Source organism: Chanos chanos, chromosome 5 (assembly GCF_902362185.1).
Source record: "Chanos chanos chromosome 5, fChaCha1.1, whole genome shotgun sequence".
In the NCBI taxonomy this organism is placed as follows: domain Eukaryota; kingdom Metazoa; phylum Chordata; class Actinopteri; order Gonorynchiformes; family Chanidae; genus Chanos; species Chanos chanos.
The window spans coordinates 14,922,114-14,993,682 of record NC_044499.1 but is presented as its reverse complement, the minus strand read 5'-3'; the positions used below and the strand labels follow the sequence as shown (position 1 = coordinate 14,993,682).

Below are 71,569 nucleotides of genomic sequence, written 5' to 3'. Positions count from 1 at the left end.
CTGTTCTGCACATGTATTTTGATCTTCAGTTCCAGTAAAGTCCTCCTTTTTTTCACCTTCATCACTGTGTTCTGCACTTGGGTCCTGCACCACACCACCAGCGTGACAAATTTTAACTGCATTGTACTGTTTTTTTGTACAGTTTTTCTGTGTTTAAACTACAGTAATCTGTAAATTCTACAAAAAAAATGTTTCTTTCAGCATATTTTTACTTTAAAATTGACAGTTTTACTATAGTATGCTGTAAATAAAACACTGCTTCATTGTTTTTCTGTTTACAGTTTTTTGATGTCATGATTTTACAGCACTTCACTGTTAATTTCACAGACATTTTTACAGTGTACTCAGAAGTCTCCCATTAGTGTTCAGGTAAGTTGAGATGTGGTGACTGAAACGACCATGGTGTGTGGGTTACATTGTTTTTATGCTAATCAAACTAGGCATCCCATACCATAGCACAGCTCTTCACTGTGTGTAACTTGACCCTAGGGTTCTCGTTTGGTTTTTTGTGCGTGTGTGTGTGTGTGTGTGTGTGTGTGTGTGTGTGTGTGTGTGATGAGAACAGGATGAGGAATGACTCATCTAACCACACAACTTTTCCCCACTCCACAGTTCTACTAATCGTTCTTTCTTTCCACCACTTAACACAAAGCGCATGCATAATAAGGGGTTTATACACTGTGACCCGACCATCCTATCCTTCTCTGTGAAATTCTCAACACACTGTTCTAATTCATGACATAAGTCAACATTGCAGTTAACTGATTCAGAATTGCTCATCTCAGACTAATGTCATAGACATCACTGTTGAGGATTATGCATTTCTGGCCACAGCTGACCCAAGGTGATGATGTCTCTCCATTAGACTTTTGTGTCAGCTTAGCCACCGTACCCTCTTGAAATATCAGCAATATCTGTTCCTGGAGCTCCAGCCAAATACATCCTCATAAAAACTCCTCTTTCAAAGTCACTGAGATCTCTTCCTAGCCAAGATAATGGGTCACTGAGCCTGCCCAGAATGTTATACATGACGAAAAGCATGATGGAACATCCACCGCAATCACAGAAAAGACTGATAATAGCAATCCATTCTACCACTGTCATGCTCAGCAACACACAGACACTCCAGAAAAATATGGTGGAAAATTTAGTACCAACAAAAGATTGGAATGGGGAACAGAATAACAGGAAGGAGTGTATGGTGGGCATGATAATCTGTCATGCACTAAAGAGTTGAATAAGTGGGTGGGAGACCGTCTAGCTTATTCCAAAAGCCTGGAAAATAGGCTATATATTTTATGGAAATTGTGTATGAAACCATTGAGGGAGCTATTCATTTTCACCAAATGAAGTGTAGCCATTACTTTTTTGTTTTTTGACCATGTGAGGGTTGGAAAGCCCTCTTATTACACAATAATGTTAGAACCAACAGTTCCTTCAATACAGGAAATATTACTCCAAATTTTGCAATACACATGCACAGTGTTATAGAATTCTTGAAAGTCTTGTAGAATTAATAAAAGAACATGAGAGGCTGTCATCCAGGACTGTAACCACAGTCTTATTTTTATTGGCCTGATAAATACATTATGATCTACTTCCAATGGCCTTTTCACTGGGTAAATGCAAAGGGTTTTTTTTTTTTCTTGTTTTTGTCATGGTTTAGCTTTGACCCAGAACAAGCTGTTCATTGGTATAAGGCATGAACCATAACATTAACACGAAATTATGGAGTTCCAGTGAACTAAAATTCCAATGAAGTGCGAGTGAGGCAGCAAAGCAGGAAATACCTCCTTCGCCAAACGTCAGAGCCAGCTGGAATCGCATCTCTACAAATAGCTAACACAAGGAAGCCAAAGTGCCTCTCTCTTCAAAGAATGGACTTTCAGTACTAGAAAGACAGTAGATACAGTGGACAGTAGGTAAGACTGAAGAGAGTTTTCAGTTTTAAGCAGCATTTCTGACATATACAACTTTAACTGTGATCAATCAGATCAAGCAACTTTAGATTTTTTTTTTTCAGTGAATGAATACATTCACTGAAAATGCTTTCATAGGAAAAGAAAAAATACTAATGTTTGAAAACTCACCATCACTTTATAATTTTCATAAATCAATGCAACAAAACCTCTGATCAACAGTAAACAGTCCTTGACTGATATTTGTTTTATCACCATCTTTTCTCTTCAGTGAAAAATGTAACACATCTCGCATTGCATTTCAAACAATAATGCACAGTAAATACACTTAATCGATAAGCATACATGCAAATATATATATACAGTCAGACCATATAGAAACAAACAGAAATAATAATAATAACAACAATAATAATAATAATAATAAAAAACATAATGTCTCTATCTGTCTGGCAAACAAAGAAATAAGTGCTTGCCGTCTCCCATCTCTTGGCCAGCTGCTGAGCTTTCCTCTACTCTGAGACATTAAACCTTTTGAATCTGTAACTGGGACTGGCTATTCCATCCTAAAAATAGTTTTATTGTGCCTTTGTGCATAGTCTTCTAGACTTAGTTCTGTTTTCTGTTTCATTTTCATATTTCAGATTGTTAACACAATTCTTCGTTTGACAATGTAAGTCTTTATCAGTCTGTGAATTGAATATGAATTATATTGAATTACTTACACTTTTGGAGTTGCAGTTTGCAACCTTTTTGTGAAAACTGTAATATATAATCCTGCATTGTTTAGTGATGAAGAAATAAATCTGAAGAAGGAATACACGCATAACTTTCTTACTGTGTGCATGCTGTCACAGGAAAGATTTTGTTTAATCATACTGAGATCTGAAACATAAGGGTAGCAGTCTTGTATGGTCCTCATAAACTGAATGTACTTGATGTGGATTTAAATTTAATGAGGTTTTTAAGCTGTTGTTTTTTGAATGTTCTTTCCTGTTTTACAAAAAAACAACTTTTCATACTTTAATTTAAATACAATCCATAAACATACAATGGTTTCATGAAACAACACTGAACACTGTCAAGTAGAGGACTGTGCATATTTACACAGGTGTAAAACAGATTCTATGATCACTGTTCAAACCGCAGTCAAGACGTGCGGTCTCAGATGAGATATTTGAACAGTTCACACTTGTGTAAACCTTGGGTGTACCATGTCATAGCACAACAACAGAAGTTCAGTAATATTCTCACACACATTTCAAGCAATTCCATTAATGGTAGTTAATGGTTTAAACCCTGGTGACCATTTTCAAGCCATGCAACACTATCACGCATTTACAAAAACGTGCTGTTAACTTTCATAGCCAAGTTTCTCCATAACAGACATACACGTGTCTTGTATAAGTTTGACAACATTAGGTGGCATGTTTTCTTTCCATATGTTGATTTTATGAGGTGATATTTCCCCTTCATACATGAGATTGTACAGATTTGTGGATGTGGCAAACATGAGTTGGTTTAAGGCTCCAGGTGTAAAGGGCACTCTGAGAAAATGCTGTATCTTTCCTGCTGTCTCCATGGGAAACTCTACAATGTCCTCAAACTTGACAGTGAGGTAGGTTTGCGTGGGAAGGTCACTGTTCACTCTGAGTGCAGCGGAGTTGTAAGCCGACCAGAGATGAGCCAAAAGCAACACAGGGTCAGGCTCGGTCTGGGCGAGGATAGCCTGCAGGCGTTGGAACTCTGGTCCCAGCCTTGTGCATCCCTGCTTGTTACTATCCCTTCCACGCTTAAATATCTCTGACACGTGCTTTAGAACGTTTTTACGAGAGTACAGACTCGGCTTGCTATTGTACAGCATTAGGTAAATCCAGGAACGCGGGTCTCTAACTACATGTATGGAACGAAACGAGAGACCGATGACTTCATGAATAAAGGGTAGTTTAAAAGCCCAGCTTCCGCTGGCCAAGTTTAGCACGGGGCAGGCATTAGGGTATGTCCTCAAATGTTGCTGTACCTCTCTGATGTATCCTCCATGCCTCTCTTCCCTCACTCTTTTTCTTCTTCTTCTTGTCTGTCTCTGCTTTGCTAGTGGCTTTCTTCTTTTTATCCCTTTCTCCTTTTCATCGAAAGCATCTCCTGCTGTTTCGATACCGTTCTTATATAAATGGATGTTCTGAAGGTGAAGTTTAACGTTGTGTGCAATGGAATGAAACCACCCCTGTATGGCTTTGAACATTCCTCTGCGTGCATCTACTCTCGACCACTCACAAGCATCCACCAAAGGGTCTAAGTAAAATTCAGTGTCCGGGAATTGCAGATGTGTTGTGGGTACTCTGAGGTAGACAAAGTCAGAGGTGTTGTAGAAAAGGTGCTCTAGGATCTCTACTCCCGATCCAGGCATGGAGATGATGATAATAACTGGCAAAGGGTTATGGCTTAGATCAAAGTATATGGATGTTTTGCTGACTTCACTTGAGACAGACCTACTTGTCAACTGAATACTACATACAGCCTGCTCACAGCTACGGGAAACAAACAAAAGCTCAAGTCCCCAGAGCAAGAGCACAGACACTAGAGTGCAATAAATGAAGTTTTTAATGGAAATACTAAATTTTCTTTTCATGGTCAAAACTGCAACAGCCAGACACAGTGTAAACCCTGCTGTAATATTAATGGCAATTGCAAAGTCTAACTCTGAATCTTTTGTGTTTTGATCTGGCACATTTTGAATTCCCAAACCGAAATGAATAATCCGATGTTTGTCCTCCACTTTAGCAAATCCTGCAAAGCCAAGGAAGCTGTGTCTAGCCTTTATGTCTTTATAATTTGTTGCAATTGATACGATGGTTTCTGTGTCATTAAGAGTTATAGATAGTCTTACTCCATTTTTGCTGTTGTCAATGAATCTACAGTCAGACACTTTGACATAAGGGCCGTGCATTATGTAGGCCACTCTGGTGACTTTGGTCTCCATGGGGAATGTCACATTAACGTACTGAGTCCACCTCTTTTTGAACTCGGCTGCTTGCTCTGTCTCTTGTATCCTGGCAACTGGACTAGCTCCCTGGCTGTCCAGCCAAAACATTTTATAATGAGCATCCCATACATCCATCAGTGCCCCGTTGTACTTATGCAGAGACCTATAAGGCACATATCTGAAATCAATGTCAAGGTTGTGGAAGAAGGCACTAAGTGTATTCACCGGTGAGCCTTCCTGTTTCTCCACATGGTCTAACACAAGTAAAGTCTGAGAATTGAGCAGAGTCAGAGCCCTGTACACACTCTTAAGCTTGATTGCGGAGGAATAGGCTGCGACTGACTCCCCACTAACAAACAGCATGTGTTGATATGAGGAGGCAGTGATGATCTCACCATCAGTGTCTCCGGCCTCCTTCTCTCCCCATCGTAACCATTTGCCACACTCTCCTAATTGCCCCTCCCACGGTTCATTGCACTGGCTGGTGGGAGAGGGAGAAAATACTAGCACGTTGTTTAGGTAGCTGTGTTTAGGTCCATACAGGGCCTCTGAGACAAAAACCTGCCCATTAGGGGCAAAAGTGAATGAGTTCTGATCAGGATGTTCATGCCCTGGGTTAAAATTACTCCAGCCCTCCACCCAGGAGTAAGGTTTTGCATGAACGATATCATAGACGGCCCTGCCGCCTAATTTACCAGATTTAAAGGAGACGAAGGTGTTGTCTTGTGCATATGGCAACCCAGCCCCAAATGTCACTACACCCCAGTTTGTGAATATGTGCACCTGTGCTTTTCCAAACTCAGGCGGAGGTCGGGGGGTAAACTGAGGGGCGAACCAGATGAACTCTGTGTGCAATGTGGCCCAGCGCTGTGCTGCTGACTGTACCATGGGTCCATCTCTGGGCCTGTGTTTTCGGACCTGCTGAGCCAACCAGTTACCCCAGCCGTTATGGAGCACAAATGCATCAAGGAATACCAGTTGACTCTCCGGTCCATAGAACCAGTTATAGTTGGAGTCTGCAATTCCGACCGTTCTCTGGAACCCTGGGAGTAGGGTGGCGTAGTAAAACATGAAGTGAGCTTTCAGCCAGTTGTTTTGTGTGTTGTCAATGTTAAAGTGACGTTGTGCAAGAAAAACATACTGAGTGATGGACTTGGCAGTGTAGCTACCGTATGCCACCCCTTCATCTAGCGACCCATCCACAACGTGGCTAAGGAGGAACATGGTCTTCTCCATGTAGTTTACTGCCACCTGTTTCCACATCATAGTTTCAGGGTCATCATGCTCCCCTACCACAATAGCTCCTGTTAGGATGGCAAGGATGTTGGTGGCTTGGTGGTTCTGGAGGAATTGCTTTCCCCATCCTCGGTGTTTGGACAGCTCATACAGCTCCTCCGTCACAGAGCGGATTTTCCTCAGGTACCGTATCCTGCGCTCTGTGTCCAGGTAGGTGTAAACGAAGTCATACGCTGTGGCGAACCCTGTGAGAGAATGGGCCATGGGCACCTCGTCGTTTGGGGCACTGGTCACCATCCAATCAGGATACTCAGCCATTCGATCCATGTACTTCACAAAGAACTGAGAGGCAATGGTGTCCTCGGGGCATAAGAGACAATAGAGAGCAAGAGGGGGAAGATTGTTGCCATAAATCTCATTCCACTTTCTGCCAAAATCCTCATGGCTCTCTGGTGGCAGATAAAACACTTGATTGGACAGCATGGTGACAACAGCATTTCGGATCACTTTGAAAATGTGGCTGTGAGTGGTGATAGATGCCTTTTTCAACAATCGCATTTCAACATGGTCAAAGTACAGATTGGGATGACAGTTTTCTGACATGCCTTTCCTTTGCTTGGAGTCTTTTGTGTGCTGTTGCAGTTCAGCTTTCTCTATATCCTCAGTGTTAGAAGCATATTTTTCTGAGACATTGAATATGCCAGCAAAGGTAAAACCAGCTGCCAAGAGACAGAAAAGAACTGCAGATCGTTCTAGGGACTCAACAGCCATGACACAAGAAACAGATGTGAATTTTTTTACCAGTGAAACCCCTCCTTCTTCCCTCAGAAAATCGTTGGAAACTGTCACCGCACAGTCAGCCACCAAACAATGCCCATTTCATAAGCATAACACGGATTTTGCTCTTTTTGTTAATGACTTAGTGAATCCATTGGTGGTATAAGATTGGAACTCACATTACTAACTGTATAGATAGCAAAAACTTGGTTCATGTAGGCTTGTCAGATTTATCCAAGCGATACTTGGAAGCAGATCATACTCCAGCTGGTTCAACAGTTGCTCTTAATAATGTGATGCGTCACTTCAGTGAAACGGACATTGTAGTTAACGCAACTTTCTGATTTGAAATAACATTTTTACACGATTAAATGTTAACAAATCGTTTGTTTTAATATGCGTTACAACATTTTTAGCATTCTAATTTAAAGCGAAAACTGTTGTCCCTATAAACTACGTTTGTTCTTTGGTTGCTGTTTTTCTTCCTTTGCATAATCCCCAGGGCTCTCCCAAAGACAAATGAAGGAAACTGTTCACCTCAGAGCATTCATCTGCGTAAAAAGTCTCCCATTCGTCGGATTCCAACGGGCCCTCCAATTTCTCTTATTTGACTGCCAAATCCATCATACTGATCTTTACATAAATAAAAAGAAACATCTCACATTCTCGGTTCCTCGGTGCGATGCTTCTGTAGGCGAAAACGAGTTCTTCTACAAAAACAAGACATCCATAATCTGACTTTCTTGTATTCTCTGGCGCCCGAAGATACAGCAAAGCGAGATAATCCACTCTAATCCACTCTAAAACCCATTTAAAATCGCACTGCTGCTTGGGATTCGCTCCTTTAATTACCTATCCACGTATATATTATTTTCTCCTCTATACACGTATGGAAAAAGGTACGCTTATTTCCCAAGTAATATTTACAAGCCAACTGGATGCTGCTGGGGATACAATATTTGCATCCCCATAAAATTTGGAAAGTAACGTTAGGCGCTTACTTGCTGTTACAGCAGGCGACGAAAACTTAAATTTCGAATATAATGGCGAGAAAAGTAGTGATAGTCGATAGGGGGCGCAACCATGCTGTTTAAAGCAGCTCGAAAAGATTTTTCTGTGGTATGAATAAGTGGAGATCAACTAATTTTAGCTATTTAAATAAGTAAAATAAAACATTTGCGACAATTGTGCTATAAGAGCAGAAACTGCACATGTGTTTTGATTATAATTAATTCGGTTCAAATGCCTTCAAATGATGCATACAAATAATTTGCGTTCTTTCTAGCTGTAGCATATAATCTGGGTGGCCTTTTAAAGAAACTTGAAGCAAAGATTTTTTCCAAATGCAGTATTCCAGTGTTTAAATTGAAACAGTAAATAAACCTTAAATGTATGCAGTTAGTATTGGTAAAAAAAAAAAGTTAAATCAACATCATGTCCAGCTATGCGCAAATTCTTCAACTGCATCAGACAGTGTCATAATGTCACAGGTCTACTATGAGTTACCATTTAAAACTCCCTAAAGAACCCCTATTACTTATATTAACTACCTTGACACATTGTACTGGCCAGGAGCATTTTAAACAAAATATTATTGCAGGTTTTATATAAAATGTTACTGCTATTGGTGTAGTCCTTGACCAGTATTCACAACATGAAGACATAACTATCTGGAGATTAATGATATGTTCCATAGTACTGAACATTTAGAGAGTAGCCTCAAACTTGTGTCAGAGTTATTGTACAGTACTAAACACTACTCATACAATTCATTCATTCATTCATTCATTCCAAACAACTGATCTCACATTAAAAATTCACAAACAAAAATCTCAAAACAGCCCAGAGAACAGAAAAGAAGACAATACAAAACTTCTACGTGACAAATAGTACACGACCACCAAAATGATTAGAAACGAGATCTCTCTTGAAGGAATCTGATATTCATTCAATCTGCCTGGAGTAGATGGGAGCAGACAGGAGTTTGTTAATCCTCTTTCTTGGCCTCTGAGCTCTTTTGCTCCTCAGCCTTCTGCTCCGCAGACGTCGCCCCCTGTGTGTCCTCAGAGTGACTCTGTAACAGGAGCGGCGAAGAGTCACTCTGTGAGCTGTCGTCTGGCACTGCCGTGCAGATGCCATATAACACAAAAACCACAAGACCCAGGGGCAGGCTGAGCAGCAGGCAAACAAAGCCCGGAGCATTCTGGAACATTGACTGAAGAAAAGCCAGAGTACAGACATCCGTGTTAATACATCAAACTGTTTATCAAAACACTCTGTATCCAAGACGGTAATATTCTAAATATTAGACTCAGGTAAATACTCGATAAGAATACAACGTTTCGGATCGAGGCTTGCTCATTCATCCTTGGGTACACATTTAGACACAACGACAAGCGTTGCAGACGTTTCCCTCCCATTATGCTAACACGTCAAACTCACCATTAAAGTGCTCTTTGCATTGTAAACAGTTCTATGGATCTGTTGAAAGAATCCATTCCCTCCAAGCAACTGAAAAAGAGAGGCAGGATTTCACTGGAGCCTTTCAGTATATTACCCAAGACAAATGTGAGACATAGGGGGATGACTGTGTGATAGACAAACTTCACACCTGAGCTGTTCCATCCAGAATACTATCAAGGAACTGAACCAGATCCTCCAAGGTCTCAATCTGTTGCTTTGGCAGATAGTATCCATCATTGGAGAGGTTTAAAGCAATGATGGAGGGCATCAAAACCTCACTGCAAAGTACAGAGAACATGATCTGATACATGTCCAACTAGAGGAAGGAAGTGTTTGTGGAAGGAAATTTTGCTGAGCAGTCAGACCAAGAAGAGAGACTTCCTAGTTTTCATTTTTTGCTCTTTTTTTTTTTTTTGCACTCACCCCATCACTAAACCATTGATGTAGGCATTCCCATTCATGTATCCAAACTGGAATTCTCTGGAAAAGGTTATAGTTACTTATTTAATAGCATAATCACCTCACAGTGTTCTTGAGTAATTCATGCTTGCTGATCAAAAATCCAGAACTGTTTCAAACAATAACTTTATTTTATATTAAGAATGAAGTATCTGTATTGTGTTATTGTTTAGAATAAATACTTTGTTCAGTTGGTTTCCAACTCACCTGTTGTAATGGTTTCTGTATTCTGTTGCAATTCTTTCCATCAGAGTCTTATAACTAAGAGAGGTTAGACAATGACTTAAATACTTGGATAAAAGAAACACTTGGGGTATTCATAAATTTTTAAGTTGTCTATATTGTAGTTGATGCATAGTTATGATTTGACAGCCCAGTAAAAAGTTGACACGGAACGTCACAGGTCCTCTTACCGAATACTCTCTTCAGACGGATTCATCTCATCTACAACAGCTAGTGCTACAAGTTTACCTGCGAAAGACAGGAAACAAAAACCACAATGTTACAAGTCAAATAAATAAGTGAATAAATCATTTCTGTTTTAAAACTGTATGATAGTCATGCGTCATGACTTCCTCAATGAAATATACTGTTAAACGAGAGAGAACTGTGTTTAACAGTGTTAGATCAACGTTACAAGCCAAATAAACAAATGAAAAAATCATTTATAATACATTTCAAAAAATGTATTATATGGTCATGTGTCATGATTTCCTAAATGAAACATATTGTTACAAGAGTGAGAACCCAGTTTTAATGTGTTAAATCTGTGTCTATCGGTTTAAGATCTGAGATTCTTAATGTCAGATCAGTATTTCTCAGTGTCAGATCCATGTCTATCAGTATAAAATCTGCATTTATCAGTGTCATATCTCTGTTTCTCAGCATGGGATCTGTATTTATCAGCCTCAGGTCTGTGTTTATCTGCATTAGTTTTATGGAACCAGCATTAAATCCATCACATGCTATGGTCTGCCTCCCACTGGCCAAAATGAAACATTTCTGTGTACTTCAAAGAGCAGTTAAAACAGGTGTAATACTTTAAAGTAGGCCTACTTGTTTCCCCCATGTGATAAAGAGTGAAGCTATCCATCTGCTGATAACCAAGGAAACGCTCTCGGTTTACCCAGGCGGAGAGATCACCATCCTCATATTCTGCATTAAGAATCAGAAGAGAAACCAGTTCTACGTCATTCTATTTAAACACGCAAATTTGTCATTCCACAGTATCAACACGGTTCTCAAGAACATAGCTATTTGTATGTTTGTTTTTTTTTATTATTATTTTATATAGGCTTACATAACATAAAAAGAAGCAACTATTGCGTATGATACTTTTTTATTCACAATGCTTGGATCCTCTGTGAACTCAGTTTCTTTAGCAACTAAGGACCTTCAAAATGTAAAGCACACTTGAAACATAAAGCATGAGTTTAAAAAAAAAAAAAAAAAAAAGAAACAAACATGGTATACGTCAAAAGAAGACTGTTGACTCAGGGGGAGGACAGTTATCTCTACACACATCTCTCAAACAAGTGTTCTCATTAAGAGAAAGGGCTGTGCCTAGTAACGTCTAGTCTTATCCCAAGTCTCTACATCATCAGATTAAAACTGAGGAGTTTAGCAGTCCACTGTGGAATTACCACTTTTACAGATATTCCTGACAGGAGATTGATGCAACAAATTCTTACAGGTGTGAGACATCAGAGCATGACTGAAGGTGAGCAAGCTTGATTTGCCAGATTTGAGTTTATGGGCACGTTTAGATCTGAGCTACTTATGAAGCCAAAATCAAGTCCAAAATCAGTATATATACTGAGATTGGTAACCTCAATACATGTGATTACAGATATCAAAATGACACTGAACTCACTGATCTCAAGCACAGAGAGAACGAGTATAAGTAGATACATAAACATTGACAAGTGTTTGCAGCAGAGTGTGCATTTGCTCAGATATTCACGTGCTCTTTCCTGTGTTTGTTTAAGGTTGCTGTAGACATTAATGACTAATATATCAAATATACCAAACTAGTTTTTCAAGACTGGCAACAAGTAACATCAAATTTTAGCCAACTACGGTTTTAATTCATGGATAACTAAACTCACGAGCACAGATCAAGCAACAACCACAATTGCTACAGCATAGGATCTCTAAGGTACACCATGTGTGTACCTCAAAGGTTTCAAATGTATGAATATGGAGCTATGACATTAAGTGGACATTCTATTCTATTCTATCCCATTTCTTTGAAGAGTGGAGTTGGAGAAAAAGGAAATATCTCAGTGATTACAAAATAATTGCTGTTAATTAAGAAGAGGATTGTGATGAGTCTCTCGGTATGAGAGCTTCTTCATTTCATCTTTGAGCGTGCTTTGAGAGACTCATGGATGTTTTGACTATCCATGTGGTGGAGGACTCCACCAACAGCGCAGTGTTTCGAGTTCAGGTTCACTGCGCTGATCCTTTCCTGTTAAACTTTTGGCTCCACAAAGCTTTTTTCTACAATGGGGAGCTCCAACAGACCGACACCTTAAGGAAGGAGGGATGCCTGGGGTTGGAGTTCATTCTGCGGGTTCTACATCGCTCCCCACGCCATCCAAATGAACATTATTGGTGTCCGTTCTTGGTGTCCCTCTGTCTAGATGCCCAAATTTTCCGTTACCACCTGCTCCCACATCCACAATGGAATGGCACTATCAGGGAGGCCATGAATGGAAACAGCTTGGTGCTCAGGCGAGACTGCCATAGACAAGCAGCAAAGACCACAGATACTGCCCATCGTAAAGACAAGGCCCAACCATAGATACAGATAGCATTGAAGGCAGCTCACCCCATGCATTTCAAAACCCATGGATGCATTTCACCAAAGACATGGACCACACAGACAAAGCCCTCCATACTACAGTTGACCATAAAGACAACTTACAAGAGATTATCTACATTATTATCTACAGAGAAAAAGTTCACCAGCAACTAACAAGTTCACAAGAGAACTTGCCCATTATGGAACACAATCAATCAAGAGACAGCTACGAGTGAAAATTACCCTGGTTTTGATTAATTGAAAGTATATACTCAAAGAACATACAAGAAATAATGTAGTTACAAAGTAATACTGCTAATTTATTACTACTAATGATTATTAATATCTTTACTCTTTAGGCTGACAGGCAAATGTGTCAAATGTGTTTTGTGAAAAAGAAATTTTGGCATCTGAAAATTTTACTAATTCAGTTCTTAAATAAAGCCTAATTATTATGGATTCTTACCACTGTACAAGTAGTATGTTCCATCCTTAAATACTGCTACAGTAGGCACACCTTGAAGAGTAACTGCCTGATTTCAGAAAAAAAGACAAGGTAATTGTTGAGCATTGTGGTTTCAAAATGAGAGACTTTTTCAGACCGAAAGAAAAAAGAAAGACAAGACATAAAAGTCTTACCTTTGGTAGAATATTTTCAGGGGCAGAGAAAAAATGGATGTAAACTATATATTCGGCTGCCACTTTGAGGTACTCCTCCTGAAACAGAGAGAGAGAGAGCGTGGGATCCACAGCAGCATATCAGCAGCAACTCTCCAAGTTATGCTCTTCACAAAATCCCTCAGGTCATTTCACATGACCCGAGACTAGACAGCAGAAATTACGACATTGATACTACACCCCAATAATCATTCATCAAATGTTGTACCTTGAGAGAAGATTCTCCGCCGATGTAGACAAAAAAGAGGTCATGACGACTCATGACATGCTGGAACAAATGTGGGCTGGTGAGTGGCCTGACAATGGGTCTTCATTAGATGAAAAGAAAATGACGGAAAATATCAGTTAATTATTTGAGAATATTTATCAGAGAGTGAAAGCATCTGCTAAAACTGCCTGGCCAACATGACAGTCTTTAATACATGTATCAGTACCCAGCCACTCTGTTGGTGAAGTCAATGATGGCATCCTTTGTTCTGGGACCTTTGTAGTCAAAGGATTGGTCACCCTTGAATCTTGAAGAGAAGAATAATGGAATGACATGACAGGTAGAATAACAAAGAACGTCATGCTATGGAACATAATATAAGATAAAAACAGGATAGACATAGGATTAACTATGAACATTAGTCATGATTCCTAACCATTCCAAAGATGATGGTGAAAATGTCACACTCACAGTTTTATTGTAGGATACCCACGGATACCAAACTCTGAAGCAACATCTGAAAAAAAAGGATAATTTCTTCATTTAAGTAATGTAAAGCCCTCTGCCTTTAGGAAGTCTTTCTATTCTCTAACGAGTGCCTGTATGCCATCACAAAGTACATTATTAGCAGGGCTCAGTTCCAGTTGCTCAGTCAAATCAAATATTATCAGTAGTTGTTCCGTGCAATCTAACTAATTCAGTTTGTTCAAGTAAGATGCCCTCATTTAGATGTGTTTGATAGGGATACCTGCCATTATGAATGCTTCTGTCATTACAAACTTTCTGTAATAAGAAGTATATAATGTGGTACACTGACAAACTCAGCTCTCCTGTGTTCCATCCAAAGAGCTAAAGCAAGGTGCTTAAAATAGCCTACAGGAGAGGATTTGGGCTAATACAATAGCAGTATTGATCTCTCAAGCAAAGAGAAACCCTCGAAAAAAAGTATGTAATGTAAAGAGATTTATGCATAAGAATGACTGCAAACACAGGCTATATGCTCTGGCCATCTGGTTAATGTCAATCTGTTAAAGTAAGACCACCCTTGTTTTAAACAGCATCTTGGAGTCGTCAGGCTCTCTCGACTAATCCTATCAAGCAACTGATTAGCTTGTCGTGCCATCCGAACTATTCTCTCATTGGTTGCTTAGCGATCACCTGCTGGCCTCACTGTTCTGTCGCCAAGAAAAAATACGTAAATTCAAGAGAAATATACAAGGCAATACGTCCACTTCCCATTAATCTTTGTGACAAATTACACATAAATATATTCCATAACAGCAACGTGTGTCATTGAAGTTCGTTATCGGTCTCCAATTCTTTCCAGACTAATTAGTCTTACTCACTATTATGGACTGTGGTGTCAATCTTGCCCACGTTCACCGGAGAGCCCAAACTTTTCAACTCCGCACCCACTTCGTACCATACCGACTCGAACACTTTGCAATAATCACACCAAGGAGCATAGAACTGTAATGGGGAAAATGATTAAAAACTCGGCTACGGCGACATAAAAGAGTGCAAAGAAAAGTGTGATCAATAAAGGTATAGTACTCACTTCAACTAGCCACGGCTCATTCAGCCTGGTCTCCTTAAACCTGCATTAGTTTTGTTGAACAGCCAAACAGAAAACGTGACTTGATATAAAACTCACATAATAAATGATTGACAGAAACTTTAGTTATAACATTATTTGTGGATAAATTACACCGTTACTTAGGTAAGTGGTAAAGGGGGAGAACGAACCATGAGTTTAAATTCCAATACTGAATTTATGATAAAAAGCTTATCAGCACATCAGTTGACCAGTATTATAATCAGTTACAGTAGTCCTGAACTGTGCTCATCACTTACGTGCCATCGAGTTCTTCAACATATGCTGCCACTACCGTAATGTTCAACAGAAACACTGCCAAATTACAAACAACAATTCTCTGTTTCAGTCCATTTCGCCTCAGTTACATCTTTGGATGATGCAAATCAAGATATAAGTATACATGTTATTTTGTTAAAAAGGTATTTTGATCAATGTATTTGTTTGTTGGTTGCACGCCTACCTTTCAGGACGAAGTGTCTAATTCTTGCCATCTTGTGGAAATAGAAACAGTTACAAAAACGTGAAGCGACCAGCTGCACAATGAGTCGCAACGTGGCGTCAGCGCTTTCAGACAGTTTCACACAAGATAACCGATTACCGCTGATCGTGCACTACATAAGCGCCTTTGCTTAACATAAATTCACAAAGGGTAGGAGCGGATGTACGTGATTTTGGATAGGGTTTACAATTCTTTTAAGGGCTTTTAATGTAAGTTAGTCGTAGTTTGTGAGGGTAGGCGATTTACCTATTTTCAAGTGTTATTTTTCAGCCGGGATGCTTTATTTATTGAACTTACGAGAATATTTTTCATTTGAAAATGCTTTTTGCATGCTCTGTAAATTGTGACCACTTACGCCATATATCAGAGTAACCAACAGCAGAATAAAGGCGACATGCCTAAATTGGATACCAGGGTCATGGATTGACCTGATTAGAGAAACATAGTTTAAAAGATGTAGGCTTGTGCACCTGTCTCAGGAAGCTGGCAGGGAACCACACCAGAAAGAAAAACTTGGAGCCAAAACGATAACGATTCATTAGCCTTTTTAAAGAGATGCACATTTCGGACTAGTTTCGGCTCTGGCGATGTTATGTGCCTAAACCACAAATTTGTACTTAGAAAAAAGTTCCGGCAGATGGTGCTGTCCACCATCAAATTTTGGCGTGCATCACAAGGGGCGAACTGCTAGTGATGAATGGATTTCTTCACTGCCAGGGCCCAATATTACCCAGTTTACCGAGTATGGAACATTAACAACTGGACGTACACTGGACAAGTAGGAATTTTTTTGGGGGGGGGGGGGGGGGGGGGGTATATTAAGTAACCAAACCTGCCTATATGTTCGCAGTGATGTCTGACTGTATGTATGTACAGTGCTGCTTGGAAGTTCGTGAATCCTTTAGAATTCTGTGGGTGGCAAAAGTATGTGAACCTTTGCTTTCAGTATCTGGTATGACCTCCTTGTGCAGTGATAACTGCAACTGAACGTTTCCGGAAACTGTTTATCAATCCTACACATCGGTTTGGAGGAATTTTAGCCCATTCCATCGTACAGAACAGCTTCAACTCTGGGATGTTAGTGGGTTTCCTCACATGAACTGCTCGCTTCAGGTCCTTCCACAACATTTCTATAGGATTACGGTCAGGACTTTAATTTGGTCATTCCAAAACATTAACTTTCTTTAACCATTCTTTGGCGGAAGGACTTGTGTGCTTAGGTTTGTTGTCTTGCTGCATGACCCACGTTGTCTTGAGGTTCAGTTCAAGGACAGATGTCCTGGCATTTTCCTTTAGAATTCGCTGGTATAATTCAGAATTCATTGTTCCACCAATGATGGCAAACTGTCCTGGCCCAGATGCAGCAAAACAAGCCCTAACCATGATACTACCACCACCATGTTTCACAGAAGGGATAAGGTTCTTATGCTGGAATGCAGCATTTTCCTTCTCCAAACATAATGCTTCACATTTAAACCAGAAAGCTCTTATTTTGGTCTCATCAGTCAACAAACCATTTCAATAGCCTTCTGGCTTGTCCGTGTGAGCTTTAACAAGCTGTAGATGGGTGGCGATGTTCTTTTGGAGAGCAGTGGCTTTTTCCTTGCAACCCTGCCATGCACACCATTGTTGTTAAGTATTATCCTGATGGTGGACTCATGAACATTAACATTAGCCAATGTGAGAGAGGTCTTTAGTTGCTTAGAAGTTACCCTGGATTCCTTTGTGACCTCGCGGACTGTTACACGCCTTACTCTTAGAGTGATCTTTGTTGGTCAACCACTCCTGGGGAGGCTAACAATGGTCTTGAATACATATTCTGTCTGACTGTGAATTGGTGGAGTCCAAACTCTGTAGAGATGGTTTTGTAAGCTTTTCCAGCCTGTTGAGAATCAACAAGTCTTTTTCTGAGGTCCTCAGAAATCTCCATTGTCCATGCCATGATACACTTCCACAAACATGTGTTGTGAAGATCAGACTTTGATAGAGCCCTATTCTCTAAAAGAGGGTGCCTACTCACTCCTTATTGTCATCCCATTGATTGAAAACTCCTGACTAATTTCACCCTCAAATTAACTGCTAATACTAGAGGTTCACATACTCTTGCCACTCACAGATATGTAATATTGGATCATTTTCCTCAATAAATAAATGACTAAGTATAATCATTTTTGTTTCATTTGTTTAATTGGGTTCTCTTTATCTAGTATTAGGACTTGTGTGAAAATCTGATGACGTTTTAGATCATATTTATGCAGAAATATAGACAATTCTAAAGGGTTCACAATCTTTCAAAAAGCACTGTATGTATGTATGTGTGTATACTGTATGTATGTATGTGTGTATACTGTATGTATGTAAGCATCGGCTTATCTGATCACTGGCTTATGATGGGTGGTTGTAACAAGCACTGGTTGAATCGCAGATAATCAAATGTTCTTTACCTTGTCTACATTATCTCTTTCTGCTCATAGAGTTTAGGTCTTCTAAAAAAAGGCTTGGAGCGGTGTAACAGTTAATTACTGTATATGACAATCTACTTCGCTATAACTTCACGACGTTCAACCAAAATGGCAAGGTATGGACAGTGTATCAGATGGAAAGAAGTCCAAGGGAAGAGCCAAGCTGAGTGATCCTGTTTAATAGGAAGCAATGCTGAATTGATCCACCATCATCCTCAATGAGAACAATCAATCATAATGTTTAAAGAAAACAAACAAGAACAGAAACCCCAGAAGCATCCTCAGTATAAAAACACCCTCTCATGCGAAGTCCTTATACACGCTACATTCATATTTGATACACTGAAATATTCACAAGCTTTTGAAAAAAAAAACATTTTTAAAAAACAAAACATTTTTAATGTTCATAAAGAAAAATTTCAAAGAGACATTAAAAGAGACACATGCTGGCGCAATAAAATTCGTTCCCTATCATGCACTTGGTTCTATCTTAAAGTGGGCTTCACTGTTAGTGCATGTCAGCGGGCATGCACGCATGCATATGTGTAATCTTCATGCCCATTTGTGCTTGAGCGTTTGTGTGTGTGTGTGTGTGTGCGTGTGTGTGTGTGTGTGTGTGTCTGTGCATGTGAGTGGGTGTATGTTGGCAAGTGCTTCAAAATAATGAACAGCAATTACAAATGATGTTGTCATTGCTGTAAGCATTGACCTTTGTCTGCATCTCATCAAGACAAACTCTCTGTGATACGAAGGCTTTTGCGATATGAAAGACATTCAGTAGCCATCTTGCATTTGGATTTTGAAAGAAAAAAAAATACACACACACAAACACACACAAGGCCCAGAACAATGCTTCAAAAAAACCAAAACAAAAAAAACCAAAACATGATTATAGCTTCATTTAACAGAAACTCAGGATGTTGCCCTTTAGATTGAACTATTGCACCTAAAGCTCAAGAACTCCATTTGTTCTTGACTCTCCAGCAGCAGCAGTAATATGACTCTACAAGCATTTTGTGCTCATATTTTGCATTGTAAACATTTGAAATCTACTCAGAGTAGATGGACAATAACCACCTATTGCAGAGACAGGCAACTCTAGTCAGAGTATCCTCTGAATCTTTCTTTGGACCACTTATAGAGTACTTATTTTATCAACATAATTTTTGAAAAACACCAGAATTCATCAGACACCCAGCCCCAACACAACTGGAGTTGCCCATCTCTGCTCTATGAAGTAGGCTGAATGCACAATGGTTTCATTATGTATCAGGCAGTTTGGATGGCTACTGATCTATGGCTAAATCCCCTGTTTATCTTGGATCAACATGGCAACAACATGGCCAAAGAACAAGAGACTGTTTGACCCAATTGGACTAGCAATTATCTATATCTGATTAGCAAGCAGATTACATGGTCTAAATGGAGTCTGTTCACTAACATATACAACAGGGGAAGGCAGCCCTCCTCCTAGAGAGACTAACTGTGCCCAACTCTTGTTTTAGCTCTGTGCAAACACTCCTGACTGTGCTCATCAAAGTTCAGTGAAGCCCCCAGAGTAGAATCAAGTGTGTTTGAATAAAAATCCTTCAGGAGGAGGGTTGCATTTTAAGACTTGAGACCTGATGACAAAGCATTTCACCCCAACTTAAAATCTGTACAGAAAAAAAAATCTTTCATTTTTCCTGCTGTTATTTGACTTAAATCCATCCATGACTGGCTAGGGCAACATTGAGCAAAATACAGGCCAATCAAAAAACAGAGAAGATGTATTCAGACATCATCATTCCAGTTAAAAATAAGTATTCTGATGCTTCAGTCAGAATATTTGGTGTCATTGTCCTCAGTGCTGTTTTGAAACACTGGCACTAATCAGTTCATATCAGTTTCAATCTAATATATTGCTCTAAAGTAACAACAAACAGAATCATGCACATCTGCACAGAACGCAAGTGGCATGATGCCATACCAGGCTCGTAAGATGGTTCTCAAAAATACAAGAGAGAAAATATGTATTGCAGGAGAATTCAGCTCCCTTCGTGACAGCTCTGCTGTTTTTTTTTCTTTTGGCCAACTCTTGGGGACATATTTGTTCCTAAGAAAATGCACTCTCACATCTGTCATTGACGTTGCAGTTTGTGGACTCTAAAACCAACAGTACCACTGGACACAAGGGCTGGAGCTGAATCCTCCTGATCTATTGCCTTTACTGTGCTGTAGGAATTAATTAGGACAAGAACATCTGGATCAAGAATTTACAGCGGCATTAAACACCATCCACCAGGGTATTATACAATGGGTAGTGTAAACCTTGTGAGAAGCATCATTCGGTGCTAGTGTCAGAGTTCAAAATCTGAAATCTCAGACCCCTTTCTTCCATTTCAATGTAAAATCCAGCATTAAACACATACTTATAATTTTCACATTTGCTGCAAAATAACATGCTTTATAAAAAAGGTCAATGAATATTCTTTATTTTCTGCCTAAGGTGTGTCAGAGTGTAGTGTTAGAGGTTTCACTTGGCTGGGTTAGCAGAGAGCAGGTTTCTTCTTCATGTGTGGCCAGGAGTTGAGGAGTGAGAGGGGCTGCTGGGGACTGGGAGGTTGTTTGGCCTGCTCCTTTATGAAGTACCTGGAACAGGACGGCTTTGTTTTTGGCTTAAGAACCATTTCATTAGACTCATGAAGTCAAAGTAACGTAACACACAGGTATTTTCAGTATGGCCACTTCGAGAGCTGCTGCGTTTGGATTCCTCTTCATTGCGATTGTTTTCTGTTTGATCACTATAAACTTCTGCTGTGGAGTGAGTGAGCATCCCATCCACACATTCTGTCCATCTTACACATCTTAAAGGCGGAAAGACGAAGAGTGTACCTTTACAAGACGTTCCTCATCTTCTTCAGTTTTTTTCTCTTTCTTTTTTTACCACATTCAGTATGTGTCTCTTGAAGTGAGGAGCAGTCATACACAAAAATGAAAGTAATTACACAAACCAACAAATAAAAAACAACCTCATAATGCACAATGAGCACACAGTTCTGCATATCTGCTAAGGCTGACAAAGACAGATGAGATTAGTCACAGTGTTTAGGAGGCTTGGCTTAACCATGCAGAACACAGAGAGTAGGACACGGAGGAGAGAAGGAGAGACAGATCACACACCAACAGACTGACAACTGACAACAGGACACAGACATAGAGCTGTACTCCTGAACATGCAGAAAGGCAAAGTGCAAAAGTAGTCAAAAAAAAAAAAAACTCTTTACAATTAGAGTGTCCTTAAAAAAGCATTTGTAAGTGTGTGTTTGCATGTGTGTGTGTGTGTGTGAACGACAGCAAGCGAGAAAGAGAGAGAAAGAACAAGACAGAAATCAAAGAGAGTGAGAGGGAGAGACAGAGAGAGAAAGACAGAGGGAGCGGGAGAGGGAGAGAGATTAGCATGGAAAGAAAGAATGAAAGAATGAGGGTAGCACTGAGGAGGGTCCATTTATGAGTAATGTTTGTATTGTCAAAGTATTGCAAACATGCTGTACTGCTGCTCTGTACATTGTACAGCAGGGTTCGTAAAATTACTCCCGAAAACCTGACAGTGCAAAAGATTAAAAAATATGTATGTGGAAAAAAAGCTTAACCTCATATTGTTAAAGGGTGTGTACGCGTGAGTGTTAGTATGTGTTTGATTGTGTGTGTGTGTGGGTGCGTGTGCGCGCGTGTGTGTGTGCGTGTGTGTGTGTGTGTGTGAAAATGTCATGTGAGAGTTTTTGTTTTTTTCCGCTTTTTTTTTAAAGTGCCAGATTTTGAACAATAATTTTAGTGACATTGTATGTGCTGACCTGCTGACATCATTATTTGCTGAGAACAGAAATCATTGCTTTAGTCTCTGTACAGAGGCCTCAGAGAATGTGCTGTTTTAAGACATGCCATTATTGGTGATTCTACCAGAGTGAAAAAATTATGCTCAATAGGATGTTTTTTACTGGTGGAACATTAGTTAAGGTAAGTATGTGCATGTCAGTGTGTGTATTTGTGTATCTCTTTGTGTGTGGTGTATCTTTTAGATGTCGTATACATATCTGTGCCTATTCAAACAGTGTGTAGATTGAGTGCCGCTAATTAAGCATTCTGTCCGCTGCCTAATGACCAGTCAAGTTTTAGGGGGGGGGGGTTCTAGCTCCCTCTGCCTTCCTCTGCAGAACGCTGGTCAGACTTGAGCTTGACAAACTCCTTGGCCACGTCATCATTGTTACGCTGAGAGAGGATGCGAAGCACGGTCAGGCCAGTCTCGTCCATGTGAATACGCTTTCCCAGCGGAAGCCAACACGCCGCGCTGCCCCGCGATGCCAGATCCTTCAGCTGTAGCACGGCCATGCCCACGGTACGGTCCTCCCGCGCGAAGCAGTAATCCTTCACGCACACCTGTAACTCGTACCCTTCAGGGCCCAGTTCACTGCCCAGGACACTGCAGAAACACAGAGAGAGAGAGAAATCAAAACTCATTTCACACAGCACAACTTACAAAGGACCAGTAATATCATTTTTTCTTATGGTGAATTAATAATATTGTTGAATATTATATTAAAAAAAAGGGCATTGCTTTTTGGTCCTAGATTGATAAGACTGAATTGAATGGAAAGCTGAGGGGGAAAAGGAGGGAAGCCCATGGAAACTCACAACTGAACAGATTCACTGAATTTGGGAGACCAGCTGTTGTTCTTAGATTTAGTGGCAAACTTCCTCTTCTTATCACTGAGGTGAGGTCCAATAATATACACCTCCACGAAAGGCCGGAATATTCCCTGGGTTTGCCAGCGCAGGTCATTGGCTGCAACAACTGTCAATCAAAAATGGACAAAGAAACATGAGAGGGTTTCAAGTATAAAAGTCAGTGATAAGGTATGTGCAGAACAGACAATGAAAGATAAAACATAGAGTCAGTTGAAGACAAAGGGAGGTGGGTTAAGGGAGATGACCTACCTTTAACAGTGATTTTGTGACCTCCAGTATTGGGGTCATTGAAGATCTCCACAGACATGGACACTTCACCCACTGCATCATCTACCCCTGAGGCTAAAGACCAAATGTCAAATGTCAGGGGCCACATGTTACAATCACATATACTGATCTGACATCAAAACAAAGAGAGTCACATAACATAAACCATGAAGCGGTAAGTGATGACAGAAGAGCCATCCAGACCATTTGAATTTTATGCTTAAAATACTAGCTTTTAAACCTTATGGTGCAAATATGAGTGTGTCTGAGCTTGGAGCATCTGTGTCATCTTGCCCGGGGAGTAAGTAAAGTTCCTCCAGGATGTTTGCAGGCTCAACTCAACCCATCTTGATAAAAATGCTTTAATTTAATCAAGGTACTACAGAGTGCCTAAAAAAAGTGTCAAGTGTGTTAGATGCGATATGTAACACATCCTGCAGCAATGTGGCTCTTTTGCCAGTTTGCTAATCCTTGCTACTGACCTGCTGTAATGGTAAAATCTAGAGTAGCATTATTTCTTCAAAATGGGCTTCCAGTCCCAACAGACTCATTAAAGCATCAAACATGTGGATTAACTCATAACCTGAACTGTACCGTGTCTATATCTTTATCATTGGCCATGGTTGTCTATCAACTGCTATTGGATCAAATATGCTGTAAGCGAATGTACCACTGTTCAATTAACTCTGAAGTTACTGCAATAGATATAGATATACACATAGATATAGATATAGATATAGATATAGATATAGATATAGATATAATGTTTACAGAGAATTATGAGGCAAACGTGGGAGTGTGCATGCTGTAGTGACAGTGCCCATAAGGGTGGCGTCAAGACAAGTATAACAGCATGTGCTGACTCAAGCTGGAGAGACTGAAGACCTGAGAGAGACACTGAGACAGAGCAGAGAGGCACTCATCCAGAGAGCCATATACTGATTACACTCTTCTAAAGATACAACGGCTGAGGGTATAAACTAATCCAGAGATTTACAGCATTGCAGTAAAACAGTAATATAGAGGATCTAGACCTCAGCAAATACACTGAGACCCACGCAGGCACCAATAAATACACGTTAGCTTCTGGCTAACAGTGCATTGAAGAGTCCTCACTGTGGTAATGGAATGAGAAAAGGTGTAAGACAGGAGCCAATGAATAGATGCTGTGCTATAGTCTTTGCGTAGTCAAACTCTCTCCCTCTCTCTCTCTCTCTCTCTCTCTCGCTCTCTCTTTCTGAGATATATATATATATGTGTGTGTGTGTATGTATATATGTATGTGTGTGTATATGTGTGTGTGTGTGTGTGTGTATACACACACACACACACACATATATATATATACTATTTCCATTCTAAAATGCAGAGGGGAAACTTTTGTCAGGTTTTTAAATTCTGTAATCTAGTGAGAGCATGAGTGATAATTCCTGCATGCGGCTAGCTCCTCTGTTTCCGAATCTCCATCACAGCAGCTGTGATTGTAAGCGGGAGGTCTGGACAAAATGCCCTAAGAACTTTCAGCTATTATCAAAATGATCATTATCAGCACCAACAAAAATATGCAAATAGCAAGTGTCTGCATTATGGAGTGAAAGCTTAAGAGATTAGGTACATACGTTTCTCTGGATACACATCCTCACTGTGTGTGAACCGTACACCTTTACCTCCATGGACTAGGGAAAGAGAATGAGAAGTAGAGAGAAAGAGAGAGAGACAGAGACGGAGAAAGAAGGGAAGAGGGACACAAGTGAACATAAAATACAGTACAAACACTGAGTAAAGAGCAGATTTAAGAGCAGATGTTGTGTGTAAACCAAGAGGCTGTACCCTGTGCATGCTGGGACTGGACAAATTTCCTGATGAGTTTGTCAGTGGCCTGTGTGTAGAGAGACAGGGCATAGCGCAGAGACTGAAGATCCGGACTCTTCTCCAGAAACGTCTTCTTAAGACCCACTCCACCTGCATGGAAGTATTGCTGTATCACACAAACACACACACACACACACACACACACACACACACACACACAGGTTCAAGCAGGTATATTTGCACAACATATTAGAACACATACAAACTGAAGTACACCATAAGCATGAATAAAATGACTCCATCAGAACATATTTGGAAGGATCAGATGCTTAGCCAGCATCAGCCCGCCATCACCACGACATGCAGTTCATGCATTCAAAACTCTTCTCTCGCACCTTATGTATGGGGGGTCACAGGGTCATTCCTTCCATATGGCTTTATGTATTTGACCATGACTCAGTCTTACCTTTATGGTGTCCAGTGCAAGCTCTATGACAGCACACTGTTTGGGAGTCAGAGCCTTTGCCTCTTCTCTGACCATGTGCTCCTAAACAGCAGGATGCAAAGGAATCCACTTGGTCACAATGTAGAGAAAAGAGTACATGTGGTGCTCATATGGCACAAGGATTATCATATGCTCTCTCCTCCTTTAAATGTACTATGGAGAGGAGCTAGTGAGAGCATAAGAGCTAGCAATGCATTTTAACTTTCTAATGGTCTGGCTTTATGCATTAAACATGAAGTGCATATGTATTTACACAGTGTATGTGGGCGTGAATGTATATACATATGTAGACAAGAATATATTCTAACCATTTTAGACTTTGTGTTTAAACACATGTGTATGTTACCATATGTAACCTTTAGCCTGGTTCTGGAGTAAGCATGGTTATGTTACCTTTAGTTTGGAAAGCTGGCCCAACTCCTTGGCTGCGTTGAAGATGAGCTGAGTGCCCTGTTGATGAAGGAAGGAAAATGTGAAGAAGAGATGAGAAAGAAAAAAAAAATTGACTATCAGTCTTTGTTGTCACTGGTCTGGTGAAAACAGGGCTGGTGAACTGCTTCACAGTAGCACATCATCTCCAACACACACTAGCTCAGACTTTTTATTCGGATGACCTCTGGCACTAGAGTCTAGCTCTGTAACTGTGGTTTGCATGTGAAAGGCAGTAGCTTTACTGTGTAGTAGTCCAAAGCTGGAGGAAACCAGAGAAAAGAAACCCAATAGAACCACAGAGCACCGCAAAGTCCACACAGAGGGCAGTAGAGCACTGTTTTGATACAGAAAGAGTGGCTGACAGAGAGAAACAATGAGGAAAGATATACAGCAGTTCCCTGGGGGAAAATGAGAGGTGAGTAAGAGAGGCCACAAGATAGAGAGAAAGTGAGAGAAACAGAGAGAGAGAGAGAGAGAGAGAGAGAGAGAGAGAGACAAAAGGAAGAAGGTGGACGGCATCATATTGAAAGGGTATCTTTTAAGACAAAGAGGAGTGTCAATCTGTCGTGCACCATGCGACAGCTGAAGGGAGAGAAGGAGAGAGAGATGTGCTTTGGTAAGAGGCCAGGACAAGTTCAGAGGAAGATGTGAGGTAAAGTGGAGTTGGACAGTGGCAAAATGCAAACAAACACATACACACACGCACGCACACACGCAGACACACGCACGCACACGTGCACACACACACGCGCACACACACACACACACTGGCATACTTACAATCATCTGAGGAGATTGATGAGCAGAAAAATGATAACGGAAAACAACAATCAGTGATGAACACGCATCTGAACAAATGCATGAATACACTCGCACACTTGCGCACACACGCACACACACTCACAACCTTGACTTAAAAACACCAGTATCAGCAGATTGTATTAGATTAGTTTATCATATTATTCAATCTGACTATGAACAAGAAGCAACAGTTCTCAATGCACCAGCTTACAGAATTTAATAATCTCTGCTTAGTCTTACATACCACAGTGATTTTGTTTCTCTATAGAGTTTCCATAAGTGTTTCATTGAAATGGCCCATCTCTCAGTACCTGTACAGTCAGCATTAACACAAATACATGCTGAGTGCTGATGGATGGAGGAGAGAAAGGACCTCTTATTACCAGAGGTGTTGATGTGTTAGTATTGATCTGATGGTGTGGTCCCTGGAGCCCACTCTGTGAAATGTTTAAGAGAGTCATGTAGTGCTCTTAGTATCCACACACACCAATACCGTCCGTCTCATGAACTTCAAATCCATCACCTTGGAAATTTAATGGCTTGGCTTATTTCCACCACGTGTGGAAGTAACCTAATTTATGTGTGTATGTGCGTGCGTATACAGCACTGTGTCTATACTCACCGTTTGGTCTGTAAGGGGTGGGAGTACAATGGTTTTCTCCATAGTGTTCATGACCAGTTTCCACAGTTCTTTCAGAACCCTCTTCAGAACAGTCTTCTCACAGATCTTAGCAAACAGCGTCAAACTAGGACGACAAAAACACACTTTAGCCTAAAACAGAATGTACATCTTGCAAGAAGGACCTGTCTTAGATTCTCCTGGCTGTACAGCTCTCAGTGGTAGCACAACACTGATCATTCCTGTCCAACTCTTGACAACTACTGAAAGTGTCTTTATACAGTGTTGGTAGAAAGTGACAAGTGAAGTGATACACACTTGTGCAGTGCATGTTCGTGTGCCTCTGTGACAGTGTCTGTGAGTGGCACAGACTGATTTTATATAGTGTTCAGTTCTGTCTCTCACTTGCTGTCCAGGAAGTCCATAATGGGCTGGAGGACATTATCAGCATCCCCTGTGAGGCTGCTGTTGCCATTGGCAGGAACATTAGCACCTTTCACCTGGCTCAGAATATCCCCCATCTGTCTGACACTCTCCTCAATATGAGGCTGGAAACTACAGAGGACAAGGGAGAGAGAGTCAAAACAAGAAACCAGACAGAAATCAAGATGAGAATGTTTCTTTCTTTCTTTCTTTCTTTCTTTCTTTCTTTCTTTCTTTCTTTCTTTCTTTCTTTCTTTCTGTCTTTCTGTCTTTCTGTCTTTCTCTCTTTCTTTTTTGTACCTGTGCTTTTATTGTACATGGATAAGCAGACATAAAAAGAAAATATGTCTGTCATTACCATTTATTGTATTAATTTGAAACATTTATTTAATGTTCTATTTATTCTGAGTTGAATGACACTGGGTATTATATTTAAGGAATTCTAGGGTGATGACAATGTTCCAGGAAGGGGATTTAAATGGTTCTTTCTTTCTTTCTTTCTTTTTTTCTTTCTTTGAAATATATCTGATAAGATCAACACAACTCACCTGACAGCAAAGATCCTGCTGAGGTCATCCATCACGTTATTAAGTTTGACCTGAAGCTCTTTCAGGAAGTCACTGGCCTCCACATTAAGCTGCAGGGGAAAAAAAGAAAACACAGCACACCACAGAAACGCTGGCTCTATCACTGAGTATACACACTGCCGGGTAAAGAGAGGTGAAGACGTTCAGTAAACAGCGTGACTCAGTGACTGATGTGCCATCCGGTAAAATGCTGTTGCAGAGGCGTACTGCAGGAGAGCAGATGACTCAGAGATTTTGGTGGAGAAAGAGAGTGGGCGTGTTACTGTATTGTGACTCAGAGGAGTAGGAGGTGGGATGGCCGGATTGACAGATGGAGGAGATCATTAAAGAAAGAGGTTTACTGATGGTGTGAGTGACAGAGAAGTGATGAATTAAATATAATAAAATCCTGGGAGAAGCAAATTAAAGGAGAAATAGTCTGATTAAAGTGACAAAGCCTTAAGCTCTCACAGTGTATACTGGATCAGCAAAAAGGGGCTCAATGTTCAGCACTGTTTGATGGGGTGATTCAGTACTAATGCCAATGAGTGATTTAGGCTTGTAAAGAGTTGTTAAAACAGTCAATGAGTGGGGTTTTAAGGAGGAGAAACACTCACATCTTTTCCTCCCATGGCCTCAAACATCTTCTCCAACTGAACTCTCAGCTGCTGAATGTTGTTAATGATGATGCAAGGCTGAAGGAACAGAGACAGCAGAATATTATCAAACATCATTAGCAAAGCACATTCAGTTTCTTTTCTATTCTCTCTCTCTCTCTCTCTCTCTCTCTCTCTCTCACACACACACACACACACACACACGCGCACACACAAACGTACACAAAAAATGGATTCTTTAATGGCAGAGAATGTGAAGATATGGCATGAAAAATGGTTGTAAATGAGATGTGGTAATTTAGCTGAAGAGCTGAGAGAGGTTTTCTGGTATAGTCTATGTCCTCTGGGACCAATTCTGCTTTGAGTCCCTGCAGACTGTGTTCAACTAATTACCCCATCTCCATTCAATTAAATATACAACCACCTGCACTAGACTAATGACAGCATAGCCCTCAGATATCTGACTCTGCGAAAAATAAAATAGCAGAAGAACTGAAGATGAAAATCTATCTTAAATATGATATTATCTGTAACCCCTACTCCATATCAGTGAAAATATCCTTAATTTCATTTTGCAGAATTCAGCTCAGATATAATGTGAATGTTCTACGCTTTCATATGATCAGTCTACTAAGGCCTTGGTCTGACATCCAGCTCTTCTCACATTTTTTCAACAACTGAGAAAGGCACGCACATACGGACATGTGTGCTCACACACACACACACACACACACACACACACACACTTATAGATTTATACACATTTGAAGTTCTTTTTACATACCACTTTCTCCTTGGAGCAGTGATTGGGGAAATCCTTGGCAATGATATCAGCATAAGAAAGAAGCACATTTCCAATTGTCTGGAGAAACACATGAACAGAGAGGGGTATTATTAAGTTAGGATGGTCAGCGGTTGAAAGTATTTGATAGAACAAATCCAAAAGTTGAATGTGATGGAATATCACTTTTTCACTTGGAACTCATTTGGAGGGAACAATTGAATTTCCCACTAAAACATCCACAACTATGTAATAGAGCACCTTAGCAAATCTCTTCATGTAGTTGCCCACTATCTGTGGATCAGGGCACTCGAGTTTCCTGATGATCTCAAAGCTCTGATTGAGCTGAGAGAAAACATCCACCACAGAACAAGAGAACAAGGCATGCTCAGATGTCTGCTGGAACTGCAGGGGAAGAGGAAAGACAGAAAAAGACAGAAGGTGTAAAAGATTGTTTTACAGGCATAAAGTGACATAATATTTATCGTTAATCAATTGTCAGAAACAAATTAAATAAAACAACAAATTTAGACATGTTTAAATGTATATGAAGAGGAAACATGAGCTTATTCATATTTACCCCATCCTTTTTGTCTCTCTCCAGGGCACCATGCAGGAAGTCCCTGGACACTTCCTCATTCTCATCCAACCACATGATGACAAATGGCTCAAACCATCTACAGGACCACAGAGAGGGAGATCAGATCATCCTAATCAACCACACCGTATCATCTCAATTTTTAATTTCACAAAATATTAATCTACAAGGCCGCTATAAAGTGTGCTTTCACAGCGGTGCAATTGTGAATTAACTGGACACGTACATACATGCTGCGAAAGCATGAAGTAAAACTAAAGTATTTGTATACATAGGGAATACTGAAAAATGAATAGTACAGCTATGACTGGTGAGATTGCAGAGACTGTGAATGATCCAAAGGCAGTTCTGTCTGTATGTAGGAGGCAGGACTTACGCAGGGTACTCAGGCACACGACTCTGGAAGTACGGCAGGTCTTTGCAGTATTCATTGTAGAGCCATTTGACCTTAAAGTGCAGGTTCATGTAATCAGCACTCTTACACAACCGGTGCTTCTCGTGCTCTGGAAAGAGAGAGAGACAGAGACAGAGAGTTAAACAACATCTCTACATGACCTGACCTGATCAGCATTGCAATGTGACTCAATGGGACGGACTGATTGATAAACAGATTAACGGAAAAGTATGTGGATGGACAGACAGTATGAAGGGGTGGATGAACGACTGAACAAATGGATCGTATGTGTGTGGATAGATGGCTGGTTATATGGTATTGAGTAATGAAGCAATTCATGGTCAGCTATAAGAGTGGATGAACAAATGAATGGATGAATTAACATAGAAACTAGCTCACCCTCCATTGCATACTTCATGTCCTGAGCAAACATGTTCCACATAACTTCTGCACTGATCTTTCCCACATTCAGCTCCTGAGGAAACCTGCACACAGGGGCTTATGGGTAGTGTCAATCCTATACCATTTACTCAGCAGTATAGCAGCTTTAATATTCACACACACACACACACACACACACACACACACACACACACACACACACACAAAGACAGAGAGTGAGAGAGAGAGAGAGAGGGAGTGAGAGAGAGAGACTCACTGGTTAAGACAGGGTGTGTATGAATTCTTGTCCTCCTCTATGATGGACACTATGAGTGTGATGAGTTTGGACCAGAAGTCCAGGTTTTTGACGCTGGGGCCTTGCTCCTCTGGTGGAACCGTCTTAGACTTAAGAGCAAAATGATATATTGTTACTTCACTACATGTACTACTGCACACATGCTGTTCCATGAACACATAAAACACACATATACATACAATATATACATATACACACAAACTAGCATATGTATCTACACATTTATACCTACACATTGATGCATACATGCACACACACGATCATGCATGCCTATCCACACATCTGTGTCAGAGTATCAAGACAGCCTTCATTGTCTGTTTAACCTGCTATAGATGGCATGTAGAACTGAGAACTGAAATGGACGAGCACACGATACACTGCAGTGCTGCCCTATTCATAACTTTTATTTTGCTGCAGACACAATCAATATTTAATATTCCATGAAATAACTTCAGAGAGCTGTTCAGAGCTTCCTCTACTCAGTAACAGATTAGAGCCTTGTTTAAAACCACCATGACAACACAAGTGTTGAACTAACACAAAAACTCCCTGAGTGATAAAAAGCAAGTACATTTGTCACACACACACACACACACACACACAAGAGAACATTTGGAAGAACAGTCATGTGTCTACTCAATATTAACTGGGTGTTAACAAAGTGTTATCATCTCTGACTGGATGAGAAGTGGCACTCACTGGGTCAGTCTGGTATTCACGGCTGTACAGCTCATGGCAGTTGTTGAAGATGTATTCATATGTGGAGTTCAGACAGGCCTTCACACAGTCCTTCACCACCTGACTCGCTCTAGGAGGACTCTGCAGCTCCTGAACCTGTGGTCACACACACACACACACACACACACACACACACACACACACACAGAGTAGTCAAATTGAAAGTTTCTCTGCAAAGCTACAAGATAAAAGAAATCCCTAAACATAATTGAAACTATCCTGTCATGGTCGACCATTAATTTAAGTGGTTGCCAAATAATAATGCAAGACAAGATGTTTAATCTAAAGGACAGCCAGAGATATGATTAGGAAGATGGAGCTAATGTTTCTGAAAGGACAAAAAGGTGAAGAGACTGCTCTGGAAGGAAAAAAAAGGGAGGGGAAAAAAAGAGCAAAACATCAGAGAAAGTGACATCTGATCAAACCTTCATTCTGAAGAAGGTAATGCTGGTGAGCAGATCTACTGTGGACTTCAGATCCTGCAGTCTCTCAGGACTACTGGCTGGGAAATTATTCTGAAACACACACACACACACACACACATACATACGCACAGATTTAGGAAGAGAGTTGCTCCACACAATGCAGTCTTCCATTTACTTAGCAGATGAAACATTCATCTAGACATCCATCCATCACTCTAAAAAAAGCCAGCACATTGGAATCACTCCCATATATAGTATAAATGTAGCAGTAAAGGAGCCAAGAAAAGAGGATAAGGAGGTACCCGGTACATGGAGAGGTCTATCCTCAGGGAGTTGTGCAGCTGGTCCAGTAACTTGACAAACCTCTCTTTCTGTGGAATACAGCACTCATTCGTATAAACAAGTGAAATTAGGCATATAACAACAACATAACTTCAGTAGGTCACACCAAAATGAGAACCCATTTACGTGCCTGAAATGCCTGTGTATAGTGGTCATGTGGTATTATAGTATAGCAATATGGTAATCTAATACAATATAGCAATCTCATAAAAGCTACATTATTGAGCTGTATTACTGAATGTATATATTTACAATTATTAGAGACAAGTCATAAAATAATGTAAATGTGTCCTCTAAGCTGTAGATCTGGGTGAAATTACACAGTTCCCTTTCTTGACTTTTTTTTTTTTTTTTTTTTTTTAATTTTTACTTCAGACTATAATGAAATTGAATAAGATAATGCTACATGAGAATAAATTTGTATTCACATAGCGTTATCTTAATTTTCTTTGAAGTGTAGGTTAGAATTTCAGTGAATTCAAATCAAAGGTGAACAGATGTGAACTGACCCCAAAGTTGGAGGCAGCGAAGCGGTCAGAGGCGGAGACGTTGTTTGAGGACTGGGTGGTGTGGGCGTAGTAGGCATTGATGTTGGCCAGCAGGGTGCTCATGACTGCGGGCACCCCTGGGCACATGTACTTTGAGGACAGGCAGGCGAAATGTCTGCAGTTAAATAGAAGATGTTGGAACAAAAAGAGTTGTCCAAACATTGTGGAATCGTTTCAAATGAGCTGATGAGCCTGACCAAAAGCCATAATGACAGTCAATCAAAGAGTGATTTGAACAAACAGCCCTATTCCTCAATCCAATTCTGTAACTACTGCAACTCATGACCTCACTGTTGCCTATGGCAACATGCTCTGTTCAATCACTCCAGACCTGTGGCAATGTTCTGGTTTTTGTACACAATCCCAACACAATACAGTATCTTCCAAAGTGGATTGTGGACTCTTAAGAAAAAGCATATTACCCTCACAGACACATCTGAACTCACTGAAACAATAACTTAAGATACTGTTATTTAACTGAATCATACCCAAGTTGCCATACTCTCTCTGTACTCTTGTAATCCCATAGTTCAGCAGAGGAGGCTGTAGAGTAAGCATGGAGGAGCTGTTTGGATTTTGGCAGCTGTAGTTATTGTGGTTCCACGAATGCATCATCATTATTAGCTCCATTGTCAAGGCTGAGGGAAAGCTAATTAGCTGCACCGCCTCAGCAGAATAGCATTGCTCTCTGTCTGTCTGTGGGTCAAGTGCATGGCGGGTTGAGCTGATATGCGACTTAGGCCATGTAATTTATCTCTCTCCGTGCCAGGAATTGAGCTTTAAAGTGCAGTTTAGTCTGACCACAGACTATAACATTCATTATACATTACTGATCTCTTCCATTACAACAGGTTTATTCAATGCTAAGAGTTCTCCTGCCTTCATCTCTGTCAAGGCTGATGTGCATATGTCCTCCAGAGGTCATAACAAATGTAGGTAGCAACAGCATAACAGCCTTTCAAAATGTAATCTCTCTCTATCTTTGTCTCTCTTCCCCTTTTTGTACTTGTCTCTCCTGACTTACGTCATGGCTTGGTAGATGGACTCGACTCCATAGCGCATGGCGAACTCATCCACGATCTCCTGTGCTGTCTCCTCAAAGTAGACCTTCCAGGCATCATCTCCTTTAGCATCAGGAATCTTAACCACACCACCATTCTGCTCCTCAGTTGTGTAGTGGAACAGGTGCTACGCAAAGAGAGTACAGACACATCAGTAATCACCCACAGACAGAGCTGAGAACAGGTTAACAGACGTGACAGACATTTTGTAAGAGAGGATAAAATCACTCTTTTATTGGATTGATAACAAAATGTGTGTTAAGGGAGTTGGTCCAAAATGAATACATACATACAGTTACACACGCATACATATATACACACACTTACACACACATACAGACCTCATGTAAGCAGGTGTACTGAACATGGTATGGGGCCACTGTCTCCTCTCCTTTGATCTCCACACTGATGTGCATGCGGATAGCTCCTGACACGGCAGACTTATCTGTCCGTTTATCTGTGTATGGGAAAACAGGAGAGACACCTTCATCGTTACTTTGTTTGGCGTCAGGTTATACCAGCCATAAATCATAGCTAATACACACTCCATTCACTCACCCAGGTTGTACCAAACACAAATCATAACCAACACGTACTCCATTCACTCACCCAGGTTATACCAAACATCCATCTCTCCACTGAGGGTCCGGACCTCAATGATGGTTTGTCCCAAAAAGTCATCAGACTCTCGTTTAAACCTCTGTTTTACACGGGACTTAATGTCATCATCTTCATCCCACACTCGCACCTTTATCCGGTCTGAGGAGTTGTGGCATTCACTGACAACACAAACACAGAGAGTGTGCACCACAAATACAGCCACTCAGCATCTGCCATTTCTGAGGGCAGTTTAGTCCAGTTTCAGTTACTGTGATGTTTCTGGATGTTTCCAGTATTAGATGTGATTCTGTGTTAAAATTTACTAATATGGGCCAGTGAGTCAATTACAGTGAATAACTACAATAATATAAGTAGTTTATGACAAATAAAGGAAAATGGGCCCTAGCCTCTAAAATATACAGAATAAAAACTGCATGTCAAGCATGCGAATGAAGCACAGATGGAGAAAGGTCATGTGACACAACAAAGGCACATAATGCTGCACTCACAAATGGAAGCTTTCATCCCACACTGGGTTGAGGTTGCCATAAATAGTCTTGGTCCTTTTCTTGGTCTTTCCCACCTGCACAGTGACATAGGGGTCACTGGAGCCCGTCTTGTCTTTGGCCTGTAGGCCCTGAGCACACACCACTGACACAGGGAAGGAAGATAAATATAGGTAAGCCAAAAAAAAAAACACACGCGCATTCAGATGTTCTCATTCCCAAATATGTATGTGGAGGTTGAGTGTAATGCCTTTATAATGCCTATAAGTAACAGTTTAAAATCTTTCTCAGTTAATTAGAAATGAACATGTACTGATGTAAAGGGTTCTGCTATTCTTTGATTAGTTTTCCTGAATGTTTATGCTTGTTGTATTTGACCATTCACTATAAACCATACAAAAGAAGTTGATAAGGTGGCTATAGGTGGAAAGTCTGTGGTGTATGTATTCCTCTCACGGTGAAGTCAGTGGTGTATGTATTCCTCTTGATGAAACCAAACTACCGCTGTTTTCTGCTTACGCCACCTGTACATTGAAGTGCTCTGTTGTACCCCAGAAAATAACCTCTTGGTATAGATATTTTCCCCTGTTATAAGGTCAAGAAGTAATGCCTGTCCCGAGGTAACGCCACAAGGGCTCATCTGGTTCTAAGGCCAGGGACAGCCATAGAGTAAACAACCCGGTACTGTCTGTTCTGTGCTGTAGATTAGAGTTCCCGTCGACATCAATGTAACTGTCTGTGTAGAAGTTATTCATTTCTGTTTACATCATGACTAACTGATTCATGGTGACTGTGCTATCTGACTGGTATATGCTTGAGGTGGCTCCCTGCGCAGGCTGTGCGCTGAAATAAACTTCAAGTCCTTGACTTCGTCCACCTGGTCCTTTCACAATTGTTGGCGTTGCATTTGAATCCATCACTCTCATCATGAAGTCAGTGGTGTATGTATTCCTCTCATGGTGAAGTCAATGGTGTATGTGTTCCTCGGTGATGCTGCTGTCCAAATAGCCGAGGTTATTACACATGATAAATCACTAATAGTGTGTTATGTGACTGGTAATGACCTGTGATGCTAATCTTGGCCGACCATTTGGATGTCCCATCCAACACGCTCTGTTTGATCTGCTTCATCTGTGTGCCATGAGCAGCCTTAACGACACCAAAGACCTCCTGGATTAACTCAAAGATTTCTGGTTTGTTCCGCTCACGGATCTTCATACGGTCTTTCAGAACCATAATAATGTTCTGGGTACGGTCTTCAGCCCCATGCTTAGAGCTCTTCTCTGCAGCTCCTAATACACACACACACAACATAACCAGAGTTTCAGCTGAAACAAAAACAAAAACCAAAAACCAAAACAATTAAACTGTAATGGAGCCATACTGCATCAAAAGTTAAGACCCAGCTTCACGTCACTTCAGTGCTGGATTAAGGGAGAAGTTTATATTTCGTACTAATGTATGAATATTACATACTAAAATAATGCTGAGACTTCATGAGGAGCAGTTAAGCAGTAGACTGTACATCACTGGGTTAAGCACAGGAATGACACAAAGAAATACAGAGAGTTATGTGCTGAATAAACAGGATCATAAACTATAGGCTCACTCTGTAGGCAGTCAGCATTCAGCAGGTCCTGGCACTTTTCATGGCATTTGACCCCACACTCGGTACAACGCATGCCCTGTCGGGCAATGCCCCACAGCAGTCCCTCACACTCATAACAGTAGGTGGGTGTGGTGGCCGTCCAGACCTCAAAGTTATGTGGTGTGGTGCAAGAGATGGGGTAGATCAGAGCTTGCAATGTCTTCTTATATACATGACTCTTCTGCAGGCAGTGAGAGGAGGAAAAACAAGATGGTGAAAGGATTGTCTTAATATTTATTCAATCCATCCTAACTCTCAGAAACAAATGGATAGTGAGAGAGAGAGACAGTGCTTACCAGTTCCTCATTGTTCAGTGTGCTACAGGCCATGGCTGAGGTTATTCCAGCCTTCCGAGAGTTCTGAACCAAAGACTGAGAGGGAGTGCATGAGAGACAGAACAGGAAAGAGAGAAAAAAAACAGGAGGTATATAGAGTTAAGAGTTTAGATAGGCTAAAAATATTGGCCAGTCATAACCATGTTGAATAAGTCCTTTTGAAACACTTGATAGTCAGTTACTCACCATTGCCTTTATTCCAAGAAAGAATGGGAAAAGAAGAGAGAGAACACTGTGTTAAACACCTTCAAGACAAATGGTACAAAATTTAAATAGAACACAATGTACTAAAACTGATCTCACTTTATTAAATGTCAGTTCTATTCCCACCAGATAAAAGGACACCTTTATGCCATAGCTACTCCAGGTTAAATTACATTTAAAGAGTTGGTATCTTAATTATTGTATACCAGTAATGTGTTTAACTGTCACAAACAGCCTGAGGGAAATAATGTATAATAAAATAAAACATTGATTTCTGTGTTGTCTCTGCATTTTTACACATTCTGTGGCACTTTTGTGAGTACATGGAGGTGAATTCCATATACTTTCACTAATGGACCCAAAATGAGCACACAGAGCACATATTAGAAGATCTACAGTAGGGCTGTCACGATATCAGATTTTCACTACGCGATTATCGTGGCCAACAGAATTCACGATAACAATATTGTCGTGATATCTACAGAAAAATTGAACAAAATAATAATAGCAATGCTGTCAGTCAAATTCATCTTCATCTTAAATTTGTTTATTGTGTGTTTTGTCTTTTTTTTGGCAAATGAATTACACTCAAAATACGAGTATAGTGAGGTGGAGAGTCTGTAACCATAATCATACAAAAGCATATGAAAAGAACAGTTACACTCCTTAGTCTGATAGTGAAAAGGCAACCAGATGAACTGATAAACAAAATAAACAAAAGATCCCCAAGACCTAACATCTGCCATCAATACAATGTCAACTCAGACAAAATCACTTGCAGGGAGCTTGCGCTTCTACTCCCACAGTTTTTCACGACACCAATCCCATTCCAGTGGTAAAAGGTCCATCCTAATGCCTAGTAGTTTGCTTGTATACAGCTAATTGATCGGTCCACTCGTTTTTTTTAATTGCCGTTTTTAATCTCTTAATTTCTCACTGAGACTGTAACTGGGGGGTCAGTAGGACCCAGCGGAAAAACAAGACGCAGCACATCGTTTAGGCCCTGTTTCATTGGTTTACATGTATATATAATGTACTGTTAAACCAATGTAATGGAACTCTCTTAATGTGTTTCAGTTTTAACAACACTATTTGTCTTTTGGTTATTAATGTACTTGCTGAATGTTCATAGCCTAACGACTGTCAGCAAAGCTCGTGATCTGCTGGGTAAACAACCTCACGTAGCCAGCATGTCACTGTCTGTGGCTGAGAATCACTGGTTCTTTGCAAAAGGTACAGAATTTTTAATAGGAATATTTGCTCTTGTTCTTAAGCATTATGATTATTGACTGCTGTTTGTTTGATTGGTCCACTGTTTTTTGTTTGTTTGTTTTTTTTTTTAAATTGCCATTTTTAAAATCCTGTTTTCCCATTGAAAATGAATGGGGAAAGTTTTAGGTCTCTAGTGCTACAGCGATGGATTGCACACAGTGGCAGTCGATAGTTGGATTCTGTGGTCTTTTGCCCCATGACTACATTTCAGCTGGAGACAGATTGAGTATTTCGACAGTTAAGATTCGATGATGCTGTGGCATTTTCTCGCGGAAATGCATCTCTAGTTTATGATATTATCGTATGTGTATTATCAACGTGATATCAATATTTAATTTTTTAAATATCATGGTTATTGTCAATACCGGTATATTGTGACACCCCTAATCTACAGTAACACAATTGTGCCTCACTGAGGAACAAAATGGTCAAATCCAGTGTTACTCTTTCATATGTCAGACTGCCTCTAGTGTTTCATAGTCCTGCCCTACTCTAAGCACTTGACTGCTCCTCTTGGTCAGTGAGATGCCTGGTGTGATCCAGCTACCAGCCTGTTTACTAGCTTTTCATTCAGTCCACTCAGCAAATTACACACACGCCTGAGTCACAGAAAAAGCCCCATTAACATTGACTTCCTGTCAAAATGCCACCTTCCAAAACAGTAATCTTTTATAACGTCCCATCATCCTCCAGCTTCTGGACATCAGTAAGAGAGAGAGAGCGAGAAAGGGAGGGGGGCGTTTCCTGGTCTAATACAGAATCAGAGAGAACCAGGAAGTGATGCGGCTTGATGCATCACTTCTCATAAACTGATTACTGAAGCTTTATGGATGTCTGATGCATATGAATTATGCAGTGCTGCTTAACGTGCCTAACTCACTTAAAGTGACCTTACACACTGTGATTCCGATTAACAAGACAGTATGATGGAGGAGGAAGGGGAAGGGGTGTCTCTCACCAGATCTCTGACCAGTGGGATGGCTTTCCTTTTTCGCAGGTCAGGCATACTGTCAATGCTGTACAAAGCTCCACCCATTCTGCAGAAACAAAGGAAAGTCGTGAAGTCAGTTTATTGCATTTTCTAATGTGTTCTCTTTAAACTTCTTCCTTTGGTCTTGTTTTTTTTTTTATTATTTACAAAGTATTAAAAGTGCTTGACATATTTCCAAAGCACAGTACATTTATTCCAAATGTATCAAACAAACAAGGAAGACAGACATCTGCATGACACCTCAGGGGACCACCCATGATCAAGATCAAACTCTGCGCTATATCTCTTCATGATTTATAATTAGTTGGCCTGTATGCAACCTTACACCAGACCCGCCAGTAGAACCCATGCATGCTCACGTGTGTGTCGACATTAAATTAGTCTCTGTTTTCTTTACTTCTTTTTTCATTTCAGTTTTCATTTCATTATAATGCTTTACTTATTTGGTTGTAGTATCTTACCCTTCTTTAAACCACAGTGACTGTGACCCATCTGTCTCCCCTCGTGCCTGAGAAAAGAAAGTGAAAGAGAGAGGGAGGGAAAGGGGGAGAAAGAAAGAGAGAGAGAAAGGGAAGGGAATGAAGGAAAGAGAGAGGTGCATCTAATTTAGCCTCAAGAGATTGCTTCTTAGACCCTGACTGTCTGATTAGCTCTGACCCAAAACGGAAGCACATATTTTTATTCGAGTCTTCAAAGAAGATGCACAGTCTCTCAAACCACAGAGTTGTTAAAGAGATTTAAAAGGCACTCACCAATCCAAATGTACCCAAGAGATTTAACTTAACTACATATTACTGTTTTCTCTTCATTGTAGGATGAAACGATCAAATTAATTTGGATCAACCCAGAGTATGACACGCTAGCCAACATAAACCTACCAAGGCCTATTAAATGGAGGAATTATAAATGTTAGCTGTTGAACAAGATGTCTTGAAATTTGTCAAGTTCTTTGACCTTAAATACTCTCGGTACTCTGAAAACAGGGTAGAACCTGTAATTAAATTATAAATCATTGTATCCTGTTCCTCCCCTAATATAAGTTTATGACTATAAAACACTACAACCCAGAAAACATGTCTTTGGGTGAACAGCGAGTGAAAAATTGCTGACTAGAGGCTTCCCAAGAGACTTTCCTGCGTCATCAGCTAGGAGGCAAACAGCCTAAAACCAAAAAATTTCAAACGTTCAACACAACACACCCCACACAACCTATAAACAAGGCAATGAATGATTTGCTGTTTGCAGTATGAGCCAAAATGAAGGAAGTGTTGGCAACTGTATGCAGTGGGATAAAGAGCATGTGCTTGCTGAGTTTGTGTACTATGCAAAATTCCATGTGCACTCTTCCTGTCAGTGCTGCTATTACCTCAGATATTAAATCCATAACACAAATTCAACACAGACAACCATATAACCTACACAAAGCCACGACGACAGTCACACCACCAATACAAACCCACCTGACATTCTGCTCCAATCACGGCCCATCTGAGTGAGCATGCAAATCGCTATAACATTGACAAGAAACTGGAAAGAAACAAAAATGGTGGGATACAAACAGATAACAAAAAAAAAGAAAAGACAATCAACAAAAGAAAAACAACAACGACAACAAGTAAAGAAAAGCGATGTGACAAATTGCAAAAGAAACATGGCAGCAGTTTACTTTACCAGCAGCGCTGCAAAGTTTTAAAAAATCAGAAATTTACAAAACATGCAAATGCGAAAAAATCAAGTCATAATAATAATGAACTGCGGAATTTGAGCTTCTTTGTGAAAGGCTGAGTTTGTGTGAGTTAGTGAGGACATAGCAATGGTTTTTGGAGCGGCGTTGCCGATGGTTTACTGAACACATGCGAAAACCTGCCTCCAAACACAGCTCACCCATAAATCTATTTACCCCAGATTAACCCTAATTTTAAACATGGTGAATTAAATACCCAACCTAGCCTGGATCCATTAAAATCATGTAAAACAACCACATAGCTGAATCCTGTCCACATTCTGTTTGTGTATGACTTATCTCCATTAGCCGGATGTTGGGGATATGGTACAAGGAACAAGGCCTACCTCCTGTAACTGCTGTCGAACTTTGTTGAAGAGTCGAAGCCAGTTTTCCTTAGCTCGGACTGCTGGATCCACGGGCTCCTTTGGTTCTTCAGGCACTGGCTCACTAGAGAGGGAGAATGATCATCAGTGGAAAAAAAAAAGCTATCCTCAGTTCAGTCAATTCAAATGGCCTCATGATAAAGTTGATAAAAATAGCTCAGTACTGCTTTTCTGCAGTAAGGGAGGCAGTAAGTGAGGTTCATTACATGATCTTTGTGGGTTTGTATACCCTGATATTTAAAGTACAATCTATTTTAGCCATGCGATATCCATCTAATCCACTCTGATCAATTATTAATGTATATATTTCAACACAAACGCCTTCATACCACTTTGGGGCTATATTTCAATGTGGTAAATATATCAGTTGGTAGGAATAGTGGAAATGCCAGTATAACCTCTCAGGCTCCAGTTGTTTTTCTTCTTCCAGCAGTGGAGAAGAAGGGGGTATCTCTTCTTCCTTCTCTTCAAGAGGCGCTTCATCTACAGGAAACTGTTCCTCCTCCTCTGGTGGAGGTTCTTCCATTTTCAAAAGTTCCTCCATGGCCAGAGATTCTTGTGTTGGGGTGGGATGTTTTGGTGAGGAATCTGGAGGTTGGGGAGTGGTCGTAGGAGCTTGAGAAGGGGGCTCTGTTGGTTTGCTTGGCACTGGTGTTGGAGCAGGTGTTGACTGATCTGTAGGGGGCGGAGGTTGGGCATTTAGGACCTGGGGTGGAGGCACTGGGGCTTGGGCTGAAGGCTGAGGCTGAGGATGTGGTGTTGGTGCAGGAGGCTGAGGAGGTGCAGAGGAGCCCAAACCAAACACAGCAGTTAGTGGCTTGGCCATAGCAAAGAAAGACTGGACAGAGGGAATCGGACCTGACGATTGCTGAGGGGGTGGGGGTTGTCGCGGGGGCTGCTGATTTGGAGGTTGCTGGGTAGGTGGTTTTGTTGGTGGCTGGATTTGTGGCTGAGTTTGTGACTGACTGGGTGGTTGAGTGGGTGGTTGGATGGACTGTTGAGATGTATTCTGTGACTGTGGTGTCTGCTGCTGCTGCTGCTGCTGCTGTTGCTGCTGATGTAACGAGGGCTGTTTCTCCAGCGGAGGTCTGGAGGTGGATGCGCCCAGAGTTGGAGCTGTGCTGGTTGGAGTAGGTGTATATGGGGTCTCCTGGTCCTCACTCAGCGTTCCATCCAGAGGGTACAGATCTTCATCTTCATAGATCAGATCCTCCTCTCCCTCATACAAGTCCTCAGGCTCCTCAGCATACAGGTCGCCATCTTCCTCCTCGTAGAGTGCTCCTTCCTCTCCACCATCCCGGCTATATCCAGCCTCGTCACTGTACGCTCCTTGGGTCTCGTCCCAGTCGGGAGATCCCTTGCTATAGCTGACAGAGGAGTGACAGGAATGATAGGAGTCGTTTTCATCATACAGCTCCCTCTCTCCATACTCCACACTCAGCTGAGAACTGCAGCGACTCAGCTCCGCCGAGGATGCATAGCTCCCTGTGGGACTGAGAGGGGAGACATGGAATAGTGAAATACTGAACGAGACTCAGAGGAAATGGGCTAAACATTCAACACATGAAATCATCTTGGATGGAAAAAGACTCCCAAAGTTGAAAAGGTTGGTTGATACGCTTGTGCAGTATGAATGGAAATACATCCATGTATATTGTGTAATCACTTCTGTATCTGAATTCCCTTCAAGTCTAATTATTTTCAGGATGCTCAGTATTCCTCTTCATTCTTCTGTTTATACAAACAGTGTTCAACACAAAGCTTAATCTTTGGACAACTTTTTCTAAACTAGCTTGAGGGCTTTGCAAACATTAAAAAATAAGCGATTTAACGAGACAAGGAGTGAAAAGTAAACCCGTTATACATTTTAAATGTAGATATTTTGTGTAACTAAAAAACATCTGGTGTGGGCTAAAAAAAGTGTATAGAAAGACACAGTGATGGATAAGGGAATGTTTAGGTTGGAGACTGAGTGAGAGAGACACAGAACAAGATAGAGAGATAGAAAGATAGAGAGATGGAGAGAGGAGGAAGTTGATATGGTTTCTATTTTTAATTTTTTTGGAGGAAGTACAAAATGCAGCACATGCTATGAAAGATTCAACATGAAGATGTAACATCCCCATGATGTCTCACACCAAAAGTGATAGAAAGTCGCACACTGCAACTAAGAACATCAGAAAAAAAAACCACTCCCCAAGTAAACACCAAGTAAACGTGCTATCAATATAACAATTAAATTAATTTAAAATTAATGTCCTATGCGTTTGACAATGTAGAACACAGAAACAAGATTCTATGAATTTATCGATCTTCTTTGTCAAGTTAAATTGTGACAGTCTACTTAATATATTGTTTTTGTTTTAAAGTAAGTCTTTTCAAGTTTTTCAAGCAGCAAATGTACCTCCTTTTAATACATGTACTGCATGCAAGAGAACTCATATATTAGGAACAGATGAATTCAAAGTGCTCTCCACCTCAAACAGCTGAATTTGTTGAGTTTTCTACAAAGGACTGCATTTTCGTCAGCAGTATGTTAGCAGCAGAACATATACAGGTTACTACTCTGAGGGACCATCACAGACGATTTCATCTCAGGCTCTGCTCTCAGTGTTTTAACACACTATGATGGTACAATAGTGAACACTGACAATAAAGCATACAAAACACAGTCGACTAACACACATAGGGAAGAGATGTTAGAGCCAGAAAAGAGACTAGAAGCATCTGCAGAGATGACAAAAAAAGAAATGTTAGCAAACAGAGAGAAGAGGAGCACAACACTCAAGAATGATGAATGAGGCTATTAAAGGAGAAGTGAAGAGGGAGAATACACAGGCACAGAAACACACACCCACATACGCACACACAGAGGCATGCGCAAATACTGGCACAGAAAAACACATACACAAGCACTTACACATATGTATACTCTCACAATGCACACTCATTAATGCACACTCTCTCACATGCACTTCCTCACGTCTGCGAACTATTGACCACCAAATCGTTTACTGAATAATGCATGAGACAATAGAGACCAAACAGGTAACACAATGCTGCTTTAGCAGAGAAAATATCCCAGGACAGGACACAAACATACTGTGATAACCCACATACATGTTTAAAAAGGCCAAGCAGGACAAAACACCACACATACTGCTTGACCTCACACTCATGATATAGCTTTGCAGACTCTATTTAGAATATGGATAGTACAAGCATGTAAAAGCATGGGTCATTGTAATTACTGAATATAAAGATAGATTGGCATACACACACACACATGCAAATACACACACATACACAAAAACACGCGCACGCACACACACACACACACACACACACACACACACACACACACACAGAGTCAGATTCTCTAAACCTCCATTTAAAAAACAGTGTGTAACCAATGTGTATAGTAGGAACTGATCATTTGATCACATAGACAGCTGAATAACATACCAAACACAACCCAACACACTGAAGCTTCTCCTCCTCATGTCCTCTTGGTTTCTCACCTGATGACTCTCTGGTTGTCATAGTCGAGGTCATAGCTGTTGATGGACCGCGTGTAGGAGCCGCGGGAGCCCCGGTGCTGATGACTCATGGGATACTGGTGGACGGAGGCATTGGGCTGAGATGTGGTGTAGAAGGGTGGTGGGATGCTGTTACTGGTCTCACTGCGATAGTCACTGTCCCGGTCATCCACCGCACTGTCTGGATCATCATCTTCACCACAACATTCACAAATACACACCATCAGACAGATGTGTTAAATGTGCTCATAACCTAACTCTGAACCGTCACAGCCTGAACGATTATTACCCAGAGTGTGAAAACCACACACTCCAACCTCCAAAACATTCCAGCCTAATTATACTGATGTATAATTATTATAAAGTTTCCATTGAAACCTCAAACAGGACATTTAAAAACCTGGAACTAAAATAATTACATTAAAAAATGCCAGTTAATGTTGTAACTGGTCCCATTCTTACAAAGCTAAATGCACCACACCATTCAGAAGAGCAGTTTAGCTCATGATCTTGGAGAATTCCCTTAGGGATACTCAAAGACACTGGGCTAGACAGACCATTCAGAGTGCCGGAGTACTTTCACTACTCAGAGAGGAGACAGAGACTTGGTTATTACCTTCATATATCACAGATGATGACCACCACAGGGAGAGAGGAACACTGAGATCAGTTATCTGACAGGTTAAACACTCATTTACCTATGGGCACCATCTGCTCTGCTCTGTTCTGCTCCGTAATGAACGCCCTGTATATGTGAGCTAAAAGAACTGAGTTGCTTTAAATACACTTAACACTTAACTCTCTTATCTGATATGGATCTGCTCTCTGAAGGTCAAAGAAAGTGGTTTCACTGGGGCAGAGGAGATTGATGGGTAAAACAACAGGTACACTGACTCACTTTGCTGATCTCCCCAAAGACTCCAGTTACCTAAAATAAAAAAAGAACATAGATTGATGTAGTTTGGCATTTTCAATAGGGTACGAAAATTAACTAAAATTTATGTCATGGATAAGCAAAGCATCCACTGGAAATATAGAACACTTAAGTATTCATTCCAACATTTCATAATAAAAGCCTAGAGTTCCTGAGCAGTGAAGTAACTGAGAGTTTTCAGAGCCCCAGCTCCTCAGTAATGGGGCTGTCTATATCTGCTTTATATATTCATGAACAAACTCCTAAGGAAGAGCATGTGACAAGCAGACATTGAGGATGCCATGAGAATGGACAGCATCTCTATACAGTCTCTTCTTAAAGGATCTATTGATTAGAAATGTAACCCAGAAGAGTGTGGGATATGGCAGCGTCTGGTTTAAGTCAGACTGTCTTTGTGACTCCTCCTCAAACACTTTAAGTCAGGGAGGACTATTGCCATGGTGACGCCTCAGTGCACCACGATTAACACCATGTGAGGCTGGCAGCCAGCCAATGACAGGCCCCTGCTGTCTGCCCTTCCCCAAGGGTGCTGTGTCAGCGACTCAGGCAGACAGAGAGAGAGAGACTGTGTGTGTGTGTGTGTGTAGAGAGAGAGAGGAAGTCAGCTCTCATTGATAATCTTACTCCCATTCAGAACACTACCTGACATTGCCATATCTCTCATTCATATTTCATACAAAGCCATCAGAGACAACTTCAAAGCTCTACAAAATGGATTGTGAGGAAGTCTAATGGGTAAATTCTCATACACGCAATATGTCAGCGAGGGTGAGGGAGCTGATTACTTATGGCGTAGCCCGACTAGTTAATGACGTGGTGAAAGTTCAGACATACAGATGCTCTGAAGGCAGCTAGATTTTGGTTGAAGGTTAGGGATGAGGTAGAAGGTTAAGTTACTGGCAGACTTTGGTCCATCTAACCCTCAGAGAAACTTTCAGACTCTGAAACGGTAATGTGGGCAGAATGACGTCACAGTGACTCACAGCACTGAGTTCCAGGGACAGGCAGAGGACGCTCCTGCTCTTCCTGATACGTGTACTGAAACACAAACACCACAGCACTGCATATGAGAGGGCTCCACTACATTATGCCATGCACAATCAATCTGTGAGTTTATAACAACACAACTGCTATTAGACTTCTTTTCTTTTATTCATTTACCGTAGTATATTTAGTGCTGGCTTTTAGTTACATTCTTTTTTCACATGTAAATTCAAAGCCAAACCTTAAATACTAGGGAAACTGGGATAAAATGGTATCACTATGCTTGATTCCCATTGCTTTTCTTAATTTGAAGGTATTTTGTCTAGGCTGAACACTGAGCACCAGGAAATAGTTGGAAGATTCTGGAAAAGATCTCAGACAGTGACTTACATCCTGGTCCCGCATAGCGTTGAGCTGCTCCAGTTTTTTGGCCCAATAGCGAGCTTCCTCCTCTGGGATATCTGGAACAGTGACCACAATAAACCTCAATCAAGGACTCAGCATTCTGAGTGTGTGTGTGTGTGTGTGTGTGTGTGTGTGTGTGTGTGAGTGTGTGTATGTGTGTGAGTGTGTGTGTGATAGAGAGAGAGAGAGAGAGAGAGAGAGAGAGAGAGAAGAGAAGAGAAGAGAAGAGAAGAGAATTCTCACATGCCTTAACCTTCCGTCTCAGCAATTCGTTCAAACAAAAATAGAAGCTTTCAATTGACTGGAAATATTATTTTCATAGAAAAGTGATCCAACATGCATCTGCTCTTCTCAGTGTCTCAGGGCTTGAGACACTGAGTCAGCAGTGTACATGATAGATGCTGTATTTCCAGTTTTAACAACAACTTTAAAGATATTTTCCTAATTACATTTTGTAGGTAGAATTATGGGTCTACAATGCGTCTTCCTGACTGCCTTATTTTATATCAATACTGAGGAGAGTTTCATTACGAATTCAAATACCACCTGGAATCATGTGTAAAGAATCAATAACTGATACATAGTTAATACTGTGTGGGAGTAATGTGTGTGTGCTTTACCTAGTGGCAGTTCAAAGCGCGTGTCCAGGAGAACCCGGTGGAATGTAGGATCTTTGGTTCCACAGATTTCATTATCTGCCATGATAACCTGAGAGTCCAGGGTAAGCCACTCCCCTGGGCCCTCCTATGTAACACACACACACACAGAACACACACACACATACACACACAGTCAGATTCTCTACGCCTCCCTTAAAAAAATACAAACAAATATACTACACTCTCCTGCCATTGTATATAGAACAAACTGTTCATTTTCATCATGTACAGCTCTGAATAATATGCTGAACACAACTGAACACACTGAAGTTTTCCTGTTGAGAATATTCATGTAACACGTTATAAACAGAGAAAAACACCAAAGAAAAACTCTGAACTGCAGTCAGTCTCCCTCTGCTCCCTGTCATCAGAATAAAAAAGAAATACACAAAAAAAATTCCAACCAATTCCCAAAACCACTTCTGTTATAAAACTAAGAGATATAAAAATACAGTTAGAGCACTCAGAGGGTACACACAGCAAAACACTCATCTATAATAGAGAATGGATTCTGCATTATTCATACACAGTTAGAGACGCAAGCAGCAAAAAAAGAAAAGCACATGGTCATTTATAAGAGAGCATTTCAGAGCAAGCAAAAGACTGAACAGAAATGGCTGTTACTCAGAATTACGTAAGGGTCCAGGCCGCTTCACCCACTGAATGTACATTATTAGAGTCTTTTAAATGACATAATCACAGTTACCCCCACAGGATATAACAGAGAAGACATTTTCAGCTGTAGTATTATATTACAATATCAAAACTGCGCTTTAACGTGGACAGAACTTGGACATTGACTCCACAGTATGTTGGCAATGGATTTAAAATGGACCAACATTCATCTTTGTCTTCTGTCCAGTGATATTTTTAGTTCAGTTCCACGGCTGGGTTATTTTATGAGGAAATGTTAATCAGAGAATGGAGTAGATTGGCTGAAGCCCTGCCAGCTCACTGAAGAGAAGTGTGGATAACAGAGTGGACGGTAGAGGGCACAGTGGTAAGTTACCTCATTAGACTGGCGAATATTCTGCAATGGGATCCAAACAGTGCCAACCATGGTGTCCCAAATCAAACCTTTATTCCACACCTCCACCGTTAAACCTAGGTCCAATCTGTTAATCTCACTGTAAATCAAAGTAAAAAAAAAAAAAGGATTGAGGCACATGCTAATTATAATCTGCAACAAAATAAATATTTAGATCTGAAGACATTTGTTTTTATTACATATTTGTTGTAAATAAAGACATTAGTATATATTTCAAAGCCACTTAAACGCAGACAGATCAGTTGTGTAGCTGTGGCTGGAGTGTTACAATCCGTCTAATATAATAGATTAGCAAAACCGTGTGCCAGAGGGCAAGGGTGTTTCCTCTGTGAAACATACATTAGATGCTTATCAAGATCTTATCTTTTGAAGTTTATCTCTGTAAATTATACCAGCAGTGGAGCAGTCTAGTCATGTAAGTATACATTCCCTTCATGTAATTACATAAAGGCTTAATGGTAACAAATAGAAAACATTACCATAATGGAAACCAGACAGAACTCAAACAATCCCCATTTAGAACACACCAGGGAACAGAGAGAGAGAGAGAGAGAGAAAGGAAGGGAGGAAGGGAGAGAGAGAGAGAGAGAAGAAGAGTGAAGATGTGATAGATGTTATGCCTAAAGGCAAAGGATGTAATGTCTCGGCCTCCGCAGCTTTCCGCACATTCACATTCTCGAAGAAATATGTAATTCAGACAAGCACAGGGTAAAGCCGAAATATTATAAGAGAGCGCATTGACTAATGGAGAGACACCTCATTCTTTGATCATGTCCTTAGAAAAAGCAGCAAGCATTGCATCACTCTTTCTGGGGATGAGCACAGTCTTACATAGCGCAGTATGCATACTCAGGGGCATGTCTGTTTCATCTGAGCTTTCAAAAAAAAAAAAAAAAAAAAAAAGCGCACCCCTTATGTTACAGCCACAGAACAGAAAACAGGGAGGGGAAATGCTGCAGCTCTCATTATGTAACATTTTTGTGTGGTGTAACTACAGTACAAAGTCTATCAGCTCCTGAGCAGAGCTCTGCCAAACAGAGATGAGAGGAGACAGGCAGAACCAAGCGTGGGCTTAACACAGCGCTGCAGAGGAGATACTGCAGAAATGCCCCCCATGAGAGAGAGAGAGAGAGAGAGAGAGAGAGAGAGAGTGAAGACACTGAGGGTATATTCTGAAACTGTTCGCATCCTTAATCGTCTACATGCTTGCTTTTCACAGCGTAACCGCCAATGCCAGCTCAGAGTCTGTCAATCATTTTAATTTCTTTCATAAAATTCATTGAGAAAATGTATGGTTTTACAATGACAATAAAGCTGAAAAACGCAGGTCATAAAAAGTGAGCATCATTTGAATTTTTCTGATGACATTTCCTCATACCAAATACTCCAAATCCACCTCCATAAAAATGCACCCATATCTATTTCTTATTGGCGGTGTGAGTAGGAAACGTAGGTGACCTCTACTGACTCTGAATGCTTGGCGTAAGATGATCTCTACTGTTGTCAGCATTCGGGGAACTAGTTCTAACACTGGGGTTGAAACGCACCCGATGTGGGGAGAGGACAGCTAATGATGTGTGTGTGTAAAATGAGTGCAGTTTCAGTCATGCCTCTTTGGTCGGTCAGTGAAACACAAGCATGATGACAAAGAAAAAGATGCACCAGAAAGTGGATGGAATGAGAATTAAGTGAGAACAAAGAACACAGGGAGTGAGTCTGAGAGGAAGAAAAAAAAACAGATGAAAAAAGGGATAAGAGAAAGAAGAAACAGAATAAAGTATTTGAGCAGTGAGAAGGGAAAGGAAAAGGAGAGAGAAAGACTAAAGAGAGAGGTGAGTACAGAAGATTACAGGAGAAACAAGAAGGGAGACAGAGAGAGAGAAAGAAAGAGAGAGAGAGACAGAGAGACAGAGAGAGAGAGAGAGACAGAGAGAGAGAGAGAGACAGAGAGAGAGAGAGACAGAGAGAGAGAGAGAGAGACAGAGAGAGAGACAGAGAGAGAGAGAGACAGAGAGAGAGAAAGAGAGAGAGACAGAGAGAGAGAGAGACAGAGAGAGACAGAGACAGAGAGAGAGAAAGAGAGAGAGAGATGAAGGACAGAGAGGAACTCACAACATGAAGTCCTGTTCCCAGCTGGGCTGACTGCCCCGTACAGCAATAGTGGTGCTCTTGACATTCTGCACCTTCAGTGTCACGTACGTGTTGAACTTCTCTGTACACAAAACACCAATACCACATGACCTTTTACAAGACTTCTAAAATTTCTACACACACACACACACACACACACACACACACACACATGCACATACTCACACACACAGGTCTCTTTTTCAAGAAAGAAAAAAAGAAGTATTGAGTGAGTAATTACTCACCTTGGGGTCCATCAAGTTTGGCTTTCTTCACTGTAAAGCAAATAAAAGAGAGAAGAAAAAATTCTCAATTCTCTGATACCATAGAGATTCAATAATAAATTATTTATAAAGACTAGAGAGATATTAGCATGAGTCCAAATGTCTGTGTGAACAGTGTATAATTGTTTCATGCAGTTTCTATTAGTAATATTGAGAGAGAAAGACAGAGACACACAGGGTGAAAACAGGGTTTTTCCCCGAAAGCACACAGCTTCACTATGCTAAACATGCCTATGCTATGTATTTTCTGCTGCATCCCGTAGGACAGCACTGTTCCATAGTGTGAATGGATGTCAGATGAGAAAAGAGTTAGAGTAGCTGGTCTGAAGCCATCTTAGTAAGATTTAGTGTGGATATACTGTGGAACATAAGTGACGCAGTGTGATTACTATGTCTAACATCAACCAAGCATGTGACCATTCAGCAAGGAGCGCCCTGCCTCTCAAGCTCTCAAGCTACGAATGTAAGAGACTAGTCATTTCCAGTAAGACTGGTCATTTCCAGTAAGACTTGTCAGTCCCAATAAGACTGGTCATTCCCAGTAAGACTTGTCAGTCCCAAAGGTACAGAAGAAAGTGGAAGTGCGCAGAAAATAGCAGAGAACTCTCCGTGTAAGGTATACATGTGTGTCTGCATACATACATCTGTATAACTCTGTGTGTGTGTGTGTGTGTGTGTGTGTGTGAAGGAGAACTGTTACTGCTGTGAAAAGCTGAGAGATGTTTTCTAGCATACTCTCTCTCTCTCTCTCTCTCTCTCTCTCTCTCACTGCAGTACTCTTAAAGAGAGGCTGTGACGTAAGTGTGCATGCATTATTGATACTTACTGATGCTATATAGTCATGCACTGAGCACAGGCCATTAATATTCAAACCCTCTTATCCTCTAATCCCTTTCTCCAAACGCCTTTCCCTCACTCGTCTATTCTACTCCTCCTCTCCTCTCCCCTCCTGTCCTCCCCCTGAGCAACCATTAAAAACAGGAAATTGCGCTAGAAAGTCCTGAGTCAGCCAAATGCTCCGTGTACTGTTACACTAGCATAGAAAATTGGACTACATTTATGTCTTTTTAATTGGCACACTTAATGAGGGAATTTATCACTTGTTTTATTTTGGTAAGTTTGTTTTGTTTCGGTTTAGGTTTTTTTTTTTTTAATTATTATTTTGCTGTACAGTCTCTGTATAATTAGGGCTCAAATCATCTTAGACCACTCACAACTGATTTGCCTCTATTACATATATAGGAATAGATGTAAATATTCCTAAATGATTCCTACCCACAAGGCATATGTAAATGTACTTTACAGACACAGCCAGTACTTGCAAATATTTATGCTACAGCAAACTAAAGAATTACATTAGACACAGAATGAAAGAGAAATAAATCGAGTCTTATAAGGAACAGAAAGACTAACACTGTGCATTTATAACACTGCACTGTTATTAACACTATACAGCAGATGTAGCTCTAAAGTTAGAGGTGCAGAGAGAAAGACTGAGCAGCAGACATCGCTGTTCTCTAAAACTGGATTCCAGCAGAAAGGTGAGTGATGAACTGGGATATTTTTCTTTGTTCGGATCAATGCCCATTAATACCACTATAAGAGAAGGCTTAGATTAAAACAACATTCTAGAGTATTTGATATTTAATAAATAAATAAGCTGAAACTGTCATTCACAAGTATTGTTATGAAGCTAAAATGGGTTTACATTTTGCTATGTGACGAGAAAAAGGTATGGGCATTAGTGTCTCTCATGCTATAACCATTTCAGAGAGGCCTGATTGTTTGGAGGGAAAAGTACTGAAGGGTGATTCAAAGTCACATATTTCCACTCCATGGCCTCTATTGTCATCAGGAAATAAACCTAAGCACTAAATGAAGTAAAGTTTTACTACCCAAAGCATTTCCAGTCCATTGCTTCATAGGCACACACACATACACACAAACACACACATGAAAAAAAATTAATGAAGATTAAATGACCACCATCTTCTCACTCTTACAACATAACTTCAAAGACAGAAGATTCACAGTGTTGTAGACTACATATACATAAACTTGTAGTACATATTACTTGGTCATTACTTTTGTGCAGCTTTTCTCCATTGGCATAGGCTGTGTCACCAAGTCTGTGATGATTCAGACCATCTTTTTTCAGTTGCTAAAAGCTCTTATCAGATTTCACCCACAACTGTCTAGGTAAGCATGAGCCTGAAGTAGTGACTATTGATAGTATTTTCACTAAAAAAAAAAACACACACACACATTGATATTTCTTAATCTGTCAATATAGAACCACTGAGTCCCAACACCCCCTTTCCCCAACCCACACATACACACACACACACACACACACACACACACACACACACACACACACACATAAATTTTGGATTACTCTCACATCTTAAAATGCACTGACTGAACAGAAATGACCTTACTCTGAATTCCCTATATAATTTCAGGCTATTCTGGCTCTCTTCTTTCTAATCAGATCCATAGGAAAATGCCTCCCGGGTATAAGACAATCACAGCTGTGCGGCCATGTGGCCATTCACCACCATTAGCCAAACTGTGGCTGAGATCATTAAGAAGAATGATCACAGGATGGTCAGCACTTAATGGTTCCCTCAGTGCTCTTACTCTTTACTGTTCATTTCCTTTCATTTTCATCCTCATTTCCATCCATGTCTTTTCCATACTTACTGTTCCTAATATAGCAGGTGTGTGTGTGTGTGTGTGTGTGTGTGTGTGTGTGTGTGTGTGTGTATGAGAGAGCATGTGTGAGTGTCTGTGTGTCATCCTTCTGTATGTAAAAAGTGGTTAAAAGTAGAGAGGAAGCATTGGAAAGGCTTCTATCTTGGGCAGCATTATAAATATTTCATTGTGAGAAAGCCAACAAAAACTCCCATGCCAGCACTTTGGCAGAGTGCCAGAGCAAAGTGGCTCAGACATCAGGCCGTGACTTCAGAGGGCCTTTAAACGCTGAAATACTGATAACTCCATCATCAATTTACTTTCAAGACCATTTACTTTTCATGCCACGATCACTCTCCTCACCGCTCTTGCTGTTACCAAGGTAAAGAAACCATCATGAATTAGATTTTATGTTATACAGAATGTTTCTGTTCCTCTTGTATACTGTTTTAGAAATATAAGGAATGAGGTAAAGTACAAATCCACCAATGCATGACCTATAAATGTGTTTTTTTTTAAATAAATCATAAGCAAACCAATAGAGAGAAAAGAATCTATAATTACTTTTTCACAAAGAGTGTAAGAAACACATTAGAAATGACGATTCATAGAAGATATTTTATATTCACATGTCTTGCTTCACTTATGCATCCTTATGCATCAGCGCCACAGCGGTTGGGCAAATCAATATACAAACAGAAATAACACAGCGATGAAGTAAAAGGTGTATGCCACGTCAGTGCAGTCTAATACAAACTCTCTTAAACCCTATCCAGAAGAGCATTCCTTTTAGCTTTTTGTGCAGAGACACACAGAGTATGCTGCTGGCCAAGTCAACTGTACAACATTGGGACAACCTGGGAGAAAAAAAAGCAATCCATTTCACTAGACTTCAAGCTCAGATTGAGTTATAGGAGAGGGGGAAAAACAACTCAGTCGTATTGTGTTTCATTTAGACGAGTTAAAAACAGCCCCTGTAATATATCAATACATGAAAGAGATCAATGAAAAAGAAATTGGATTGCAGAACACAGGAAACTAATGCTTAATAATAGCCCAAAATCATAAATCACTGACTGTATAAATAATTTAGGTCAGGGACTGCTGCCCACAAACAACACATTGTAATCAATGAGCAGGACCTTCAGTTATGAGGTAGAACCCCAATGAGGAATGACAACCAGACCTAAAACCACAGCACAGCCTTACAGCACTCAAGCAAACTGTAGTGACTGTTGTCTGTATCAGGCTTAACCTCTACCAAAAAACAAAAAAAAAGAGAGAAAGAAAGAAAGTCATCAGTGATGTGTAGCCAAAACATAAGAAACAAAAATACTGTAACAACACCAATTTGCCTTTCATATGAGCCATCCTGGATGAAATATTGAAAGGATGATTTGTGGACAAATGCCATTAGCTCCAATCTAAGCTTTTAACTTTGAGCTTTTCATAATATGCTGTGATTAACAGTTTGCCTGAATGTGCTCTAATGTGCTGGTTCTGCTGTGGAGTCTGTAGATGAAATTAATAGAAGTGAACAAAGGGATTACATCATTAACGCCACACAAAGACCTAAGATCTTATGTAATATTTTCATATAACCAAACGAAAATGCATGTACCCAGATCTCCACCTGAGTGGGGTGGAACATAAATGCTAGAGTGTAGGAGGGAACAGTAACATTGGTTTTCTTTCGTTCAACGACCTCGTTATTTAATCTTGTACAGCTAAACACAAAGGCATTCAAAACAGTCAGTACCCCTGGAGCTTTGACTATTCTACCAAGACCCCTGATAAGCAAACATATGATCTACATTTCTACAGGTCTTGTGACTCCGTTTCCCAGAGTTTATGGCACGGAAAGTCAACATGACCATGAGTTTTGTACATTGCAGGATAGATCCTGGTAACCTTAGGGACAAGGTTCACTCTGTATTAAATCCATCTGCACCGCTCAACTTAACATCCCTTTGACCCTCTTAAAGACAGCAATAAAAAATGACATTGACTGTAACCCCTGCTCTCTCTTGTATCTGACTGGAGAATTCAGGACGCTGCCTCTGACCTGAGAGATTGACCCTGGTTTAACAACTCCCTTTAATTTATTGGAGTAGGACTCTATTCACTGAAGACATGGAACATCAAGTTTAAGAATTTCAAGAATGTGGAAGACAACATGGCAAATGCTCCCTGGTGAAAAACGTTTTGGTCATTGTTATATCTTTCAAAGCACATTAACATTAAAGGTCACAGTCATTAAATGTGTTGTAGATGTCCCAGTATATATTTTTAAACTGTTACATAACTGAATATAAATGAACCAGGTAACATGCTCTTGTTCCATCACTCAGTCCTATAGTATGATCATCTTTGAATTTCATTTGGCATTTCACTGAGGTTAATCCATTAGTGTTGGCTTTCATTTGCTTGAAATAAAGATGGCAATGTGTAAGATTGTTTCATGCTTCTTAAATGAGCCCTGCCGCAAAAAAAAAAAAAAAAAAAAATATATATATATATATACATATATATATATATATATATATATATATATATATATATAGGCAGATAAAAATAGCTCCAGTAGAACCATGAAAGGCAGGCATATGATGTAAGAGAAATCGCAGAAGTGCATTCAGTGTCATGGTCACGCCGATCAGTGACATAACATGACTGTGTAAAATAACATACCTGACATGATCACATGAACCACTAGCATTTTGACAATTTACATTTTGTTTGTGACCACGTTTGAATTAACGGCATATCGTCGACCGTCCACATATGGATAAAATACAATACTACCTTTGCTTGAATCAGCGTGTCTTATATGCTAAGGCTATGACATATCTACTTGATTACAACGCGCGAGAAATGTCATTTCAAATCCTCGACACGACCTCACGCGCACAACCGTCAACAGGATTCCCTCACGAGTCTGAGAGAGGGAGACGGGCATCACCAACACGGTGCAGCAGGTCTCCCCCCGTTCTAGGTCACAGACTTTCCCGCAGTCATATTAACCACACAACATTTGACAAATTAAACAGGCTTACCTTAATACATTATTAAGGGAATGACTTGATGTCCTCGACGATTATGTAAATAAATATATATTTTTTAAAAAAAAACCTATTACTGTGATAACTGTGTAGCTGAAAAAAGTGTACGTGTCGCTTGGTTGTACTACTATCGCTCCAACAGTATAAATTTAAATAACATAAATAGCAACGCAGCATGAAGTTATTATAGTGATAATGATCATATAATAGTGAAATGTTAAAGATAACACACTAGCAATAGGGAGAACTTTACTGTAGTTTCAAGACACGTCTACTCCAGACTGATTTTGTTTCCTTATCTGCAGCCAGTTTTATTTTTTAGGACAGCTGTCAAAAAGATATTTAAATTGAAATGTCAAATTATTTCATGTGCACATTCCAGAAACTTTCAATTCAATTACACACGTGCGGCTTTCCTTTTAAAAAATGGAAAGCGGCATGGTAAGTTGTATGTTACATAAGAACACATATCAGGTAGTATCAAAATTACACGAAAGATTTGCTCCGTTTACCTCCGACACACAGCAGTGACATCTCTTATTATAGCTGTGAGCGTTGCCAGCTGTCCTCTGCTGCTCCCCGAGTCTCCACTCGCGAACGGAATACGTGCACTGATTTGGTGTTACGGTAACACCCGTCGCCTCTTAAAACAAAGGCATCTCTTCACTCGAATACAGGAGCAGTTATCAAGAAAACACACTCGCTCTATGTAATATCCCCTTAGTCGTGACTGGGTTTCCCTCAGACTTCTTTCCTCGCCTCGCCTTAGTTTTTATGCTCTCTAGCGCACAGCCATCTTGTTTCAGCACCAATTCTGTGAGGACAACTCATGACATGACGTCATGGTGATGAGAAGCAGCAGGAGCCACGCGACAACTGACCACGCCGCGGTGGATTTTCTTTCTCCCTCCCACGCTTAAAGAGCTTCGGAGAAAAAGATAAAGGGAGAGGGAGAGGGAGAGAGAGCGAGGGAGAGAGAGAGAGATAGATAGAGAGAGAGAGAGAGAGAGAGAGAGAGAGAGAGAGAGAGAGAGAGAGAGAATACTGTATGGAGATGTCATTGCGACATCTTACTAAGATGTGTTACCTCACTGAGAGGAAAGCATGGGAATATTTCGTGAATGACTGTAGACGCTCATTCAATAAACATAAATGCATTCAAGAAGCTGAGAGAAATCTAAACTCTGTAATGAATAACTAATTACGTTTCAACGAGTGTGCCTTGAATTTAGGTTCATAACAGTAGTGTGTTTCTTGCTGATGCCAACAGTGCTCGTCTTGAGCAAGAGATAATCAACAGATTTACCATCATGAAACATTTTTAACTATTTTCAGCAAGGCATGACTTATATGTGAAGTGACACCTTACTTAACTACCTGGAAAAATCGTGCTCATATAAATTCACACAGATGTTGTATACGAGAAGTGCATATTTAAATACATTTATTTGGTTGATAGCATTAGGTGTAACATCTGTTTTCATCATAGTGTAGAGATGATTCAGAACATGAAACTTGTTAAGCGTTTCAGCAATCTCCATTTCTCCTTTCGTCCGGAGGGTGGCAGTAAAACATACGAATAGCCATTGAGCTTTCAGGAAATATATAAAAACACAAATTTGTGGAATGAAAAGGAACTTATTGTGTGTCTGAAGGTAAATAATTATTGCATTATGATGATACTATTAACTAGTCAGTTTATATTGACTTCAACTTTTTTTTTAATAATAGTTGCTTTTGTGGGTCCGAGAGAGCACACACCGTTCTGCGCTCATGTTATTGTTTGTGATTTAGTATTACATTCTAAAAATTCACACAGAAACTCTAAACAACGACGACGACAATAACAACAACAACAAAAACAAAAACATAATAATAATAATAATTACAGCAACTTGTTTATGAGGATAATGCTGTTAGAAATTTAACTCATACTTGCCTGTACTTAATATACGAGAGAAATAGAATTACAGGTATTACTGACCTGTGCATGACGGAAGGCAGATATTTCACAGCATTTACATAATCAGGGAGGTCTTCCAGAAAACGGGTTTAGTGAAAACTAAGAGTTAATTAACTCAGAGTAAGTAGTAAACCTCCTAGTAGAAGAGCCCTATGGCTTCACCCTCCTAGCAAAACAAAGCCATAAGGCTCTTCTATTAGGAGGTTTATTACTTGCTTTGAGTTATTAACTAACTCAGAGTTTTCACTAAACCCGCTTTCTGGAATAGCCCCCTGCTCGTACAGTGTTTGTGAGCCGTTTCTTTTTGAAAGATCTCGTAATAAAATAAATAAATAAATCCTAGTACGCCAGCTCCACCTACCGGGTGTCAACCGTCCGCGTGCGTGCGCTGTGTGTGTGTTTACTTCACCCTGAACTGCTGACTAGAAAAAGAATTCAAGATGGCAGCAGGAGACAACAGTGGCACAGTCCCATGTTTAAACTTCTCAAACCCAGGACCTTTAGGCAATGGCCAACCTAGCAACAGTCCGTATGCCTTGGCTGCTAGCAACGGAGCACCCACAGGACCCTCTGGAGGGGTTCAGGGTGGAACAAGACGGTCAAACCCACAACCGGGGCCCGGTGGCCCTGAAAGCACCGGTGTAGCAGCGGGGCCGCAGCCGAATGTGCAAAACTCAGTTCCCCAGGCGGCGGCGCAGGGAGTTGCGGTAACAGGGGCAGTCGGCGGTGCTATCACTGCTGCTGCTTCAAATATGACAGGGTCGACAACATCGGTTTCATCGGCAACACCAGCTCCACCGACTCATTCCACCATTTCTACACCCCCTGCTGCAGCCGCGGTTTTGGTTTACCGGGAGCCAATGTACAACTGGCAGGCTACAAAAAGTACTGTGAAGGAGAGATTTGCGTTTTTGTTTAACAACGAAGTACTGAGCGACGTTCATTTCTTAGTAGGCAAAGGAATGGGAGTTCAGCGTATACCTGCACATAGGTAAATGATGGTCTTCACTTAAAAGAAATTTGAAGAGACTACAGTTACTGGATGTGAGAGGACGGTAACATTTTAATGAAGCCACATAGCTTGAATATCAATTTTCTAACCCATGCTAATCGTAGAAGTAGCAATAGGAGCTAAAGGTATGAATCCTGTATATTTGAGAAACTGAGTTCAGGAATTCACCATTTAACAAAATATGCATACTCTTTTCTGCCTTTTCGTATTAAGAGTGTGTTATTTTTGTGTGTGTGTTTGCATGTGAGAGTTAGTGTTTTAGCTACATTTGTTTGTTTGTTTGTTTGAAGATTTGTACTGGCAGTTGGGAGTGCTGTGTTTGATGCCATGTTTAATGGAGGTATGGCAACAACGTCTACAGAAATTGAGCTTCCAGATGTAGAACCCGCAGCTTTTCTGGCCTTGCTCAAGTAAGATCTTCACTGATCTGTACATGAACAAAGTGTGCTCAGAGTTAGATATGCACCACTGTGTATGTTGTCAAGCCTAATGAGAGGATATCACTGTAGAAGACACGACAGACAGACAAACTCCTGTTGTCATATCCATGACTACAGATTCTTCCTTTTTCAGGTTTTTGTACTCAGATGAGGTTCAAATAGGGCCTGAAACTGTCATGACCACACTCTACACGGCGAAAAAATACGCTGTTCCCGCATTGGAGGCTCACTGCGTGGAATTCCTCAAAAAGAACCTGCGAGCAGACAATGCTTTTATGTTGCTCACACAGGTTTGTTCATGCTTGTATCTTATTGAAACCCATGTTACTCAACACTGTCATGAAAGGTTTAGACATTTTTGTTGTTTAGACCTTTTGTTAGATTTGTGCAGACATGTGTCAGGTGTCTGAGTTTTTATCATTCCTGGCTGATGCAGGGTCTGCCCCCCAGGTATGAGGTCTAATAATGCTCATTTTGCTATATTATCACGAGTAGTTGTTATGTTCCGTACAGTTACACTATTACGTATATTGACACATGCATTCAGGAGCCACATTATTTTGAAATGTTTCATAAAGGATGAGCTATAGAATGTGTCATTCTGCAAGAAGGTTAAAAGTTTCATTTAGAGGTTGGTGTCAAAAACAGTCTGATGCACTTGTGTTCATTGACTGCTTGATTGATTGACTTCAGGCGCGACTCTTTGATGAGCCCCAGCTGGCCAGTCTGTGTCTGGAGAACATTGATAAGAACACAGGGGATGCACTTGCCGCAGAGGGCTTCACAGACATTGATCTAGGTACAACACCATGGAATTAACATGTACCCATTGCTTCACATAGTGACAAATCATGTCCTCAAATGGCACCGCACAGCGTCAGCAATACCAAACGTTATCATATTCTGGAGTTTCTAAGCAATGTCATCTTCTCCATGCTTGGCTAAAATATTGATAGCTCTTCGGCATTTGGTGGACTTTGAGAAACTTACTTGGAAACATTGTCTTCCAGTGACCCCTTACACAAAGAAAATCAAAACCCATACGCTGTGTAGTGATTTTACACACTCTTTCTCTCTCTCTCTCTCTCTCTCTCTCCCTGTCTGTGTCTCTCGCTCAGACACGTTGGTGGCAGTGTTGGAGAGGGACACTCTGGGGGTGCGAGAGATCCGTCTGTTTGGGGCTGCAGTGCGTTGGGCTGAAGCTGAGGCGCACAGACAGCAGCTGCAGCCCACTCCTGAGAACAAACGCCGTGTCCTGGGCAAAGCCCTCTCCCTCATCCGCTTTCCTCTCATGACTATAGAGGAGTTCGCTGCAGGTACTTTACCTCACTCATAACATCTTCATGACCCCAGTATGTGTTTTCATTGTCAGGACTGATGGTCATTAACATCTAAATACAAAAAGCAGTTTTAGCAACTGGTATTTTAGTTAGCTGGAGGTCTGAAGTTCATATAAGACATGAGTCTGTGTGCTGGGACCAGGGCCGGCGCAGTCAGGTATCCTGACAGACAGAGAGGTGGTCAGTTTGTTTCTGCACTTCACTGTGAACCCTAAGCCACGCGTGGAGTTCATAGACCGGCCACGCTGCTGCCTGAGGGGGAAAGAGTGCAGTATCACACGATTTGGACAGGTGGCCAGTCGCTGGGGCTACAGCGGAACTAGTGACCGTATCCGGTGAGAGGCAAACATATGCTCCTTTATATACTAATTTTTATTGAGCACTTGATCTCTTGAGCACACACGATGCCACTGTATACACACCAAATTCTCACTCACCCACACATACACACACCCACACACACCATGTGAGACACAGGGGCAAGAGGCTTGGAGCAGGGCTTGAAATTCCATGTGTCCTTCAAATACCAAGTACCATGTATCTTTGCTGATCTGAAGAGTAGTTGTATCTGAATAGTGGTGGTGAAGAATCTCTCTGTCTCTCTCTAATCCTCTCTGGTCTTTTCTTTGTTTTTTTTTTAGTTTTTCTGTGAATCGACGTATATTTGTGGTGGGTTTCGGACTCTATGGATCCATTTATGGACCCACAGACTATCAAGTCAACATACAGGTTTCTTTTATTATAATGATTTGTTTAAAATGGTCAAATATTCAGATAAAGAAAGTAAATTTAATCCTCAAAACCATTGTAACACTGCGCACCATTCTCTGCAAGATAAGCTTGAATGTTAATTTGCCTCAGTGTGACATGCATAGTCAGAGACTTCATATTGTCTGTACCTTTGTATTTAGTTGCCAGTTATCATCAGTTGCAAATATTAATATCTCCTCTTCCTTTTGTTTATTTTCATGTGATGGACTTTGTAAGAGTTTCTTGTAAACAGTGTCCTGGTATGACCCCTTAAGAAAATCAAACCAGTAGGCCTATAAAGGCCAACTCTGTCCCTCTTACTGTTTCAGATCATCCACACAGACAGTAACACAGTTCTGGGTCAGAATGACACGGGTTTCAGCTGTGACGGGTCTTCCTGCACTTTTAGAGTCATGTTCAAAGAGCCTGTAGAGATTCTACCCAATGTGAACTACACAGCATGCGCAACTTTAAAGGTACGACAGCTATGTTGACATAATTAATCTAATGAGGCTCACTGACCTTTAAATTAAACCTGAAAGTTCAGTCATTAGTTGTACGAATACAATCACTGCAGTTTTAATTTACATCCATGTCAACCCTCAAAAAAGAACTTCTAATTAACATTCATTCAGTTTGATCACTATCTGAAATGTCTAATATTTCCACAGTAGTCCCAGTCATATTTCCTGCAGTCATATATCGGCGCTCATCTGTGTGACCTGGTCCTGCCGATGTATGTGAGTGTGATGGTGTGTTCTCTTCTCTGTCAGGGTCCCGACTCACATTACGGCACTAAAGGAATGAGAAAGGTCACCCACGAGTCATGTGGCACTGGAACCAAAACCTGCTTCACGTTCTGCTACGCAGCAGGCAACAACAACGGCACATCTGTTGAGGACGGGCAGATCCCCGAGATCATCTTTTACACATAGTGACTCTTGACCTCTCTGCTCTGAGGTCAGCCCCCTGACCAGTGACTCAAGTTTCCTCTCCATTCACAATGAAGTGCATGACTGTTCATGTCACTGAATGGAAAAAGATACTCTTATCTAAAGGATGCTACATAGTGAAAGACATTTTCAGACTTTGCTTTAATCACACTCTAAAAGCTCAGCAGATGATGGTTTTCTGTGTATCTGATAACTGCTAACTGACTGTCTATGGACAGTGAGTAGGCGGTTGTAAAGAATTGACCTCCATACAGATCGCCTGTATTGAGCTAATGCAGTACAGCGTGTTGACTGTTAATAGAGAATTTACTAAATGAATACAGAAATACTTATGGGTTTTTTTTATGCAGCTCTGATGCACAGTGGTTACTTAATGGAGAGAGGAAACAGTAAGTCTTTGGGCTGATGCCGTCATTAGCAGCTATAGCAGAGCCTGATGTGTTGGTCTGGTCATTTTGACTCTGGGTAAGGGTAAAGTTATGTCAAGCTGATTCTGAGCCATTGAGTTTTGGCTGAAAGGTAAATAGCACCTGCTGTGTTTCTCGAGAAATAGGGCAATGACTGTTCTGCAAGTTAGGGTCTGGATCCTGTCTGCTACCAACATGTTTATGTTTGTGGTGGTCAAAGCTGATCAAAGGATTGAGATAAACAAACTCAGTTTTGAATGCAGGATTTGTAGGTGACCAGGGAGAGGGTTGAAAAACACGTATGATTTTTTTTTTTTTAATCTGCATCTCTACGAAGTATCTAAATTCAGGGAGAAGTGCTCCTCATTGTGTCAAAACTAAGCTGCTGGCAGTTCAGGAATAACTCAGCATTGAAGGATTGTAGAAGGTCATGTTCAGTTTGACATGCACACAAAACAGATTTTCTAAACTTCCTCAGTGACCTTAATGTGGAGCACTTGTTACGACTTAAGCACAGCACAATAAGAGAAATCACCCCTGGCCATGAGAGATTACAGTGCTCCCATGCCTCAGGACCACACAACACCTTCATAGATATCTCAGTTCCACACGGAATGTAAGCAGCTCTTATGAAGGTGTTATGTGGCAGTTATGTAGGGAGTATTTGGGAAGTAAAACAAATTGGCTAACTGCAATGCAGTTGAGGTAAAGCGATGTTTAATTTCATCTAAAATAACTACACGCCAGTATACTCATCTCATGGAACATGTTGTTATTACAATAGTTATTAAGTTTCATCAAGATTGTTATCATTTTTTCTACTAATAAAGGTTTGCAGGGGTCTCTGACATGTTGTCTCTTACCTGGTAAAGATGGGTTTACATCTTTCTTGGGATAATTAAGTATTTGTCTTACTGCAAAGATGTTCACTTTTCTCATGGACATTAACCCCTTTTAATCTCTAAAAGCTCAAAAACTATGCTGACATGTGCTACTAATATGTATCTCAATTGCCTCCTGTAATTTGCTTGTAATTTTGACATTGCCATGTTACTAGATTTAAACTGAAATCTCAGCACTACAGCAAAATATCTTTTTCTTCTCTATTTTTGTGTAGTTCTGAAGAGAAAGCAAAGATTGCATTTCTAAGACTGGATGACTAGTACAGTCAAAAATAAACATGGTTTGTATCTGAATGTTATACACAGACTAAAATGTCTTTGTGGTGTGAGTCACAGTGTCAACTTAAACATCTGTTTTAGATCATCGGTCTGTTTTTAATGTACTGCCATCAATCCACTATCAACAGACATAAATGGGACAAGTTTACATTTTATTGCACTTAAGCCAAGAATAAAAATGAACTGATACGGCTTGACTGATGAACTATCAGTCCTAAACTGAACACAACAGGAGTGAGTAACCTCTCTATTCTTCAGTATTCCCTGATGTCCTCAACAATACGTAATACTCTCATAAAAGGGAGGTGAATGTGGAATACTTTTGATGACCTGCCATTCACTGTCTATAAATGTACTGAATCAAACTGTACCTCAGGCTCTCTGATTTGTCATATACATTACCATTTATCTAAATGTAATTAGTGACAAACATACAACACTCATCCACTAACAAAACCTCACTCCAAAAAACATTCAGCTTTTTTTATGATCTTTACTTAAGATTTACAAGCTTTAGCCATGGCTCAGTAATTTTCAGTGATGCTTTAAATATGCTGTACAGTCTTGTTCCTCACCTTCACATGGACAGTAGGGCTGGGTAGTTTAGCCAAAAATTCACATGGTGATATAATTTGAATTCTAGAGCGTCACAGTGTATATCATTGGTTTTAGTGTTTTTCTGCTTATGATTAAGCATTTTTAAATTTTTATTTCATAACAATGCAACAGATGAAGTAACTGTAGATATGTATTGGGAGCACGCACCACAACTAATGGCATTGTCTTCAGACTTCTCCAGGCTTTGCAGTGAGCTGTGCTCTTTTGTTTACGTAAAAGTTGATTGTTATCACGTTCTTTTTTTTTGCACATTTTGCCGCTACATTTTGAACCAATTTTCCTTTCATGCAGATGAATTTTCTATTTGTGCAAACGTAGAGTAGAAGCACAGATCTGTACTAAAATGTCATCCTAACAGCTGCTATTCAGCCCAGCCCTACTACAGAGGTTAATCGGAGTGAGAAGAATCAGGGAGGAGAAGAAGCGATATAGGTATTGTGGTGAGGGTGAAAGGGAGGGGTATTATCCTATTGGTTATAACTTGTCCAGGAAGTTATCAAGAGCAGGGATCCCCTCTTTCAGACCTTTGCGTTTACGGGTTTCTGCAACGATCTGGGTGGGTTTGGAGGTGGCCTCAAATGGATCACCCTGTAGGATCTGCCAGTGGTCAAACACACACTGAGGGAAAGCCTGTCCACCAGTGTTAGAGCGTAGATCAGCTGTGAAACCTAGGCAGATGGAAGATCAAATTTAACTACTTAGCACCAGTGATGGCAACAGTACCAGAACAGGCACCATTAACATTTGCCTCCCTCTAAAATGATAATACATGTACACTGCATCTATAGGTTTTCAATTAGATGAAAACTGAAAACTGAAACAGGTATAAGAATACATGGAAACCTTTTAATTACCAGACTAAGCATGTATAAGAAAATGAATGCAGAGATTCTTACTCACCAAAGGACTCATTGACAGGCAGGTAGGCCTTGACAACAAACATGGGTGTACCCATGACCTGGGACTCCTCAAACACATGACCACGTTTCCTGTTCAACACACCATAGATCCCACCAACAACTTGCTCTGGGCACTGTGTAAAAACATCAGCATGGAAACAACCAGAAACACAACAGCATTTAAGCAAAACTCTTTCAGCGCACATTGAAATATTCAACCCACCACAGAAAAGAGCTTAACCTCTAATGATCACATGGAGTTGCAAAACATGTTATTATCAATAAGGTTTTATATATACAATGTGAGTGAAATGTAAAAACACATGCAATTTCATTATAAACATGCAGTGACTACATTACCACTGTGACAAGTATATTTGAACAGGAGATCAACTAGACTAGGCATCAGATGCTCTTTTACCTGGATCTCCACCAGGTAGATGGGTTCCATGAGTCTCGGCTGAGCGGTGAGCTGGCAGGCATACAGGACACGGCGTGCAGTGGGAATGATCTGGCCTCCACCACGGTGGATGGCATCAGCATGCAGCGTCACATCGTGGATGTCAAACCGGATGGCACGCATGTTCTCCTCGCACAGAGCACCCTACACACAGAAGAGAGGGGTAAGAAAAATGCTTCTCTAAACCAGTGCTTCAGTGGACCTCTACACCAGAAACCAGAATTACTTCACTCCTCACCACAAGCACAAAATGGACACTTCTTTTTAAACACCACATCAAGGTCATCTCAGTTATGATGAAATGAGTTCTATACTAAACTACACCTTAACTATTCTATAGTGTGATTTTCTATTTGAAGGAGACGTGCTGATCTATGACAGTGCTTTGGGTCTTTCCATCATCTCCTCAATCTTTCATTAGAGAACAGATTTCATTAGAGAACAAATTCTGTAATTTCCCCTTAGGGTCTCCTATGGGACAGACTTCTCATATTTGAACTTCTAAATAATGTTAATATTCATAATATTCATGATCATTTGAACAAGATAATTACAACCAACCTGATTAGTATCCTCTAAAAAAGAATGTTAATGAAAACTGATGCATGATATAATGAAAATGGGAATTTTAAGCTTCCTGGCTCTGCTGGTAGGGCAATTTTTTTCTGTGTTATCCATGACATAAATTCATTGGTCCAGGAAACTAAGTTCAAAAAAGATCATGTTTTTGACACTCTCTCTTATTTACCCTAAAGAGACCAATGCAACATACGATGAGAATAGCAACCAAGCACATTCAATGCTAGTACTCTAGACGCAATATTTTGTCACTTTTTATCCTCTAATTTAAAGTTAACCATTCCTGGAGAGCAGGGCACCAATTTTATGCCAATCTGTTACATACTACTTCAGTTGGCTGAAAAAAAAAACTTTGCAGAACCACTGAATTTAAGGGCTTGAATTGCACAGTGCTGAAATCAATCCAAACAATAATAATAATATTTAACTCTATATACCGGACTCATTCTCTCTCTTACCTCTTTAGTAGCCCACTGGAAACCAGCCACCACACTATCCTTGATCTCACTCAGGTACTGTACACCCTTGGTCACATCCACTAGTATGTTAGGTCCAGTCCCATCAGGTCCAAAGCACCAGATCTTACGAGCCTCTGTCACCTCCCATTCATACTTGTCAGCCAGGTAGCGTGCACGGGCTTTCAGCTCCTGACGGGCTGTCACTTCACCCTTCTCTATGTCCTCGGCCAGGCCATCAGGGAAAGGTCGTGCCTTCATAAACAGCCGATTGTGCTTGTTAGGTGACTTGGACAGACACATCTGATTTGACTCTTCACTCACAGTCTCTCTGTAAGAGACAACTGGATCTGATTTCTGCACAAAACAGAGACATGGAGGGACAGGGAGAGTTTGTCATAGTTATTACACCTTCCTTCTCCAAATATAAAATGTTGAGCACAAATGCAAGTTGACAGAACTTGTTAAATGTTTAATAAGCATAATGCAATAGCTTTGAAATGGAAAACATAGAATCAAATGTTCAAATACAAACATTATACTGAAATATTCTTTCATACTGAAATATTCTTTCTTATCTAGCGTTCACTACCTACATCACAGTCATGGGGTCATGCCGATAAATTCGCTACAACTTCTGGAAGATCAGGCTTTCTATGTCAGAACATGCAGTGCAGCTTCTAGTCTAGGTGTTTTTCATTTTCACCTGGACTACTACCCTCCTGGAATTTGCAACCTTATCGTGGTGGAGGGGTTTGTGTGCCCTTGTGACCCTGGGACCTGTGCTGTGTGGAGCATGTAGCTCCTGGTAGGGTCACCCAATGCAGAGATGACTCAGGTGAGGGGCTGCAGCAGTATGGGGTGCCAGGTACGCTGCTGCGAGCCATTCAGTCCCTGTATAACTGCAGTGAGAGTTGTGTCCGTATTCTTGGCATTAAGTAAAGCTTGTTCCCAGTGGGTGTTGGACTCCGCCACGGCTGTACATTGTCTCCAATTCTGTTTATGATTTTCATGGACAGGATTTCAAGGCACAGCCATGAAGTGGAGGGTGTCCAGTATAGTGACCTCAGGATTGTGTCTCTGCTCTTTGCAGATGATGTGATCTGTTGGCCTAATCAAGCTGCGACTTCCAGCATGCACTGGGGCGGTTTGCAGCCAATTGTGCTGCGGTTGTGATAAGGATCGGCACCTCCAAGTCCGTGACCATGGTTCTGTGCCGGAAAAGGTGGCTTGCCCCCTCCAAGTTGGGAGTGAGTTACTGCCTCAAGTAGAGGAGTTCAAGTATCTCGGGGTCTTGTTCAAGAGTGAGGGTAAAATGGAGCGGGAGATCGCCAGGCAGATTAGGGTGGAGGCGGCAGTCATGTGGTCGTTGCACTGGAACATCACGGTGAAGAGGGAGTTGAGCCAGAAGGCAAAGCTCTTTATTTAGCAGTCAATCTTTGTTCCAATCCTCACCTATGGTCACGAGCTCTGGGTGGTGGCTGAAAGAACGAGACTGCGGATACAAACGGAGGAAATGAGTTTCCTCCATAGGGTGGCTGGGTGCACCCTTAGGGATAGGATGAGGAGCTTAGACATCTAGGAGGGGCTTGGAGTAGAGCCGCTGCTCCTGTGCATTGAAAGGAGCCAGTTGAGGTGGTTTGGGCATCTAGTCAGGATGCTTCCTGGGCGCCTCCCTGTGGAGGTGTTCCGGGCACAACCACGCTGGGAGGATTATATATCTCGGCTGGCTTGAGAACGCCTTAGGATTTCCCAGGAGGAGCTGGTGGATGTGGCTGGGGAAAGGAATGTCTGAGATGCCGTCCTTAGCCTGCTACCACCACAACCTGGCTTCGGATTGCGGCTGATAATGAGATGAGGTGAGACCTAGACTACTGCAATGCTCTTCTGTCCAGTTTGAATTCAGTTCACGAGATTCAAACTGAAGCAAATCATCACGTTTTTAACCTGCCCAAATATTCACATATCATTCATCTCTCACATGTCTTTCTCCACTAGCTGCCTGTATCAAACTCAAGACGTTGATGTTGGCCTTCAGAGCAGCCAGTGTAACTACCCCTGTCTACACCCAATCTGTGATCAAACTATCTGCCCTGGGGCACCCACTCAGGTCTGCTCTAGCAAGACACCTAGCAATAAGAGCTACACAGGGGTTAATGTCTCAATCTCAAATCCTTTCACACCTAGCTCAAAAATGGTAGACTAAGTCTCCTCTCTCCATGAGATACTCTGACACACTGGACACATTTTCAATTTACCCATCTATTTCAGGTCTGAGGAGTATATTAAAAACAAAAACTGACTCAATAAAGCACTAAAACCATACACTGTCTTTGGAGTGGTTCTCGGCAATAGCTATTGCGTAGTGACATGTGTTGATGTCAACCTCTTTTTCTGGGATATCTTCTAAGTCGCGTTGTAGAAAAGCATCTGCAAAGTGCCTAAATGTACATGTAAATGCTATTGGTGGGCTGTTTGCTAAGACTAGAGACACAAAAGCAGTATAAAATATATACGGAAAAAAAGAACAGACTTGATTCAAGTAAAACCACTGATGTGGCCAGCAGGTCATTTTGAATGACTTCAGCCCTGATTGTGTGTATTTTTTTAAACAAACCTTGATTGGAATACACGCATGATCCTCCTCCAGATCTTTGAGACAGATCT

At 40.7% G+C, this 71,569-nt stretch overlaps 5 protein-coding genes across 5 annotated transcripts in view; 1 reads left to right on the top strand and 4 right to left on the bottom strand.

The window, feature by feature from the left end:
- Positions 1-3,273: 3,273 nt before the first annotated feature.
- dsela (dermatan sulfate epimerase like a) lies at positions 3,274-6,909 on the bottom strand. Its single transcript, XM_030775856.1, has one exon. The coding sequence runs from the start codon at positions 6,907-6,909 to the stop codon at positions 3,274-3,276; it is 3,636 nt and encodes a 1,211-aa protein (XP_030631716.1).
- Positions 6,910-8,902: 1,993 nt separating this feature from the next.
- On the bottom strand, positions 8,903-15,617 carry tmx3a (thioredoxin related transmembrane protein 3a). The gene is made up of 16 exons (XM_030774686.1): positions 15,587-15,617; positions 15,384-15,438; positions 15,088-15,127; positions 14,876-14,999; positions 14,001-14,046; positions 13,756-13,836; positions 13,530-13,629; positions 13,283-13,360; positions 13,110-13,176; positions 10,894-10,992; positions 10,251-10,308; positions 10,045-10,098; positions 9,802-9,858; positions 9,527-9,656; positions 9,358-9,426; positions 8,903-9,130 (listed from the first exon to the last, which is right to left on the bottom strand). Exons 1-16 carry the CDS (start codon positions 15,615-15,617, stop codon positions 8,903-8,905), a joined length of 1,317 nt encoding a protein of 438 aa, XP_030630546.1.
- A 6,637-nt stretch (positions 15,618-22,254) lies between these two features.
- Positions 22,255-58,379, bottom strand: LOC115811681 (protein unc-13 homolog A). The gene is made up of 42 exons (XM_030773990.1): positions 58,358-58,379; positions 52,048-52,077; positions 51,785-51,884; positions 49,634-49,751; positions 48,586-48,709; positions 47,951-48,021; positions 47,560-47,614; positions 46,541-46,570; positions 45,625-45,835; positions 42,502-43,596; positions 42,065-42,167; positions 40,456-40,502; positions 39,962-40,040; positions 37,714-37,719; positions 37,489-37,563; positions 37,154-37,373; positions 36,609-36,836; positions 35,548-35,689; positions 35,048-35,217; positions 34,780-34,895; positions 34,402-34,565; positions 33,339-33,492; positions 32,790-32,858; positions 32,488-32,577; positions 32,024-32,158; positions 31,286-31,413; positions 31,027-31,112; positions 30,610-30,736; positions 30,216-30,312; positions 29,897-30,040; positions 29,639-29,716; positions 28,855-28,932; positions 28,220-28,308; positions 27,654-27,803; positions 27,252-27,375; positions 25,790-25,846; positions 25,358-25,438; positions 24,910-25,057; positions 24,699-24,755; positions 23,062-23,154; positions 22,759-22,918; positions 22,255-22,546 (listed from the first exon to the last, which is right to left on the bottom strand). Exons 1-42 carry the CDS (start codon positions 58,377-58,379, stop codon positions 22,255-22,257), a joined length of 5,643 nt encoding a protein of 1,880 aa, XP_030629850.1.
- A 1,869-nt stretch (positions 58,380-60,248) lies between these two features.
- Positions 60,249-65,881, top strand: btbd2b (BTB (POZ) domain containing 2b). Its single transcript, XM_030775468.1, has 9 exons — positions 60,249-60,799; positions 61,111-61,230; positions 61,394-61,550; positions 61,954-62,059; positions 62,379-62,576; positions 62,743-62,935; positions 63,242-63,329; positions 63,680-63,826; positions 64,124-65,881. The coding sequence occupies exons 1-9, from the start codon at positions 60,249-60,251 to the stop codon at positions 64,283-64,285; spliced, it is 1,722 nt and encodes a 573-aa protein (XP_030631328.1). The 3' UTR covers positions 64,286-65,881.
- Positions 65,882-66,983: 1,102 nt separating this feature from the next.
- The window catches only part of LOC115812201 (elongation factor 2), an 8,276-nt gene continuing 3,690 nt past the window's right edge, over positions 66,984-71,569 (bottom strand). Inside the window, exons 8-12 of the mRNA XM_030774685.1 lie at positions 71,520-71,569; positions 68,906-69,259; positions 67,830-68,012; positions 67,410-67,542; positions 66,984-67,177 (exon numbers count right to left, since the gene is read on the bottom strand). The exon at positions 71,520-71,569 is cut by the window's right edge and continues 317 nt beyond it. Of these exons, the coding sequence (XP_030630545.1) occupies positions 66,984-67,177; positions 67,410-67,542; positions 67,830-68,012; positions 68,906-69,259; positions 71,520-71,569 (914 nt within the window). The remainder of the gene's footprint in view (positions 67,178-67,409; positions 67,543-67,829; positions 68,013-68,905; positions 69,260-71,519) is intronic.

What these genes read in the sequence shown, in the direction of transcription:
- btbd2b (XM_030775468.1), top strand. Translation starts at nt 60,249, where the DNA reads ATGGCAGCAGGAGACAACAGTGGCACAGTCCCATGTTTAAACTTCTCA. An exon ending in CAGCGTATACCTGCACATAG is followed by an intron (nt 60,800 to 61,110) that starts GTAAATGATGGT and finishes GTTTGTTTGAAG; the next exon opens with ATTTGTACTGGCAGTTGGGA. An exon ending in TATAGAGGAGTTCGCTGCAG is followed by an intron (nt 62,577 to 62,742) that starts GTACTTTACCTC and finishes TGCTGGGACCAG; the next exon opens with GGCCGGCGCAGTCAGGTATC.
- LOC115811681 (XM_030773990.1), bottom strand. Translation starts at nt 58,379, where the DNA reads ATGTCACTGCTGTGTGTCGGAG. An exon ending in AAACAACTGGAGCCTGAGAG is followed by an intron (nt 42,168 to 42,501) that starts GTTATACTGGCA and finishes CTCCCTCTCTAG; the next exon opens with TGAGCCAGTGCCTGAAGAAC. An exon ending in ACTGCTCCAAGGAGAAAGTG is followed by an intron (nt 28,933 to 29,638) that starts GTATGTAAAAAG and finishes CTGTTCCTTCAG; the next exon opens with CCTTGCATCATCATTAACAA.
- tmx3a (XM_030774686.1), bottom strand. Translation starts at nt 15,617, where the DNA reads ATGGCAAGAATTAGACACTTCGTCCTGAAAG. An exon ending in GTTGAAGAACTCGATGGCAC is followed by an intron (nt 15,128 to 15,383) that starts GTAAGTGATGAG and finishes AAACTAATGCAG; the next exon opens with GTTTAAGGAGACCAGGCTGA. An exon ending in ATCAATGGTTTAGTGATGGG is followed by an intron (nt 9,657 to 9,801) that starts GTGAGTGCAAAA and finishes TGTACTTTGCAG; the next exon opens with TGAGGTTTTGATGCCCTCCA.
- dsela (XM_030775856.1), bottom strand. Translation starts at nt 6,909, where the DNA reads ATGGCTGTTGAGTCCCTAGAACGATCTGCAGTTCTTTTCTGTCTCTTG.